The sequence below is a fragment of the Manacus candei genome, unplaced genomic scaffold (assembly GCF_025592945.1).
Source record: "Manacus candei isolate 608988 ecotype Guabito, Panama unplaced genomic scaffold, ASM2559294v1 h1tg000095l, whole genome shotgun sequence".
Classification (NCBI taxonomy): domain Eukaryota; kingdom Metazoa; phylum Chordata; class Aves; order Passeriformes; family Pipridae; genus Manacus; species Manacus candei.
In genome coordinates, this window is record NW_026138143.1 from 5083159 (window position 1) to 5153343 (window position 70185).

Consider the following 70185-nt stretch of genomic DNA (forward strand, 5'->3'; position numbering starts at 1 on the left):
CTTCATGCAGGACTAGCCGTCTGTTTCTCAAATAATAAAAGCCAAACACATAATTCCTTAAGGATATATAATTCCCTCTAAACCAAGTAAATAATAAAAGACCAAAGACAAGTATTTTTTTTTTTTTTGGTGGGAAACTGCAGCAGAAAGGTATTAGACTTGTACCAGACCTTTCTGTCTTCAAAACTAAATGGGTATCTCAGCCTCATGCACAGTGCAAACCTTCCTTGCACGTATTTGTTTTGAAGGTAGTTAATCCCAAAGAAAAACAACACTAACCAAAGGAGAGAACTGTTGGTGAGTGAGCAAGAGGTAAAGCAGGAGCCCATGGATTTTACTGCTTTTCCCATCTGGAGTGCAAATGGAAGTGGCTATTACACAGCCCCATAAGACGTAGGTGAGAAAATCAGCCTTGCTTCCACCTGTCTTTTTGTCCTGTATGTTAAACATTGTTTTGTGGGTTTATGATTTTAGAAGATCCTCTCTGTGGGACATTCCTACCTAGCACTCACACTAGGTAGGCATGGAGAAGCATACACTTGGTTCACAGTACCATAGTAGGATACAAAAGTTTTCATCAGGACAAGGTACTGAAATGCCTGCATCTGTACACACTCTTATACACAGGCTTCACAGATAGATATATTTCTATAACAAATTGACCTGAATCTGTAATGTTTGTAATTTGAATAATGGATAATAAATTATTTGGTCATTAACACCTTCAGCTGCCTCCTTTTTTTCTGTGGGTTTCCAAGTTGAAGCTAATACAAAAAGCTAATACAAATGATTGAATAAAGTTTGCTCATGTTTGATCAAAAAATGGTTCTGTGTCAAGTTCAAGCTTTGTCAAACTTATGCAAGGCACAGATCCAATGCAAGCTTCTGTTCAGAATATTGTACTGGATGATTAAGGCAATTATAATGGTATAACTACATAAAATGGAAGAGAAGGTCAAGCAAACCAGCACACTCAGATAAAATAAAAAAAATGCTGACTTACACAAGCCCAGATCTACTTATCAAATGGCTGCATAGCATCATTTTGTGTTGTTTAATGATAGCACCATATAGCAGTGTCATGGAGATCAGGGAGTTTCTTCATCCATCCCCCAAAATCTCAGTTTAGCATGTCAGGCACTTTAACACTGTAAATATGAGTAAGGCAATATTGACAGTAAAATGCACAGTAGACTGTAGCAGTTAATCAAGCTTTGCATACATTACTGCAATCTAAAATGATTTTGTATGCCTTCTGAGATTAGTAAAATGAAAAGATATAAACTTGTACTTCGTGTAATTGTTTTCAAAGCTTGGTAGCATCAAAAATCAACATTCTGCAAAACTGTGTGTTATGAAAATTTTCTCAAGTAAAAATTTAATGTTAAAACAGTACTATCTGTTAAAATGTACATACCATAATAAAACACAGAGGGGCTTTCTGTTTTGCATTTAGAGAAGGGGCTTCAATCATGTTGCCGTATTTGCACTATGTAACAGGTTTTTCTTTTTAATTTGACAAGGATCATTAGAATTCCTTCTGTGAGCCAAGGATGTGCACTAAAACAGTTTTAATTAAATGTTTGGTGAATGTGTGCACTGTTAGAATAGTCACTGACTATCAAAAGCCTTATAATTAGTATTTTGCAGGTGATAAGCAAACATGCCTTGGGGCTTTCTGGAAAAGTCAAATGGTAGCAAAGCATAGACAGATGACATTTCCTCTCTCAGAACTGCCCCATTCTGACAAGAACTTTAGTCTTAAAAAGGGTTAGCTTAACTCATCTCTCATTTGACAGGAAATAGAAAATCAAGATACCACCACAGAGAAGGAAAAAGTGAAACTGGCAGCAGTCAGACTTGGAAACAGCAAGATGCCACCCAGAAGATGGCTGTAATGGCTAGCAGTAAATAAGTGGGCTCAGAAATGCTCGTTTCCAAAAGCACGTCCCCATCTGGTTTTGCACATGCAGCACTGCAACAGCAGGTACCTTCCAGCTGTATTTCTTGGCAACCATTAAACTTGTCAACTGGGGGCTGTGCACCTGGCGCTAAAAGATCAATTAAAAATGCCAGCATGCTGTCAACTGCCAAATTTCTGTTGTCAGTTGTGAAAAATCCACTCAATATAATTGCTTTTTCTCTATTTAAAATTACATTTAAAAGAAAAAAACCCCAAACTACAGTAGCAGTGAATGGAAGGGAAAGATATGTAGTTCAACAGCTAGAGCATCCCTCCCCCTCTCCCAATGCCTGTGTCTCCAATAGACACAGACTTTCTACAGTTTTGGGTTTCTTATATTTCAGATTAAATATCCAATTACAGAAATCACAGATCTATGAAAGCAATAATTATCCTTACAGTTTTGCTTCTCAGAGTATATGTTTATATATGCTGATCACCTACTTCATAGATAGTAACATAAAACACTCAAGTAGCCTGATTGAAGGATACTACTTCTGTATAAGCCAGATGCTGCTGGGCTTGCTGCTTCCACAGCCCAGGGGATGCTGTGAGGCAGCTGCCTATTTCATCTACACTAAATGGCCTCATGTAGTCATGGATACACAGTGAAATGACCTTGCTCATTACCTGTGGTGTGGTACCTTTTCAGGACCCTGTGTTGTACCTTTGGCACGTAGCACTTCAGGTATGACAGAGATCTCATTTCTATGTCCCAGAACAAACAGAGGAAGGAATGTATACATTTTTTTTGATGGCATAGGAATTTGGCTGAGGTTATGGATATGAAGAAATTTCAGGAATAGGAATTTTATAGAAAGTTCTCACGATAAGGAGAGCTGTAGGTAAAAATGCTCTTGTTGTAAAAATGCTGATAAGTGGTATTTTCTCACCTAAAAAGATGCATTCAATGCATATATTCTTTTTGCCTGGATATTGTTGTTATTTCTTTCTGTCTCTCAGGTAACTTTCAGGCTGCACAAAAGCAAAAAGACATAGAAATTATGTAAAAAAACTTCACATCGTACTGTGGTCCAAATTTCATCAATCAGGCATACTAGTCTAGACAGGCAGATTAGAAGCTACCACCACTTTAAGTGCCAATTAATATTAATCTGCTTGATTTTTTTCATCATGAAGACATTCTACAATCCTTTTAGTATTCACAAATACCAGAAAAGATAAAACAAAACAAAATTGCTTGAAGAGTAATTTTTGGAAGAATAAGGAATTCAGTCAAAAGTCAGAAGGAAATCTAAGCAATATTTTTTATACGTGCCCTCTCTTAAATTGATTTCTGGATATGAAAAGTTGGTACATTACACACAGTTGGGCTAGTGAAAGTTTAACAAAACACAGAATCTTTTAGCAGCTAGAGAACTGAGAGATGCTTAAACTGATCATTATTTCAGAAGACTTAGATTTCCCCTGTCAACAAATCTTTTACCTGCTGAATGAAAACCAGGAAAAAAAAGTGTATACTACAATGATTCAGAAGGGTACAAGAAGGGCCTGTCATTGACGTCTCTTGTCTGCAGAAGCACCAAATACAGCCTTGATGCCAAAATCAAGAACAAAAACACTGAGAAAAGTAAAGGGCAAAAGCAGTCAAATTCTTCACTTCAGAATTTTTATGTTTCAAATCACATGCACAGTCTCGGTCAATAAATAAAAAATTCAACATTTTTTTCATGCAGAGAAATGTTAATCTTTAACCTTGTGAAACCAGCTGTCAGGGAACACGGCAACAAGCCCCTGCAACTCACTGGTAGCAAAACTATTTCCTGAAAATATTTACTGTTTTACCCAAATACTGCAATATTTTGAAAGCCACAACACAGCATTTCAATAAGCTGCTTGAGGGGAGAAAGGAATTCCCTAAAGATTGCAGTGCAGGTGTAATGCTAGAACAAAGAAATGAGCAAAAGGACTTGGACTGGTTTGTGGTCAGAAACAGCATTTCTTGAAGCATTTCTTATATGTGAGAGAAAAAATGGATGACTTATAATGTAATGGAAATTTACATAATGGTTTATTCATATTGCATAATAACATTAACAACAACAATAATAATATTATTATTTTTATTAGTGTTAAAGATAGTACTAGTATTATCCAAGATAAAAGTGAACATACACTTGGCTCCAACATCTTCTCAGAAGAGACACTTGTTTCTTCCCACAAGGTCTGAAAAATTCAGTGAAGCCTGTGGTGTTTCACAAGGAAAACTGGAAGAAAGTCAGCAGATTTTCAAATAGTATTAGACCAAATGTACACAGCAGCACTCTCTGTCAATAAGGTCAAGTAATGCAAAGCAGACAGCATTTATAGTCTTGATCTTTCTTACCCTCCAAAGCGAGACAGCCCCATCTAAATTGCCCACTGAGAGTGGCCCCTGGCCAAAGCTAGCCTCTGGCCCTTGCTCAGGAATTGTTTAGGAGAGCTCTACTTGCCATCATAGCTGACAAAGGCCTTCCTAAGAATTTAACAGTACCACAGTCAATCTACAGTGCTCAAGACTAATCCCTGGCACCACGCACTGTCAGCCATCCTCTTTCCTGAGTAATCAGTGTAAGATTATGAAATAAATCTGCAACTTCTGCGTTATAAGAGATGACCAGCCATTTTAGAAGTACTAGTATGGACTCTACCACAGCTAACACTTCAGGTCTCTTTCAGTTAATTTATGTCTCCAAAATTCTCTTTCATGATATTTTGTAATACAAGGTAAAAAGTCTTCTGTGGGCATTTTATCAATGTTTTATAAAATAAACTTTACCTTGTTTTATTTTTTTCAGTAAGATTTAATAACAGAGATGAAGTTCCAGTCCCTCTCCTTAGAGCAGTTTTCCAGATTTGTTTTGTTAATAAGGAATCAGGTAAGTTGATAGGAAATTGATACCTTGCTCAGGAGAAGGGTTCTCCTGTGGCTTGATGGCTGTGTTGAGCTAATCATTCAGATGGTGAGGGGGCACATGCAACCTGTAAGCACCTTTAAAATTCCCCATCACAATATCATTAATCCTTCCTAATAGAAATCTCAGATGTTAGGAGCTACAAAGCTATTGGATAATAGATAGCTCTCACACTGAAAGCTCTCCTTCCACGTCCAGCAGAGCTCTCTGATTCCCATCCAGTTTTCTACATAGGGAAGAAACATCTGTGTTCACATACAGCAGGACACAGCACCTCCTCCACATGATATTTAACAGACATCTAATGGGAACCCCAATTTCACAGGGAAGAGGGTAGTAAGTCTGGGGAATGTCTTCACCTTTTATATGAAAGGAGGTATGTCACTCCCTTAATTGCCAAAGGTCCATGTTAAAATTAACCATCCCCTGATCTACCAAAGTGTTAACATCTTTCGCACCTCAAATGTGTCTAACAAAAAACAGGACATGTAGTACTGCAATCTTTTTTTTCCCCTCCTTTAATAGTGATTTCATTTATTCAAGACACTATCATGGCAATATGACAATAATGGATGACTTTAGCGAACACAGACAGGATTTTTATGTTCCAATCAGTACATGGCAATACCCTAGTTTAACTGTAAGTAGACTATTAAGTTCCTGGAAAGCCACTTAGTCTTCTGGACAGTCTCCAGAATACCTCTGCACCTAACATCTAAAACTACACAAATCAAAAGTTTTTATTTTCCATCCACTCTTAATCTGAGCTCATTAACAACCTTATAGGATTGAGCTCTCTCTGCTCCTGTGATGAGCCAGTGCAGTCCTACCAGAACAACAAAATACACACTCTCAACATCTGGCATAAGCTGATCTAGCCCTGTGTACTGTCAGCAAACTCCTCCAAGGTAACTGAATCTGGTTTTACTGCCACTTTATTCATCATAAACTAAATGTATGAGCAGGGGGCAGCGTTGTGCAGCACAATTCAATTGTGTTTTCTTATGTTCTCAGTGCTAATTGACTTGCTCTCAGTTCAAGTCCTTGCAAAGGGTGATCTTGAGTCAGACATGCTGGTGCTACGGACAAAACCCTTTCCAAGTACAATGCAGAAAGCCAGTCAGTCTGCTTCCAGTTAGTTCTATTTGCACACAAGTTTATATTAGTAACTCATAGAAAACCTTGAGCAAGAACTATGGTATTAGCTATGCTCTAATTGACATTCGTGTATCAAGAGCAACCACTAAAACCACTTAAGCTGAAAAAGACAAATTCTGCATTAGGCAAGAGGTAAGTGTTCTTGTTCAGCTTTTGAGGCTGTATGGAGACATCAACCTGTGAAGAACATGGTCTGTAACATCCCGTATTAAAATCCTATTTGTACACTTAAAAAAGTCAGGGACCTTTTTCCTTTCAGCATGGTTATTTATACTGCCTTTCAGGTGCTTTTCCAGCCTATTATTCTCCATGAAAGAAATAAAAAACCCAACAAACATCTAGACCTGAGCAGATATATATCCCATTTATATGGCACTTCCTTTATTCTGGTAAATGTTCTACAAAGCAGCAGAGACTAAGACATAGCCAGTAAGCACAGAGGAAAGCTGCATGTCTCCCCTGTGTTAGGCATTATTACTCATTGCAAGAGGATCAGGTAGTACAGAAAGACTGTAGGACACCTAATTCTCATAATTGGTATACACATACCTAAGTAAAGAAAAAAAAACCCCACAATTACAAATGACATCACAATTACTACGTTTTGAGATTGGGAGTTTGAGAATATAACTGCATTAAAGCCCTTCTGGCAGAAAACCCATTCTTCTGCATAAACATTTTCTTTGTACTCGGGCAGATGAGACAGTACTTTTTCTCTCAATACCCTTCGCAATACCCTTCCCAGCATTGCTCAGGACATGTCAGTCACCTGTGGAAGCTGCAGTACTGTGCAAGACTTATAAACCCAGCACAGACAGTGCTGCAATCACCTTCTTCCTCCACCAGAAACAAGGGAAAATGCTTGACAAGCAGCACTAAGAGATGTGCTCCTTCGGCATACCTGATCATATCCTTCAGGTTTATCTTCTTAGAGCTGAAGTCAGACAAGACATATTGAAAAGCAACATAAATCAGGAGACTTCAATCAGAGATTTCTTCTTTCATTATGAAAGGCAATTGGTAATTTGACGGATCTTTTTTAGTATTCTCTGGGAATAATCTTTTTTTGTCGCTTTGTTACCATTATTTAAAGTTCTACTGGAGACAAAGAGAGATAGAGAAAAAGATCTAATATATAGCTAAGATATATTTACCACACCATCTCATCAACACACATATCACACTTTATGCCTTTTTTTGCTGCCTGTGGATATTTTATTAAGCCTTAATTTAAGAATAGGCCTTGAAATGGACTATTCCTGAATTAAGACACCTGATACGTGTCATCTAGTATTTAGAAGAATTTTAATGTTGTATTCTATAAGCTCAAACCTCCAGTCTCATGGCTCAACAGATAGATATCAGTGGCCTTAAAGGTTTGTTTTAAATCCATTAGCTCACATGAGGTGAGAATCAGGCCTCTGAGATACCTCTAGAAAGAAAATACAGTGTTGTGGACAACAAACTTTTGTGAAAAAGACAAACACATTATGCACTTTTCCAAGCAGAGATGTCACAGGGCACCTGTGCCACCACATAGGTCCGCTAACTGGGCAGGAGGCTGCTCCAGTAGGAATGCTTTGAGAATTCTTTATGAAGATCCAGCCAATGGAGAGAAGCATTTTGAAAAGCTGCAAAGAAATCTGGGGCAAAAAAAAGAGCAGTCACTTGTGGGCCTGTGAGGCAAGCTGCTGGATTGTCTGAACAATCACTAATACACTCAATAATTCAGACCGCATTTTTTCTTTATCAAATTGTTACATTTAGCAGAATTTTTAATCTGATACCAGCTTCAAATCCATTTTTATCCAAAAGCATTCAAAACTTCAAGACCATGACTAACAAATTATTGTTAGAACAAGTCTTTTTAAGCAGCCAAAAACCTTTATAACATGTCTCCAGAAGGAGAAGTGGGAAACAGCAATGAAATCCACTGGGAAAGAGGAAAGCAACAACAGCAAGAATTTTTAGTTTAACCACAAAGCATCAGTGTTAAACATTTGATAAGTCTCGTGGTTTTGTTCTGAAAATAGATGAGAGGGAGTGTTTTCGTGCATGACTAGTCCCACAGCAAATAAATTCATGCTTAAAAATATAGTTATGCACAGATGGCTGCAGAACAATTACTATGTATTAGTGTTTCTCATTCCATATTAAACTTCTGATGTACCATGAACTCCCTCTTCTCCCACTCTGAAGATTTCCAAGAGAGATTTTATCGCATCATTAGTGCAATAATTATGACATGGCCATGTTGCATTTAACCTTGTTTTATTTCTCCAAATGCATAATAAGTCTCTTTCTTTTTAACTAGTTTCTTTCATCTAACAAAGTCTGATAAAGAAGCAGGCAGTCAGATGCCATCTTGGCAATACAACAGCCTGCTTACTGTCCACACACATCACCCAGAGTAAAAAAAAAAAAAAAAAGAATAGCCAGGCTATCTATCTGCAGTTTAAACATTAAATATCTCAAGATGCCATACATTAACAGCAGCCTGTGGTTTTGGTACATGTACCATTCATTCAGCTTGACAAGGAATGCTCAGCCTGTAATGAGGACATGCCAGATACACTCCAAGAAGGATTCCACTTCCGAAAACAAATACAGTAATTCTGACAAAATGCAGACCTGACATTCAGATTACAGTCCCTTTAGCTCAGATTTGGTTTACAATATGGAAATAATTACTGGCACAAGTAGACTTGAATATATAGGCTCATTTTCTCTTGTTCACTTCTAGAAGAGCGTGAAAAGTAACACCTTTAATGCTATTATTCTATTTAATTCTAGAACGCTTCACTTTTTGTGTAAAGATTTAGATTTAGTTGCAAAAACATATGTTTGGTTATAGGATCCTTTTTTAAATTCAGTTTTCACTTATCAGGACTGTTCTGGCACAAAATCAATTTATATCAGTGATTATTTTCCATGTCTTCAAATCATAACTTTGCCCAAGTGTTGTTTTCTCCATCTATCATGTTCTCTCCTTTTATGATTAGAAGTCTTTGACAGAGGAATGATGTCGTGTATATTTACAAAGGCAACTGGAAAACAGCATATATTTTTCCTTTTTTTGAAAGCTACACTAATGTAGTTTGTTCTTCAAGATGGCATTATCAAATAGTATTTTGGTTTTGTTAAATTGAGTAATTTTTATCAGATTTGAAAATAAAAATCTATTTGACTATTTATACCTCTGTCACAATGCTCTCTTCCTTTTCCAAGTTCTCAGGGAAGTTGACCATTAAACTCACACTTGCATACCATCTGATACAGCTCCTGTCTGACCCAGCTGGATACTACCTGTTCACTCAGACAACTGAACAACCCAGAGACCCTCCTGCCAGGGTATACATTAATACATCACACCATGATGTACAAAGTGCACAACTGACACCACAGTGGGAGAGGAGGTAGATCTGCTGGAGGAAAGAGTCACCTCATAGAGACACCTCAACAACCTGAAAAAGAGCAGGCCAACAAGACCTGCATGAAGTGTAACAAAGATAAATGCTAAATGCTGCGCCTGGGATGCAGCAATCCCATGCAGCAGTTGAAGAGATGTCTGACTGCCTGGTGTGCAGCTTGGGTGCTCCTGATGTATGGCAACCTGAATGTGTTTTAGCAGTGTGCCCTTGCAGCAATGAAAGCAAGCCTTGTCACAGATTGCACCAACAAGCGTACAGACAGCTAATCGAGGGCTGTGATTATTCCAGTCCATTTAGCTCTTGTTAAGGCACACCTCTAATACTGGGTCAAGGTTTGGTCTCCTCAGTTCAAGGGAGATACCAAAAAAATTGGAGAGGGAAGGGCCACCAACATGATGAGATGATAGTAGTACTTGACAGATGAATAAATATTGAAGAAACTTGGTATCTTCAGCCTAGAAAAGTCTTGGGGGAATTCAATCACATTTTTACAATGCTTGAAATGTAATTACAGGGGGAAGACAGCAACTCCTTCCACAAGGATGCACAGTGACAGAAAAGGAGCAATAAGTGCAAATGACTTTAGAAGAAATTCCATATAATTAGGAAAAAAACTTGCACCATGAGAAAAAATGAGTATTAGAATAGGTTGTCTTATAGTATCTCCTTTGCTGGAAATAGCAAGATTTGATGGGGAGCAGGATAACTCAGTTTAAGTCCCTGCTTTCAGCAAAAGGTTGGACCATACAATCTCCAGAGGTCCCTGCCAACCTCAACTTTCATATGGTTCTGCAACGCTATGCAGGTCTGTTGACTGGTCCATGTTCAAACCTGACGGATGTAAACTTGAGAGACTAAAACTCTGCAAAGAAACAAGTGTCAAAAGCAAGAAGGTGCTGCTCTCATCTCTAACCGGAAAGGTGAAGTTCCTTGGCATGAAGAAATACTTATTTTTGTTATCTACAGCATTCTGTACCAGTACTTTTGATACACAGTCAAAAATAGACCAGTAACTATGTAAAAGTTGCTCCATATCTCAGAATATAATATTTTATGAATTTAAGTAAAAACAACGTCAGGACAAGCACTTTCTTACTTTCCCTCTTTCACCGCCTGTGAAAATCTGTGTCATGTCTACTTCCACTTCTCTGACAGCTGTCTTCAAATTTCAGGGGTTTGGGATTGTTCTGAAACCAGTGTGTTGTTTGAGGTCCCATCTCCAATGGTGACAGAATGCCTAACTTGTCTGCCAGGCTGAGCATCACACAAGTAGCGCCACATCCCCTTCACCTTGCCTGCATACCATCAGACAGAGGTTCTAAGAGAGGAAGAGAACCTGGGAAGAGGGGAAGGGAAATCAAACAGGTTAAAGAGATGGTTCCATACTGGTAAATCACTGCTCACACAGACCACTCCATCTGCTAGGAGCAGAAGTATCCAAAAAAGTACAGAAGTCTACCTTGTGAAATAATTTGCTATTACACAGGCTCAGCATTATACCAATAGAATCATATTTCATAGGGTTGGAATTATAAAAGAAGAGAAAGAAATAACAGAAAACACTCAAATAGACATTATGGCTGTGGTTATATGTCACATTTCACTCAACTACAAAAAGGTGGAGGCAAAGATATGCAGAAGTAAAATAAAAATAGACTTACAAAAGTAACTCTTCACAAAGATGTTTGCTAAAAGGTTTTTGACCAAGCAAAAATAGAATTATTGTGACAGTTACTCATATGCATTCCCACCACCACTGCCCAAATTACTACCAGTACTAAGTAGTTCCTACTCAGTGCCCAAATTTTGGACGCTGTTTGGATGCATCACTTTCTTCCCCTACATGTATGTAGAGTGTAGGTATCCCACATTGGATTGCCAGCTTTATCACAGGTCTGGATGCACACATAACCAACATAAATACTTAGGCATTGCAGTGCCTAAGTCCCCTCATCAGTCTAGGCACTCTTCAGAAGCTTCCTAGCTTTTTCATCCACAGCATAATAATACTTAGGTGTTTACTTAAAAAAAAAATCATTTCAAAGAAAAGAAAATTTCACCTATTTTCTCCCTTCCAGCTAGAAATTATTTCAACCCTGGAGAGGAAAACCCCAAGTCTTTAACTGCCAACAATTTAAAATTCTAAGTTCAGCTTAAAAAAATTGTTTCTGGAGATCAGAAGAACAACACTTTGACATATGAATCTTACCCATGAAGAAAAAAGCCCTTTACATTCCATTCCTAAGTTATTCCTGATGGCAATGAAAGCTCATTTTATCACTGAATACGCCCTTCAGTGCAGTCTTTCAACAACACACTTATGTAAGTAAGAAAACAAACATTAGTCTTTCTTCGAAACCATTTTATCCAGAGTGTTTCCAAAGCACTGTGAAACCCTCTGAATCCTGATTTAGTGCACAGTAGGGTTTTCAGGAGAGGCAGATACCCAAGTCTTTATTTAGTGCCCCAAATTTACACGAATGCTACTAACGCAACTTAAATGTCTTCAATATTAAAACATTATCAGTACTCCCTCTAGTGTGTATCTAAATGAATCAAATATTCCCTACTGACTACCGAGGAAAATATTTTGTTATCTATAAAGTTACTCTGAAACTGAGCATGTAAGCATTTGCAGCTATCAGAAAACAGGTTGTTACTGAGTATCTCAGGAATTTTTGTTTCTTCAGAAGTTGCAGGGAGCCAGCAACAGCCTACACTAGACTTTTCCTGAAACTGGTAGGAGCAAGCCAGACACAGAAAAAATCTGTTCCTAAAGAAGTAGGACTCAAAGACACTGGTTTCCTTTGGATGTGCATCCTGCATCCCTGCACAGCCCTTCACAAAGCCATAAGTACTCTTTTCCTTTGTGCACGCACATAGATTTGTCCCTCCCCGACTAGATCCCTCCCAAACACTGGTGGCTGGGACAGAGGAAGCATGTACTTTGGCTTACCTTTTTGGTTTATTTTCTATTTCTCTAGCAGAACATGAAAAAGGGTGGAAAATATTAGAAGACTCACATCTGAAGGCGGGGGAAAAAATCCTCTTCTCTCCCCCCACTCCCAACAAGAGCAGCAGGCACTATCCTTTGACCAGATTTACTGTCGATGGAAGAAATTCTGACTGATTTAAATGACCAAAGTAAACAACAAAACTCTTGCTGAAATCTTTGCTTTCTCGCTAGAGCAAATGAAAGGAAAGCAATGTAAAATTAGAACACTAATTGGAAGAACAGTTCTGATTTATGTGCTCATTTTATACACTTTCTGAGTCAAAATTTAGCTTCTTTTTCCTCCTCTAATAGAAAAAGAATTACAAATGCACACCACAGACAGAGAGAAACCTTCTACATGTAAATCACTACCAGATTATGCAATGGCAGCAGTTATTTATGAATACATTGCATCGTTCCTATGTTTTAGACCATAAGTTTTGTTGAAAACATCTTTCCAGTTGATTGAATAGTTTGAAATGTCATCTCTAAAAGATGATCCATTTCAGAGGGTTTAATACAAGCTTTTAGAATAGGAAAAAATTATGGGTTACTTTATAAAAATAGCTATATCAAGAACATACTCATGTTCTACATTTCAGGGCTAGCACAGCACTATTCCATCATAGAGAAGCCACTTAAGACTGAAGAAACCCGTTCAATGGGTTTAGATGCTTGTGTGATCCCTTGGAAATTTTTTGGGAAAAAAATCTCTCTAAATTTACTAATCAGGAAACAATCTTGTTTTCTCTGTGCTGCTACTCGTCACTTTTTTTGTTTACCTTGCACCCCTTTCCTTTAAGGACTCTGTATTTGATAATATTGTTTGCATGACCATAGACCGATTACAGATCAGACTCTAGGAGTGCACTTGTACCAGAACATCCCTCACAATTCCTTTTTTCAAATATGAGATGGAAATACTCCAGCTATAGATATTATACTTATTAGAATAAGGATAATAGCTCACCTAGAGGTGAGCTGCTAATGTAGCTGCCTCAACCACAATTTCAACTATAAACCCAACCTTTTTCTTCCAGTTATCCATAAGAAAAGAAACAGCATGGTTTTTCTGACTATGTACAATGACAAGACATGAAAATTAAAATGGGAAACCAAAAAACTTTGCTTTAGAAAGCTGCTATTTATACAGCAACTAAGCATACAAGAGGAAGATCTACCATTAACTGTCACAGAAAATTGCTATGTTTGTTTGTATTTTGTATAAACTGTGGGCAAAATGGCACAACAGGAGATTAAAAGCTTTACATGAGAAACAGAGTAATTAAACAGAAGAAAAAAATCACAGGAATTAATGATTTTGAATGTGAATGATTTCTAAAATCCAATCTGGAGTCTTTCACTCTGTAATTATCCTAATTATCTAAGCATTTATCCTTCATTAGTCATCAGACATCAGACCATTACCATAATACCTAGATCTTGTTTTTTTCCCCAAGAATTACAATTTGATGCTGAAAGACATGAAAACTATTGCTTTCTTGCACTTGCACTTCTCAAATCCTGTTATGAAGGTACATGCATATGTTGAACTAGTACAAAGAAAACCAGTGGTTTCAAAAAACAGGCTTTTAAGTTCTGGTGTTGTTCTCTGTCTCCAGAGGTTACAGGGCCTTATGCATCTCTCACCTGCAAGTGGAAGGCATTCCTGTGCCCATGTCTGAAACTGGGGAGAATCAGTCTGACCGCTGTCATGGGGTTCCAGCAACTGTGACACCAGAAGAGGGCATTTAAACTTCCAATCAAAGTGACTAAAAAAGTCCTAGTAACCTAATAACAAAGAAAATGTGATAGACCATGGAGAATCTTTTTCTAAACTGCATTTGTCCAAGCTATGAAAAGGTACTTGCCATTTAGCCTGCACAGTTGAGATGCTGTGTTAGTTGTAAACCAAGAAATGTTGTAAAACACACGTCAGCATGCTAACAAATCTGAATGTCAAGAATTGAGTAAAAATAGAACTGTTTCATGAGCAAAGTGGTGACATTTAGAGCATATCTCATTAATTACAGGCCACAGGGTTCTTTCATGAAGCTAAGTGTGGGAAATATTAAGATGACTATGAGGCCTTCAGTCACAAAAAACAAACTAAATGATCAGAAAGATGTAAAGAAAAGTGATACAGCCTTAAAGAGAGCATTTTACCTTTCCAAGTGGCCATTCTTCTGACCATCTAGAGACACTTATGAAGTTAAGACAGATTCAAGACTGAAAAAAATAATTAAAGAGAAAAAGAAAAACAGGGCACTCTCCACCAGGTCTTTTTTTGTAATTCTTTTTCATGATCCAGGAATTCATATCAAGGTACAACCTGACCTTATGCCAAAATCTGAAAAAAACATGACCTGGGAGTGTTTCCCTACAAATAAGACAAAAAAACTGCTGGATATCAGGAACTGTGAGACAATTATAGAATCATAGAAACTTTAAGTTTGGAAATTGCCTCCAAGATCGAGTCCAACTGTTAACGTAGCTCTGCCATGTTACCATTAAATCATATGCCCAGGTACCACATTCACAGGTTTTTTTGAACAGTTTCAGGGACTGCGATACCACCATTTCCCTGGGCAGCCCGTTCCAATGCCTGACCATCCTTTCAGTAAAGAAATTTTTCCTTTTATCATATCTAAACCTCTTCTGGTGCAACTTGAGTCCATTTCCTCTTGTTCTATCGCTTGTTACCTGGGAGAAGAAGCCAACTCCCATCTTGCTACAACCTTCCTTATAGAGAGCATTAAGGTCTCTCCCAAGCCTCCTTTTCTATAGGCTAAACAACCCCAGTTCTGTCAGACGTTCCTCATCAGCCTTTTGCTCCAGATCCTTCTTCAGCCCTGTTGCCCTTCTCTGGACTTGCTCCAGCATCTCAATGTCTTTATGGTAGTGAGGGGCCCAAGGTTGAATGCACCACAATGTGAAGACACCATTAACTTCCTATTCAGATGTAACTGAGCAAAACTCTCAGTGAAATCAGTAGGAAATTGTCCTAAATAAAAGGGCTGAGTAGTTAACTCAGGATTGAAAATCAGATTTGCTAAAGAAAAGAATAACATGATCTGCCACTTACTCAAGAGTAAGTTGAAAATATGTATGCATATATATGCATACTCACAGATATAGATACTCTCACACTCCAGTGTAACCAACATTGTGAAGGAATTAAGCAGTTTAACAACAGGCAAAATGAAATCCTCTAAGTTAATATTTCTAAGTGCTTTGTGCATTTTGCACAAAGACTACTGTTTCATGTTTAGGGATTTTTGTTAAAACAAAAGAAAATTCCTTTTATCAAAATGGAACATTTAATTTTGCAGAGAACTGCTTTTGGAAAGTGTGCTGATTTAAAGGTAAACCAGAAGGAGAAATGAACCCAACTCAAAAGAGATTATAAGTTAGAGTTACAATTTAATAACAATAATACAATAAATAAAATTATACAGACAAACAATTGGTTTTAACCTACAAAACTCAGATGTATAACACCACACCCTGGGGCACGAACAGAATGGTGTTCATTGGCTCTTGTGCTGAGCTACAGAGTCCAAAGTAAAAGGAGAGGGAAAACCTGTTGGTGAGAGTGCTGGTTGCAGTCTGGTTGAGAGTGGTGGTTACAATGCGGTCGAGAGTGGTGGTTGCAGTCTGGTCGAAGTTCTGGTCCTCCTCTAGATGTGACAAATGGGGCCAGAAGGCCCAAGACCCCAAGATTATATACTCTCAGCTTCGAGTGGAAATGCCCAGTACCTCCCCCTGGGGGGGAAGTTCCACAATGGGTGATTATGTCATGATATATTTTTGAAATCCTTGGTGAGTCATTAGCAAACATGACCACTCAGGTTAGATATGGAGGTGCAGATGACTGAGGGGAGTTATCACACCTGAGTTCACTGGTATGAGGATAGGAACATCCTCCTATCTCACATACTTTTTAATACCCAGTGTACAGTCTGAGAGGTCAGGTGTGCTCTGGTCAGCTGCTGCAAATGGTCTATTATTAACAATAACTGGGAAAAAACATAGAAGGTGTAGAATACAAACTATCGGTTATGTCCACACACTGATGAACTGCTCCAGGATGCTCTTACGAGGACAAGGCCTCTAAACAGCACTGTGAGCAGGAGAACACTTGAAGAGAAAAGAAATAAGAGCACAAAGGAGAAGCAGGAGATGTCGGGCCTTTTGCATGGGGCACCACAGGATGGGCTCCTCTGCGCCCACTGTTCCACTGTGCCCGTTGTTCCCACCCAGCTGCAGCACTGGCTTCACACACAGCCTGGGGAGAGCAGAGGGAGCTTTCATCTCCTCTGCCTTCCTGACTCTGCTCGCGGCGCACAAGCCACAGCAAAAGCATGCGCGGTGCCCAGGGAGCCAGTCCACCCGGACAGCGGCAGCAGCACTGCCCCACCCGCTTGTTGCCTTAGATGCTGTGCCCCGGCTGCTCAGAGGGAAGCATCCCAGCTCTGTCAAATTCAAGGGACTTGGATTCTGTTGCCAAAGCCTTGGGATCTGCAGAGGACCTTGGAGCTGCACAATCCCCAACTAGACTCAGGTCGCAACCTCTCTCCGCAAGCTCCCGTGTCTGTCTGGAGGCGCTGGCAATATTGTTCTCGCCGGGCTGATCCATGCAGAGTCTCTTGCCCCTGTCTCTCTGTGGGAGCTCGTTCTTTCTAAGCAAAACCAATCAGCAAAACTAGAAACTTCTCCCAAGCCCACCTCTGTGGCAGGCCTGGGAAAGCCATGACATTTGTCTAGGAGCTCTACCGTCCACCCGGCCGGAGCAATTCAAAGCAAACCAGGCGGAGCAGAGGAAGACCTGCTGTAGGCCTACTCTGTCCCATCAGGACTTTCAGGGTCTGCAACTGAGCTCTCGAGGTGACAGGTAAACTTCCGCCTGGGAGCTCAAGCTAGAGCTGCACCTCCCATCTCCACAGCCCACAGTATCCCTGAGGCACTGTCTTCTGTCTTACGCAAAGCCTTTCCTTCTTCAAGGCCGCTCGGCCTTAGGAATAAAGAGAACAGGCAAGTCCGAGTCTCTGCCCATTGGCGAGGTTTATTTGCTATTGCCGAGGCACACGCCAAACTTTAGCCTCCAGAAGACCAGGTTCAAGCTAAGCCAAGCTCAGCGCCATCTAAAGGCTCCTTTGCAACTCCTAGTCCCCTTCTGATTCTGCCAGCCAGGGAGATCTTTGGTCTGTGATGGTTGCAGCTCCTTGCTCACTTCCACAGCTGGGCTGGGCTGGGCTGGGCTGGGCTGGATGGGGGTATGGGCAAATGGCCAGGGGACTTTGTAAGCCAAAGCAAGAGATGGAAGCCCCGTGGGGCCAGGCGCAGTTCTGCCACTGGGGCTGTCTCGGGGGGGCTCAGGGCTCTCTGTGGTGGCTCTGGGGCTTTGTCCGTTTGGCCAAGAGACCCCCCGGGATCTCCCGAGGAAGAGTTGGAGCTGAGTGTGGAGAGGATGCCCAGAAGCCCCTGAGCAGGGGGGTGGGGATGAAGGGCGGGGCTCGTGGGCCGGCTGATGTGTCCCTGGTGGCTGTGACATCACAGCAGACAGGTCACAATGGGAGCTGTCCCTAAGGAGCACAGCAGGCAGCGCCAGGGCAGTTGGACTTGGGCGATCAGTGAGTGCAGATGCAGGGGCAAGGCTGGGATGGATGGGGGAGGGGGAAGATGCCCGGGGGGGTGGTTGGAACCCTGAGCCAAAGCTGAGTCCCTCCCGGCAGGGCCCAGTTGTGCCCCTGGGGCCTGGCACACAGGTGCTCAGGGCTCTCTGTGTTGGCAAGTGCCCAAAGAGCCTTTGGGGATGGGCCGACTGCTCCCGGCTCCACGGGACGCTGTGGTGTGGCGGGGATGGGGCCTGGGGAGACTCTGCTCGGCTGCCTCTTGCCTTTTGCCGGGGCACAGCCCAGCCAGGGCCTGACAAGGAGGGTCCCGGCTGGGGCAGGATGGGCCCTGTGCCTGCTCTGCAGCCAGGGGCTGCATTCCCTTCAAGCCTTCATCCCCGTGCTCCCTCCCGCCCCGAGCCACTGGGGAAACTTGTCTCCCATCTCCTGCAGGCCATGGATTCAGCAACTGTGCTCCTCCTGGCTGTGCTGGCCATCCTGCCCAAGACGACACAGGATCCCCAGAGCGATGCGGTCAGCGCGCGGCGGATGACCGAGCGTGCGCTTTTTGTGGAGAAGAAGATGACGGAGCTGTGGGAGGAAGTCGAGTGGAGGAGGGCCCTGGACGATCTTCCACTCCTTTGGATCTTGCAGCACTGGCTCTTCTGGCTGGCTGCAGCAGCTGTGCTGGGCTGGCTGGCCTGGCAAAGGGAGGAGGCCTCTCGCCGGCGCCGTGAGCAAGAAGAGCTCAGCGCAGCAGCCGCTGCTGGCGGGCGTTTTGCAGCGCTCAGCCTGTCACCGCTGCAGGACCTGCCCTTCATGGGCCAGACCCTGAAGAAGCTGCTGCGGGACCTCCTGGAGGTGTGCCAGGTGCTCTCCCAGAACACCTTCATGCCAGAGCTGCACCTGGCCACTGGGCAGCAGGGCACCTGCATCGAGTCCTGGCATGACCTGGGGCACTGCACCCTCTACCAGCTGGTGCTCTTCCTCAGGCCACCCCCCTGGCACTCTTTCCGGCTGCAGCTGCCCGAGGCCATGGACGTGCCACACTCCATCCGTGTGCTGCTGGAGTGCTCGTGTTCCAGGACGGCAGGGAACATCTTCTGCTTTGTCCACCCCACCTACAACCATCAGCACTCGCCCCTCGTGCGCACCCTCTGCACAGACTCCCACTTGGAGGTGCAGAAGGTCGCCGGTTGGCTGCCCAGACTGGTGGAATCAGCCTGGGAGCGTTTGCCTCAGTGGCACCACTGGCAGCTCCGGCTGCTGCCCTCCTCCCGCTCCTGCAGGCTCCTGCTGACCGGCCCCGGCCAGGTGCGGCTCTGCGCTGTGCTGCTCTTGGCACTGCAGCAGGGCCGCCCGGGCACCTTCCTGCTCCTGGAATAGGCAGTCGCAGCTTTCCCGGGGGCTGCTTTGGGCCGGGGCTGCGCGGCGACTTGGGAGCGCACCCAGTCGGCACGGCACAACAGACCCTTGTGCTGACTGCACTGAAGAGCAGCAGTCCTGGCTCTGTCCACTCCCAACTCCCCATGTGCCCTGCTGTGCTTTAAGCCCAGCTGCAAATGGAGCACCAGCAGCCACTCCCTCAACTGCCTTCCGTTCCCTGCCACCCTGGTGGAATGGGGGCAAGAATCCAAACTCCAACTTGGCAAAAAGTTAACTTTAAGACCACCCCCAAGAATAGGTTTAGGAGTAAGTTTAAGAGTAAGTTTAGTTCCTAGGCATAATAATAATAATAATAGTAATAGTAATAATAGTAATAACTAGTTTAAGATAGATCATTTTAATAAGAATTTAGTTTTATAAGACTCGAAACAGTAAGTTAGATAACGTTAGCTCCCAACTCCCCACGTCCCCTGTCCTACTTTAATCCCAACTGGAAATGAAGCCCCAGCAGCCACCCCCTCAAGCCCCTTCCCTTCCCCGCCACCCTAGTTTCATAATAGCTTTCATTAGAACTTTAGTTAAGTTTAATAATTATAAGTGAAACATAGATAGGTTTATTACTAACAAGTTAGTTTTAAAAAACTCAACCCCAAAACCTTTATAAAGGTTTCTAGTGAAAAGCCAAGTGGAGTTCAGTATCAGCAGTAATTAAGAAGGGAGGGGATCACACAAAAGGCGAGGAAAAAGCCCAGACAAGTGGTGCCCAATAGAGCGGCTCACCGACAGCTGAGCCATGCCACACCCCCCTTGCGGAACCCAGATGGGCCCCCCTTCCAGCTCCCTCGCCCGGTTTCTGAGCTGGACATGACCTTGGGCGGTGTGCAGCAGAAAGACAGAACGGAACAGTGTGCAAAGGCCCAGGGGAAAGCACCTAGGAAAGGGAGAAACCTGGACTAGTGTGAGAGAAAGATCCCGGTCCTTCTGGCTGGACCTTCAAGCGTTCAGCCAGCAGGGCATCCCCCACAAGGTGCCTCAGTCCTGGGGCACGTGGCGTCCTGCTGCTGTCAAAGGCCCTCTCGAGGCAGCTGCTCCAGCACTCCTGGGGCAGCAGGACAAGCCATCAGGCTCAGAACAGCCCGTGGAGCCTTGAGACCGAAGGCAGCAGCAGAGCAGCAACTGCACGGGGAACGTTCTCAGGTGCAGACACAGCGCAGCTGCTCGAGATCTACTGCGCCCCGAGCAGAAATAAAAGAAAGGAATGATCACACACGACTGTTTGCGTGGTAATTCTACAAGGATTTCCCCGGCCCGCATAGCTTGGGAGGCAGGGATTGCCCACCCGCACTGGTGAGGGACAAACCGCTCTGGTGCGGCCGGATGTCACTCAGAGCGCAAGGCCGAAACCCAAAGCCCACGTCCAGCGCTTTCCCTCTTGGACAAGGCCTTGGGGGGGGTGGAAGACACCTGAAAGGCAGCAACTCGAGAAGCCCATCTTGGCAGAGAGTGCAGCACAAGTCCTCCAAACACGCACGGGGCACCCACAGGATGGGCTCCTCTGTGCCCACTGTTCCGCTGTGCCCGTTGTTCCCACCCAGCTGCAGCACTGGCTTCACACACAGCCTGGGGAGAGCAGAGGGAGCTTTCATCTCCTCTGCCTTCCTGACTCTGCTCGCGGCGCACAAGGCACAGCAAAAGCATGCGCGGTGCCCAGGGAGCCAGTCCACCCGGACAGCGGCAGCTGCACTGCCCCACCCGCATGCTGCCTTAGATGCTGTGCCCCGGCTGCTCAGAGGGAAGCATCCCAGCTCTGTCAAATTCAAGGGACTTGGATTCTGTTGCCAAAGCTTTGGGATCTGCAGAGGACCTTGGAGCTGCACAGTCCCCAACTAGACTCAGGTCGCAGCCTCTCTCCGCAAGCTCCCGTGTCTGTCTGGAGGCGCTGGCAATATTGTTCTCGCCGGGCTGATCCATGCAGAGTCTCTTGCCCCTGTCTCTCTGTGGGAGCTCGTTCTTTCTAAGCAAAACCAATCAGCAAAACTAGAAACTTCTCCCAAGCCCACCTCTGTGGCAGGCCTGGGAAAGCCATGACATTTGTCTAGGAGCTCTACCGTCCACCCGGCCGGAGCAATTCAAAGCAAACCAGGCGGAGCAGAGGAAGACCTGCTGTAGGCCTACTCTGTCCCATCAGGACTTTCAGGGTCTGCAACTGAGCTCTCGAGGTGACAGGTAAACTTCCGCCTGGGAGCTCAAGCTAGAGCTGCACCTCCCATCTCCACAGCCCACAGTATCCCTGAGGCACTGTCTTCTGTGCAAAGCCTTTCCTTCTTCAAGGCCGCTCGGCCTTAGGAATAAAGAGAACAGGCAAGTCCGAGTCTCTGCCCATTGGCGAGGTTTATTTGCTATTGCCGAGGCACACTCCAAACTTTAGCCTCCAGAAGACCAGGCTCAAGCTAAGCCAAGCTTAGCACCATCTCAAGGCTCCTTTGCAACTCCTAGTCCCCTTCTGATTCTGCCAGCCAGGGAAATCTTTGGTCTGTGATGGTTGCAGCTCCTTGCTCACTTCCACAGCTGGGCTGGGCTGGGCTGGGCTGGGCTGGATGGGGGTATGGGCAAATGGCCAGGGGACTTTGTAAGCCAAAGCAAGAGATGGAAGCCCCGTGGGGCCAGGCGCAGTTCTGCCAGTGGGGCTGTCTCGGGGGGGCTCGGGGCTCTCTGTGGTGGCTCTGGGGCTTTGTCCGTTTGGCCAAGAGACCCCCCGGGATCTCCCGAGGAGGAGTTGGAGCTGAGTGTGGAGAGGATGCCCAGAAGCCCCTGAGCAGGGGGGTGGGGATGAAGGGCGGGGCTCGTGGGCCGGCTGATGTGTCCCTGGTGGCTGTGACATCACAGCAGACAGGTCACAATGGGAGCTGTCCCTAAGGAGCACAGCAGGCAGCGCCAGGGCAGTTGGACTTGGGCGATCAGTGAGTGCAGATGCAGGGGCAAGGCTGGGATGGATGGGGGAGGGGGAAGATGCCCAGGGGGGGTGGTTGGAACCCTGAGCCAAAGCTGAGTCCCTCCCGGCAGGGCCCAGTTGTGCCCCTGGGGCCTGGCACACAGGTGCTCAGGGCTCTCTGTGTTGGCAAGTGCCCAAAGAGCCTTTGGGGATGGGCCGACTGCTCCCGGCTCCACGGGACGCTGTGGTGTGGCGGGGATGGGGCCTGGGGAGACTCTGCTCGGCTGCCTCTTGCCTTTTGCCGGGGCACAGCCCAGCCAGGGCCTGACAAGGAGGGTCCCGGCTGGGGCAGGATGGGCCCTGTGCCTGCTCTGCAGCCAGGGGCTGCGTTCCCTTCAAGCCTTCATCCCCGTGCTCCCTCCCGCCCCGAGCCACTGGGGAAACTTGTCTCCCATCTCCTGCAGGCCATGGATTCAGCAACTGTGCTCCTCCTGGCTGTGCTGGCCATCCTGCCCAAGACGACACAGGATCCCCAGAGCGATGCGGTCAGCGCGCGGCGGATGACCGAGCGTGCGCTTTTTGTGGAGAAGAAGATGACGGAGCTGTGGGAGGAAGTCGAGTGGAGGAGGGCCCTGGACGATCTTCCACTCCTTTGGATCTTGCAGCACTGGCTCTTCTGGCTGGCTGCAGCAGCTGTGCTGGGCTGGCTGGCCTGGCAAAGGGAGGAGGCCTCTCGCCGGCGCCGTGAGCAAGAAGAGCTCAGCGCAGCAGCCGCTGCTGGCGGGCCTTTTGCAGCGCTCAGCCTGTCACCGCTGCAGGACCTGCCCTTCATGGGCCAGACCCTGAAGAAGCTGCTGCGGGACCTCCTGGAGGTGTGCCAGGTGCTCTCCCAGAACACCTTCATGCCAGAGCTGCACCTGGCCACTGGGCAGCAGGGCACCTGCATCGAGTCCTGGCATGACCTGGGGCACTGCACCCTCTACCAGCTGGTGCTCTTCCTCAGGCCACCCCCCTGGCACTCTTTCCGGCTGCAGCTGCCCGAGGCCATGGACGTGCCACACTCCATCCGTGTGCTGCTGGAGTGCTCGTGTTCCAGGACGGCAGGGAACATCTTCTGCTTTGTCCACCCCACCTACAACCATCAGCACTCGCCCCTCGTGCGCACCCTCTGCACAGACTCCCACTTGGAGGTGCAGAAGGTCGCCGGTTGGCTGCCCAGACTGGTGGAATCAGCCTGGGAGCGTTTGCCTCAGTGGCACCACTGGCAGCTCCGGCTGCTGCCCTCCTCCCGCTCCTGCAGGCTCCTGCTGACCGGCCCCGGCCAGGTGCGGCTCTGCGCTGTGCTGCTCTTGGCACTGCAGCAGGGCCGCCCGGGCACCTTCCTGCTCCTGGAATAGGCAGTCGCAGCTTTCCCGGGGGCTGCTTTGGGCCGGGGCTGCGCGGCGACTTGGGAGCGCACCCAGTCGGCACGGCACAACAGACCCTTGTGCTGACTGCACTGAAGAGCAGCAGTCCTGGCTCTGTCCACTCCCAACTCCCCATGTGCCCTGCTGTGCTTTAAGCCCAGCTGCAAATGGAGCACCAGCAGCCACTCCCTCAACTGCCTTCCGTTCCCTGCCACCCTGGTGGAATGGGGGCAAGAATCCAAACTCCAACTTGGCAAAAAGTTAACTTTAAGACCACCCCCAAGAATAGGTTTAGGAGTAAGTTTAAGAGTAAGTTTAGTTCCTAGGCATAATAATAATAATAATAGTAATAGTAATAATAGTAATAACTAGTTTAAGATAGATCATTTTAATAAGAATTTAGTTTTATAAGACTCGAAACAGTAAGTTAGATAACGTTAGCTCCCAACTCCCCACGTCCCCTGTCCTGCTTTAATCCCAGCTGGAAATGAAGCCCCAGCAGCCACCCCCTCAAGCCCCTTCCCTTCCCCGCCACCCTAGTTTCATAATAGCTTTCATTAGAACTTTAGTTAAGTTTAATAATTATAAGTGAAACATAGATAGGTTTATTACTAACAAGTTAGTTTTAAAAAACTCAACCCCAAAACCTTTATAAAGGTTTCTAGTGAAAAGCCAAGTGGAGTTCAGTATCAGCAGTAATTAAGAAGGGAGGGGATCACACAAAAGGCGAGGAAAAAGCCCAGACAAGTGGTGCCCAATAGAGCGGCTCACCGACAGCTGAGCCATGCCACACCCCCCTTGCGGAACCCAGATGGGCCCCCCTTCCAGCTCCCTCGCCCGGTTTCTGAGCTGGACATGACCTTGGGCGGTGTGCAGCAGAAAGACAGAACGGAACAGTGTGCAAAGGCCCAGGGGAAAGCACCTAGGAAAGGGAGAAACCTGGACTAGTGTGAGAGAAAGATCCCGGTCCTTCTGGCTGGACCTTCAAGCGTTCAGCCAGCAGGGCATCCCCCACAAGGTGCCTCAGTCCTGGGGCACGTGGCGTCCTGCTGCTGTCAAAGGCCCTCTCGAGGCAGCTGCTCCAGCACTCCTGGGGCAGCAGGACAAGCCATCAGGCTCAGAACAGCCCGTGGAGCCTTGAGACCGAAGGCAGCAGCAGAGCAGCAACTGCACGGGGAACGTTCTCAGGTGCAGACACAGCGCAGCTGCTCGAGATCTACTGCGCCCCGAGCAGAAATAAAAGAAAGGAATGATCACACACGACTGTTTGCGTGGTAATTCTACAAGGATTTCCCCGGCCCGCATAGCTTGGGAGGCAGGGATTGCCCACCCGCACTGGTGAGGGACAAACCGCTCTGGTGCGGCCGGATGTCACTCAGAGCGCAAGGCCGAAACCCAAAGCCCACGTCCAGCGCTTTCCCTCTTGGACAAGGCCTTGGGGGGGGTGGAAGACACCTGAAAGGCAGCAACTCGAGAAGCCCATCTTGGCAGAGAGTGCAGCACAAGTCCTCCAAACACGCACGGGGCACCCACAGGATGGGCTCCTCTGCGCCCACTGTTCCGCTGTGCCCGTTGTTCCCACCCAGCTGCAGCACTGGCTTCACACACAGCCTGGGGAGAGCAGAGGGAGCTTTCATCTCCTCTGCCTTCCTGACTCTGCTCGCGGCGCACAAGGCACAGCAAAAGCATGCGCGATGCCCAGGGAGCCAGTCCACCTGGACAGCGGCAGCTGCACTGCCCCACCCGCATGCTGCCTTAGATGCTGTGCCCCGGCTGCTCAGAGGGAAGCATCCCAGCTCTGTCAAATTCAAGGGACTTGGATTCTGTTGCCAAAGCTTTGGGATCTGCAGAGGACCTTGGAGCTGCACAGTCCCCAACTAGACTCAGGTCGCAGCCTCTCTCCGCAAGCTCCCGTGTCTGTCTGGAGGCGCTGGCAATATTGTTCTCGCCGGGCTGATCCATGCAGAGTCTCTTGCCCCTGTCTCTCTGTGGGAGCTCGTTCTTTCTAAGCAAAACCAATCAGCAAAACTAGAAACTTCTCCCAAGCCCACCTCTGTGGCAGGCCTGGGAAAGCCATGACATTTGTCTAGGAGCTCTACCGTCCACCCGGCCGGAGCAATTCAAAGCAAACCAGGCGGAGCAGAGGAAGACCTGCTGTAGGCCTACTCTGTCCCATCAGGACTTTCAGGGTCTGCAACTGAGCTCTCGAGGTGACAGGTAAACTTCCGCCTGGGAGCTCAAGCTAGAGCTGCACCTCCCATCTCCACAGCCCACAGTATCCCTGAGGCACTGTCTTCTGTGCAAAGCCTTTCCTTCTTCAAGGCCGCTCGGCCTTAGGAATAAAGAGAACAGGCAAGTCCGAGTCTCTGCCCATTGGCGAGGTTTATTTGCTATTGCCGAGGCACACTCCAAACTTTAGCCTCCAGAAGACCAGGCTCAAGCTAAGCCAAGCTTAGCACCATCTCAAGGCTCCTTTGCAACTCCTAGTCCCCTTCTGATTCTGCCAGCCAGGGAAATCTTTGGTCTGTGATGGTTGCAGCTCCTTGCTCACTTCCACAGCTGGGCTGGGCTGGGCTGGGCTGGGCTGGATGGGGGTATGGGCAAATGGCCAGGGGACTTTGTAAGCCAAAGCAAGAGATGGAAGCCCCGTGGGGCCAGGCGCAGTTCTGCCAGTGGGGCTGTCTCGGGGGGGCTCGGGGCTCTCTGTGGTGGCTCTGGGGCTTTGTCCGTTTGGCCAAGAGACCCCCCGGGATCTCCCGAGGAGGAGTTGGAGCTGAGTGTGGAGAGGATGCCCAGAAGCCCCTGAGCAGGGGGGTGGGGATGAAGGGCGGGGCTCGTGGGCCGGCTGATGTGTCCCTGGTGGCTGTGACATCACAGCAGACAGGTCACAATGGGAGCTGTCCCTAAGGAGCACAGCAGGCAGCGCCAGGGCAGTTGGACTTGGGCGATCAGTGAGTGCAGATGCAGGGGCAAGGCTGGGATGGATGGGGGAGGGGGAAGATGCCCAGGGGGGGTGGTTGGAACCCTGAGCCAAAGCTGAGTCCCTCCCGGCAGGGCCCAGTTGTGCCCCTGGGGCCTGGCACACAGGTGCTCAGGGCTCTCTGTGTTGGCAAGTGCCCAAAGAGCCTTTGGGGATGGGCCGACTGCTCCCGGCTCCACGGGACGCTGTGGTGTGGCGGGGATGGGGCCTGGGGAGACTCTGCTCGGCTGCCTCTTGCCTTTTGCCGGGGCACAGCCCAGCCAGGGCCTGACAAGGAGGGTCCCGGCTGGGGCAGGATGGGCCCTGTGCCTGCTCTGCAGCCAGGGGCTGCGTTCCCTTCAAGCCTTCATCCCCGTGCTCCCTCCCGCCCCGAGCCACTGGGGAAACTTGTCTCCCATCTCCTGCAGGCCATGGATTCAGCAACTGTGCTCCTCCTGGCTGTGCTGGCCATCCTGCCCAAGACGACACAGGATCCCCAGAGCGATGCGGTCAGCGCGCGGCGGATGACCGAGCGTGCGCTTTTTGTGGAGAAGAAGATGACGGAGCTGTGGGAGGAAGTCGAGTGGAGGAGGGCCCTGGACGATCTTCCACTCCTTTGGATCTTGCAGCACTGGCTCTTCTGGCTGGCTGCAGCAGCTGTGCTGGGCTGGCTGGCCTGGCAAAGGGAGGAGGCCTCTCGCCGGCGCCGTGAGCAAGAAGAGCTCAGCGCAGCAGCCGCTGCTGGCGGGCCTTTTGCAGCGCTCAGCCTGTCACCGCTGCAGGACCTGCCCTTCATGGGCCAGACCCTGAAGAAGCTGCTGCGGGACCTCCTGGAGGTGTGCCAGGTGCTCTCCCAGAACACCTTCATGCCAGAGCTGCACCTGGCCACTGGGCAGCAGGGCACCTGCATCGAGTCCTGGCATGACCTGGGGCACTGCACCCTCTACCAGCTGGTGCTCTTCCTCAGGCCACCCCCCTGGCACTCTTTCCGGCTGCAGCTGCCCGAGGCCATGGACGTGCCACACTCCATCCGTGTGCTGCTGGAGTGCTCGTGTTCCAGGACGGCAGGGAACATCTTCTGCTTTGTCCACCCCACCTACAACCATCAGCACTCGCCCCTCGTGCGCACCCTCTGCACAGACTCCCACTTGGAGGTGCAGAAGGTCGCCGGTTGGCTGCCCAGACTGGTGGAATCAGCCTGGGAGCGTTTGCCTCAGTGGCACCACTGGCAGCTCCGGCTGCTGCCCTCCTCCCGCTCCTGCAGGCTCCTGCTGACCGGCCCCGGCCAGGTGCGGCTCTGCGCTGTGCTGCTCTTGGCACTGCAGCAGGGCCGCCCGGGCACCTTCCTGCTCCTGGAATAGGCAGTCGCAGCTTTCCCGGGGGCTGCTTTGGGCCGGGGCTGCGCGGCGACTTGGGAGCGCACCCAGTCGGCACGGCACAACAGACCCTTGTGCTGACTGCACTGAAGAGCAGCAGTCCTGGCTCTGTCCACTCCCAACTCCCCATGTGCCCTGCTGTGCTTTAAGCCCAGCTGCAAATGGAGCACCAGCAGCCACTCCCTCAACTGCCTTCCGTTCCCTGCCACCCTGGTGGAATGGGGGCAAGAATCCAAACTCCAACTTGGCAAAAAGTTAACTTTAAGACCACCCCCAAGAATAGGTTTAGGAGTAAGTTTAAGAGTAAGTTTAGTTCCTAGGCATAATAATAATAATAATAGTAATAGTAATAATAGTAATAACTAGTTTAAGATAGATCATTTTAATAAGAATTTAGTTTTATAAGACTCGAAACAGTAAGTTAGATAACGTTAGCTCCCAACTCCCCACGTCCCCTGTCCTGCTTTAATCCCAGCTGGAAATGAAGCCCCAGCAGCCACCCCCTCAAGCCCCTTCCCTTCCCCGCCACCCTAGTTTCATAATAGCTTTCATTAGAACTTTAGTTAAGTTTAATAATTATAAGTGAAACATAGATAGGTTTATTACTAACAAGTTAGTTTTAAAAAACTCAACCCCAAAACCTTTATAAAGGTTTCTAGTGAAAAGCCAAGTGGAGTTCAGTATCAGCAGTAATTAAGAAGGGAGGGGATCACACAAAAGGCGAGGAAAAAGCCCAGACAAGTGGTGCCCAATAGAGCGGCTCACCGACAGCTGAGCCATGCCACACCCCCCTTGCGGAACCCAGATGGGCCCCCCTTCCAGCTCCCTCGCCCGGTTTCTAAGCTGGACATGACCTTGGGCGGTGTGCAGCAGAAAGACAGAACGGAACAGTGTGCAAAGGCCCAGGGGAAAGCACCTAGGAAAGGGAGAAACCTGGACTAGTGTGAGAGAAAGATCCCGGTCCTTCTGGCTGGACCTTCAAGCGTTCAGCCAGCAGGGCATCCCCCACAAGGTGCCTCAGTCCTGGGGCACGTGGCGTCCTGCTGCTGTCAAAGGCCCTCTCGAGGCAGCTGCTCCAGCACTCCTGGGGCAGCAGGACAAGCCATCAGGCTCAGAACAGCCCGTGGAGCCTTGAGACCGAAGGCAGCAGCAGAGCAGCAACTGCACGGGGAACGTTCTCAGGTGCAGACACAGCGCAGCTGCTCGAGATCTACTGCGCCCCGAGCAGAAATAAAAGAAAGGAATGATCACACACGACTGTTTGCGTGGTAATTCTACAAGGATTTCCCCGGCCCGCATAGCTTGGGAGGCAGGGATTGCCCACCCGCACTGGTGAGGGACAAACCGCTCTGGTGCGGCCGGATGTCACTCAGAGCGCAAGGCCGAAACCCAAAGCCCACGTCCAGCGCTTTCCCTCTTGGACAAGGCCTTGGGGGGGGTGGAAGACACCTGAAAGGCAGCAACTCGAGAAGCCCATCTTGGCAGAGAGTGCAGCACAAGTCCTCCAAACACGCACGGGGCACCCACAGGATGGGCTCCTCTGTGCCCACTGTTCCGCTGTGCCCGTTGTTCCCACCCAGCTGCAGCACTGGCTTCACACACAGCCTGGGGAGAGCAGAGGGAGCTTTCATCTCCTCTGCCTTCCTGACTCTGCTCGCGGCGCACAAGGCACAGCAAAAGCATGCGCGGTGCCCAGGGAGCCAGTCCACCCGGACAGCGGCAGCTGCACTGCCCCACCCGCATGCTGCCTTAGATGCTGTGCCCCGGCTGCTCAGAGGGAAGCATCCCAGCTCTGTCAAATTCAAGGGACTTGGATTCTGTTGCCAAAGCTTTGGGATCTGCAGAGGACCTTGGAGCTGCACAGTCCCCAACTAGACTCAGGTCGCAGCCTCTCTCCGCAAGCTCCCGTGTCTGTCTGGAGGCGCTGGCAATATTGTTCTCGCCGGGCTGATCCATGCAGAGTCTCTTGCCCCTGTCTCTCTGTGGGAGCTCGTTCTTTCTAAGCAAAACCAATCAGCAAAACTAGAAACTTCTCCCAAGCCCACCTCTGTGGCAGGCCTGGGAAAGCCATGACATTTGTCTAGGAGCTCTACCGTCCACCCGGCCGGAGCAATTCAAAGCAAACCAGGCGGAGCAGAGGAAGACCTGCTGTAGGCCTACTCTGTCCCATCAGGACTTTCAGGGTCTGCAACTGAGCTCTCGAGGTGACAGGTAAACTTCCGCCTGGGAGCTCAAGCTAGAGCTGCACCTCCCATCTCCACAGCCCACAGTATCCCTGAGGCACTGTCTTCTGTGCAAAGCCTTTCCTTCTTCAAGGCCGCTCGGCCTTAGGAATAAAGAGAACAGGCAAGTCCGAGTCTCTGCCCATTGGCGAGGTTTATTTGCTATTGCCGAGGCACACTCCAAACTTTAGCCTCCAGAAGACCAGGCTCAAGCTAAGCCAAGCTTAGCACCATCTCAAGGCTCCTTTGCAACTCCTAGTCCCCTTCTGATTCTGCCAGCCAGGGAAATCTTTGGTCTGTGATGGTTGCAGCTCCTTGCTCACTTCCACAGCTGGGCTGGGCTGGGCTGGGCTGGGCTGGATGGGGGTATGGGCAAATGGCCAGGGGACTTTGTAAGCCAAAGCAAGAGATGGAAGCCCCGTGGGGCCAGGCGCAGTTCTGCCAGTGGGGCTGTCTCGGGGGGGCTCGGGGCTCTCTGTGGTGGCTCTGGGGCTTTGTCCGTTTGGCCAAGAGACCCCCCGGGATCTCCCGAGGAGGAGTTGGAGCTGAGTGTGGAGAGGATGCCCAGAAGCCCCTGAGCAGGGGGGTGGGGATGAAGGGCGGGGCTCGTGGGCCGGCTGATGTGTCCCTGGTGGCTGTGACATCACAGCAGACAGGTCACAATGGGAGCTGTCCCTAAGGAGCACAGCAGGCAGCGCCAGGGCAGTTGGACTTGGGCGATCAGTGAGTGCAGATGCAGGGGCAAGGCTGGGATGGATGGGGGAGGGGGAAGATGCCCAGGGGGGGTGGTTGGAACCCTGAGCCAAAGCTGAGTCCCTCCCGGCAGGGCCCAGTTGTGCCCCTGGGGCCTGGCACACAGGTGCTCAGGGCTCTCTGTGTTGGCAAGTGCCCAAAGAGCCTTTGGGGATGGGCCGACTGCTCCCGGCTCCACGGGACGCTGTGGTGTGGCGGGGATGGGGCCTGGGGAGACTCTGCTCGGCTGCCTCTTGCCTTTTGCCGGGGCACAGCCCAGCCAGGGCCTGACAAGGAGGGTCCCGGCTGGGGCAGGATGGGCCCTGTGCCTGCTCTGCAGCCAGGGGCTGCGTTCCCTTCAAGCCTTCATCCCCGTGCTCCCTCCCGCCCCGAGCCACTGGGGAAACTTGTCTCCCATCTCCTGCAGGCCATGGATTCAGCAACTGTGCTCCTCCTGGCTGTGCTGGCCATCCTGCCCAAGACGACACAGGATCCCCAGAGCGATGCGGTCAGCGCGCGGCGGATGACCGAGCGTGCGCTTTTTGTGGAGAAGAAGATGACGGAGCTGTGGGAGGAAGTCGAGTGGAGGAGGGCCCTGGACGATCTTCCACTCCTTTGGATCTTGCAGCACTGGCTCTTCTGGCTGGCTGCAGCAGCTGTGCTGGGCTGGCTGGCCTGGCAAAGGGAGGAGGCCTCTCGCCGGCGCCGTGAGCAAGAAGAGCTCAGCGCAGCAGCCGCTGCTGGCGGGCCTTTTGCAGCGCTCAGCCTGTCACCGCTGCAGGACCTGCCCTTCATGGGCCAGACCCTGAAGAAGCTGCTGCGGGACCTCCTGGAGGTGTGCCAGGTGCTCTCCCAGAACACCTTCATGCCAGAGCTGCACCTGGCCACTGGGCAGCAGGGCACCTGCATCGAGTCCTGGCATGACCTGGGGCACTGCACCCTCTACCAGCTGGTGCTCTTCCTCAGGCCACCCCCCTGGCACTCTTTCCGGCTGCAGCTGCCCGAGGCCATGGACGTGCCACACTCCATCCGTGTGCTGCTGGAGTGCTCGTGTTCCAGGACGGCAGGGAACATCTTCTGCTTTGTCCACCCCACCTACAACCATCAGCACTCGCCCCTCGTGCGCACCCTCTGCACAGACTCCCACTTGGAGGTGCAGAAGGTCGCCGGTTGGCTGCCCAGACTGGTGGAATCAGCCTGGGAGCGTTTGCCTCAGTGGCACCACTGGCAGCTCCGGCTGCTGCCCTCCTCCCGCTCCTGCAGGCTCCTGCTGACCGGCCCCGGCCAGGTGCGGCTCTGCGCTGTGCTGCTCTTGGCACTGCAGCAGGGCCGCCCGGGCACCTTCCTGCTCCTGGAATAGGCAGTCGCAGCTTTCCCGGGGGCTGCTTTGGGCCGGGGCTGCGCGGCGACTTGGGAGCGCACCCAGTCGGCACGGCACAACAGACCCTTGTGCTGACTGCACTGAAGAGCAGCAGTCCTGGCTCTGTCCACTCCCAACTCCCCATGTGCCCTGCTGTGCTTTAAGCCCAGCTGCAAATGGAGCACCAGCAGCCACTCCCTCAACTGCCTTCCGTTCCCTGCCACCCTGGTGGAATGGGGGCAAGAATCCAAACTCCAACTTGGCAAAAAGTTAACTTTAAGACCACCCCCAAGAATAGGTTTAGGAGTAAGTTTAAGAGTAAGTTTAGTTCCTAGGCATAATAATAATAATAATAATAGTAATAGTAATAATAGTAATAACTAGTTTAAGATAGATCATTTTAATAAGAATTTAGTTTTATAAGACTCGAAACAGTAAGTTAGATAACGTTAGCTCCCAACTCCCCACGTCCCCTGTCCTACTTTAATCCCAACTGGAAATGAAGCCCCAGCAGCCACCCCCTCAAGCCCCTTCCCTTCCCCGCCACCCTAGTTTCATAATAGCTTTCATTAGAACTTTAGTTAAGTTTAATAATTATAAGTGAAACATAGATAGGTTTATTACTAACAAGTTAGTTTTAAAAAACTCAACCCCAAAACCTTTATAAAGGTTTCTAGTGAAAAGCCAAGTGGAGTTCAGTATCAGCAGTAATTAAGAAGGGAGGGGATCACACAAAAGGCGAGGAAAAAGCCCAGACAAGTGGTGCCCAATAGAGCGGCTCACCGACAGCTGAGCCATGCCACACCCCCCTTGCGGAACCCAGATGGGCCCCCCTTCCAGCTCCCTCGCCCGGTTTCTGAGCTGGACATGACCTTGGGCGGTGTGCAGCAGAAAGACAGAACGGAACAGTGTGCAAAGGCCCAGGGGAAAGCACCTAGGAAAGGGAGAAACCTGGACTAGTGTGAGAGAAAGATCCCGGTCCTTCTGGCTGGACCTTCAAGCGTTCAGCCAGCAGGGCATCCCCCACAAGGTGCCTCAGTCCTGGGGCACGTGGCGTCCTGCTGCTGTCAAAGGCCCTCTCGAGGCAGCTGCTCCAGCACTCCTGGGGCAGCAGGACAAGCCATCAGGCTCAGAACAGCCCGTGGAGCCTTGAGACTGAAGGCAGCAGCAGAGCAGCAACTGCACGGGGAACGTTCTCAGGTGCAGACACAGCGCAGCTGCTCGAGATCTACTGCGCCCCGAGCAGAAATAAAAGAAAGGAATGATCACACACGACTGTTTGCGTGGTAATTCTACAAGGATTTCCCCGGCCCGCATAGCTTGGGAGGCAGGGATTGCCCACCCGCACTGGTGAGGGACAAACCGCTCTGGTGCGGCCGGATGTCACTCAGAGCGCAAGGCCGAAACCCAAAGCCCACGTCCAGCGCTTTCCCTCTTGGACAAGGCCTTGGGGGGGGTGGAAGACACCTGAAAGGCAGCAACTCGAGAAGCCCATCTTGGCAGAGAGTGCAGCACAAGTCCTCCAAACACGCACGGGGCACCCACAGGATGGGCTCCTCTGTGCCCACTGTTCCGCTGTGCCCGTTGTTCCCACCCAGCTGCAGCACTGGCTTCACACACAGCCTGGGGAGAGCAGAGGGAGCTTTCATCTCCTCTGCCTTCCTGACTCTGCTCGCGGCGCACAAGGCACAGCAAAAGCATGCGCGGTGCCCAGGGAGCCAGTCCACCCGGACAGCGGCAGCTGCACTGCCCCACCCGCATGCTGCCTTAGATGCTGTGCCCCGGCTGCTCAGAGGGAAGCATCCCAGCTCTGTCAAATTCAAGGGACTTGGATTCTGTTGCCAAAGCTTTGGGATCTGCAGAGGACCTTGGAGCTGCACAGTCCCCAACTAGACTCAGGTCGCAGCCTCTCTCCGCAAGCTCCCGTGTCTGTCTGGAGGCGCTGGCAATATTGTTCTCGCCGGGCTGATCCATGCAGAGTCTCTTGCCCCTGTCTCTCTGTGGGAGCTCGTTCTTTCTAAGCAAAACCAATCAGCAAAACTAGAAACTTCTCCCAAGCCCACCTCTGTGGCAGGCCTGGGAAAGCCATGACATTTGTCTAGGAGCTCTACCGTCCACCCGGCCGGAGCAATTCAAAGCAAACCAGGCGGAGCAGAGGAAGACCTGCTGTAGGCCTACTCTGTCCCATCAGGACTTTCAGGGTCTGCAACTGAGCTCTCGAGGTGACAGGTAAACTTCCGCCTGGGAGCTCAAGCTAGAGCTGCACCTCCCATCTCCACAGCCCACAGTATCCCTGAGGCACTGTCTTCTGTGCAAAGCCTTTCCTTCTTCAAGGCCGCTCGGCCTTAGGAATAAAGAGAACAGGCAAGTCCGAGTCTCTGCCCATTGGCGAGGTTTATTTGCTATTGCCGAGGCACACTCCAAACTTTAGCCTCCAGAAGACCAGGCTCAAGCTAAGCCAAGCTTAGCACCATCTCAAGGCTCCTTTGCAACTCCTAGTCCCCTTCTGATTCTGCCAGCCAGGGAAATCTTTGGTCTGTGATGGTTGCAGCTCCTTGCTCACTTCCACAGCTGGGCTGGGCTGGGCTGGGCTGGGCTGGATGGGGGTATGGGCAAATGGCCAGGGGACTTTGTAAGCCAAAGCAAGAGATGGAAGCCCCGTGGGGCCAGGCGCAGTTCTGCCAGTGGGGCTGTCTCGGGGGGGCTCGGGGCTCTCTGTGGTGGCTCTGGGGCTTTGTCCGTTTGGCCAAGAGACCCCCCGGGATCTCCCGAGGAGGAGTTGGAGCTGAGTGTGGAGAGGATGCCCAGAAGCCCCTGAGCAGGGGGGTGGGGATGAAGGGCGGGGCTCGTGGGCCGGCTGATGTGTCCCTGGTGGCTGTGACATCACAGCAGACAGGTCACAATGGGAGCTGTCCCTAAGGAGCACAGCAGGCAGCGCCAGGGCAGTTGGACTTGGGCGATCAGTGAGTGCAGATGCAGGGGCAAGGCTGGGATGGATGGGGGAGGGGGAAGATGCCCAGGGGGGGTGGTTGGAACCCTGAGCCAAAGCTGAGTCCCTCCCGGCAGGGCCCAGTTGTGCCCCTGGGGCCTGGCACACAGGTGCTCAGGGCTCTCTGTGTTGGCAAGTGCCCAAAGAGCCTTTGGGGATGGGCCGACTGCTCCCGGCTCCACGGGACGCTGTGGTGTGGCGGGGATGGGGCCTGGGGAGACTCTGCTCGGCTGCCTCTTGCCTTTTGCCGGGGCACAGCCCAGCCAGGGCCTGACAAGGAGGGTCCCGGCTGGGGCAGGATGGGCCCTGTGCCTGCTCTGCAGCCAGGGGCTGCGTTCCCTTCAAGCCTTCATCCCCGTGCTCCCTCCCGCCCCGAGCCACTGGGGAAACTTGTCTCCCATCTCCTGCAGGCCATGGATTCAGCAACTGTGCTCCTCCTGGCTGTGCTGGCCATCCTGCCCAAGACGACACAGGATCCCCAGAGCGATGCGGTCAGCGCGCGGCGGATGACCGAGCGTGCGCTTTTTGTGGAGAAGAAGATGACGGAGCTGTGGGAGGAAGTCGAGTGGAGGAGGGCCCTGGACGATCTTCCACTCCTTTGGATCTTGCAGCACTGGCTCTTCTGGCTGGCTGCAGCAGCTGTGCTGGGCTGGCTGGCCTGGCAAAGGGAGGAGGCCTCTCGCCGGCGCCGTGAGCAAGAAGAGCTCAGCGCAGCAGCCGCTGCTGGCGGGCCTTTTGCAGCGCTCAGCCTGTCACCGCTGCAGGACCTGCCCTTCATGGGCCAGACCCTGAAGAAGCTGCTGCGGGACCTCCTGGAGGTGTGCCAGGTGCTCTCCCAGAACACCTTCATGCCAGAGCTGCACCTGGCCACTGGGCAGCAGGGCACCTGCATCGAGTCCTGGCATGACCTGGGGCACTGCACCCTCTACCAGCTGGTGCTCTTCCTCAGGCCACCCCCCTGGCACTCTTTCCGGCTGCAGCTGCCCGAGGCCATGGACGTGCCACACTCCATCCGTGTGCTGCTGGAGTGCTCGTGTTCCAGGACGGCAGGGAACATCTTCTGCTTTGTCCACCCCACCTACAACCATCAGCACTCGCCCCTCGTGCGCACCCTCTGCACAGACTCCCACTTGGAGGTGCAGAAGGTCGCCGGTTGGCTGCCCAGACTGGTGGAATCAGCCTGGGAGCGTTTGCCTCAGTGGCACCACTGGCAGCTCCGGCTGCTGCCCTCCTCCCGCTCCTGCAGGCTCCTGCTGACCGGCCCCGGCCAGGTGCGGCTCTGCGCTGTGCTGCTCTTGGCACTGCAGCAGGGCCGCCCGGGCACCTTCCTGCTCCTGGAATAGGCAGTCGCAGCTTTCCCGGGGGCTGCTTTGGGCCGGGGCTGCGCGGCGACTTGGGAGCGCACCCAGTCGGCACGGCACAACAGACCCTTGTGCTGACTGCACTGAAGAGCAGCAGTCCTGGCTCTGTCCACTCCCAACTCCCCATGTGCCCTGCTGTGCTTTAAGCCCAGCTGCAAATGGAGCACCAGCAGCCACTCCCTCAACTGCCTTCCGTTCCCTGCCACCCTGGTGGAATGGGGGCAAGAATCCAAACTCCAACTTGGCAAAAAGTTAACTTTAAGACCACCCCCAAGAATAGGTTTAGGAGTAAGTTTAAGAGTAAGTTTAGTTCCTAGGCATAATAATAATAATAATAATAGTAATAGTAATAATAGTAATAACTAGTTTAAGATAGATCATTTTAATAAGAATTTAGTTTTATAAGACTCGAAACAGTAAGTTAGATAACGTTAGCTCCCAACTCCCCACGTCCCCTGTCCTACTTTAATCCCAACTGGAAATGAAGCCCCAGCAGCCACCCCCTCAAGCCCCTTCCCTTCCCCGCCACCCTAGTTTCATAATAGCTTTCATTAGAACTTTAGTTAAGTTTAATAATTATAAGTGAAACATAGATAGGTTTATTACTAACAAGTTAGTTTTAAAAAACTCAACCCCAAAACCTTTATAAAGGTTTCTAGTGAAAAGCCAAGTGGAGTTCAGTATCAGCAGTAATTAAGAAGGGAGGGGATCACACAAAAGGCGAGGAAAAAGCCCAGACAAGTGGTGCCCAATAGAGCGGCTCACCGACAGCTGAGCCATGCCACACCCCCCTTGCGGAACCCAGATGGGCCCCCCTTCCAGCTCCCTCGCCCGGTTTCTGAGCTGGACATGACCTTGGGCGGTGTGCAGCAGAAAGACAGAACGGAACAGTGTGCAAAGGCCCAGGGGAAAGCACCTAGGAAAGGGAGAAACCTGGACTAGTGTGAGAGAAAGATCCCGGTCCTTCTGGCTGGACCTTCAAGCGTTCAGCCAGCAGGGCATCCCCCACAAGGTGCCTCAGTCCTGGGGCACGTGGCGTCCTGCTGCTGTCAAAGGCCCTCTCGAGGCAGCTGCTCCAGCACTCCTGGGGCAGCAGGACAAGCCATCAGGCTCAGAACAGCCCGTGGAGCCTTGAGACTGAAGGCAGCAGCAGAGCAGCAACTGCACGGGGAACGTTCTCAGGTGCAGACACAGCGCAGCTGCTCGAGATCTACTGCGCCCCGAGCAGAAATAAAAGAAAGGAATGATCACACACGACTGTTTGCGTGGTAATTCTACAAGGATTTCCCCGGCCCGCATAGCTTGGGAGGCAGGGATTGCCCACCCGCACTGGTGAGGGACAAACCGCTCTGGTGCGGCCGGATGTCACTCAGAGCGCAAGGCCGAAACCCAAAGCCCACGTCCAGCGCTTTCCCTCTTGGACAAGGCCTTGGGGGGGGTGGAAGACACCTGAAAGGCAGCAACTCGAGAAGCCCATCTTGGCAGAGAGTGCAGCACAAGTCCTCCAAACACGCACGGGGCACCCACAGGATGGGCTCCTCTGTGCCCACTGTTCCGCTGTGCCCGTTGTTCCCACCCAGCTGCAGCACTGGCTTCACACACAGCCTGGGGAGAGCAGAGGGAGCTTTCATCTCCTCTGCCTTCCTGACTCTGCTCGCGGCGCACAAGGCACAGCAAAAGCATGCGCGGTGCCCAGGGAGCCAGTCCACCCGGACAGCGGCAGCTGCACTGCCCCACCCGCATGCTGCCTTAGATGCTGTGCCCCGGCTGCTCAGAGGGAAGCATCCCAGCTCTGTCAAATTCAAGGGACTTGGATTCTGTTGCCAAAGCTTTGGGATCTGCAGAGGACCTTGGAGCTGCACAGTCCCCAACTAGACTCAGGTCGCAGCCTCTCTCCGCAAGCTCCCGTGTCTGTCTGGAGGCGCTGGCAATATTGTTCTCGCCGGGCTGATCCATGCAGAGTCTCTTGCCCCTGTCTCTCTGTGGGAGCTCGTTCTTTCTAAGCAAAACCAATCAGCAAAACTAGAAACTTCTCCCAAGCCCACCTCTGTGGCAGGCCTGGGAAAGCCATGACATTTGTCTAGGAGCTCTACCGTCCACCCGGCCGGAGCAATTCAAAGCAAACCAGGCGGAGCAGAGGAAGACCTGCTGTAGGCCTACTCTGTCCCATCAGGACTTTCAGGGTCTGCAACTGAGCTCTCGAGGTGACAGGTAAACTTCCGCCTGGGAGCTCAAGCTAGAGCTGCACCTCCCATCTCCACAGCCCACAGTATCCCTGAGGCACTGTCTTCTGTGCAAAGCCTTTCCTTCTTCAAGGCCGCTCGGCCTTAGGAATAAAGAGAACAGGCAAGTCCGAGTCTCTGCCCATTGGCGAGGTTTATTTGCTATTGCCGAGGCACACTCCAAACTTTAGCCTCCAGAAGACCAGGCTCAAGCTAAGCCAAGCTTAGCACCATCTCAAGGCTCCTTTGCAACTCCTAGTCCCCTTCTGATTCTGCCAGCCAGGGAAATCTTTGGTCTGTGATGGTTGCAGCTCCTTGCTCACTTCCACAGCTGGGCTGGGCTGGGCTGGGCTGGGCTGGATGGGGGTATGGGCAAATGGCCAGGGGACTTTGTAAGCCAAAGCAAGAGATGGAAGCCCCGTGGGGCCAGGCGCAGTTCTGCCAGTGGGGCTGTCTCGGGGGGGCTCGGGGCTCTCTGTGGTGGCTCTGGGGCTTTGTCCGTTTGGCCAAGAGACCCCCCGGGATCTCCCGAGGAGGAGTTGGAGCTGAGTGTGGAGAGGATGCCCAGAAGCCCCTGAGCAGGGGGGTGGGGATGAAGGGCGGGGCTCGTGGGCCGGCTGATGTGTCCCTGGTGGCTGTGACATCACAGCAGACAGGTCACAATGGGAGCTGTCCCTAAGGAGCACAGCAGGCAGCGCCAGGGCAGTTGGACTTGGGCGATCAGTGAGTGCAGATGCAGGGGCAAGGCTGGGATGGATGGGGGAGGGGGAAGATGCCCAGGGGGGGTGGTTGGAACCCTGAGCCAAAGCTGAGTCCCTCCCGGCAGGGCCCAGTTGTGCCCCTGGGGCCTGGCACACAGGTGCTCAGGGCTCTCTGTGTTGGCAAGTGCCCAAAGAGCCTTTGGGGATGGGCCGACTGCTCCCGGCTCCACGGGACGCTGTGGTGTGGCGGGGATGGGGCCTGGGGAGACTCTGCTCGGCTGCCTCTTGCCTTTTGCCGGGGCACAGCCCAGCCAGGGCCTGACAAGGAGGGTCCCGGCTGGGGCAGGATGGGCCCTGTGCCTGCTCTGCAGCCAGGGGCTGCGTTCCCTTCAAGCCTTCATCCCCGTGCTCCCTCCCGCCCCGAGCCACTGGGGAAACTTGTCTCCCATCTCCTGCAGGCCATGGATTCAGCAACTGTGCTCCTCCTGGCTGTGCTGGCCATCCTGCCCAAGACGACACAGGATCCCCAGAGCGATGCGGTCAGCGCGCGGCGGATGACCGAGCGTGCGCTTTTTGTGGAGAAGAAGATGACGGAGCTGTGGGAGGAAGTCGAGTGGAGGAGGGCCCTGGACGATCTTCCACTCCTTTGGATCTTGCAGCACTGGCTCTTCTGGCTGGCTGCAGCAGCTGTGCTGGGCTGGCTGGCCTGGCAAAGGGAGGAGGCCTCTCGCCGGCGCCGTGAGCAAGAAGAGCTCAGCGCAGCAGCCGCTGCTGGCGGGCCTTTTGCAGCGCTCAGCCTGTCACCGCTGCAGGACCTGCCCTTCATGGGCCAGACCCTGAAGAAGCTGCTGCGGGACCTCCTGGAGGTGTGCCAGGTGCTCTCCCAGAACACCTTCATGCCAGAGCTGCACCTGGCCACTGGGCAGCAGGGCACCTGCATCGAGTCCTGGCATGACCTGGGGCACTGCACCCTCTACCAGCTGGTGCTCTTCCTCAGGCCACCCCCCTGGCACTCTTTCCGGCTGCAGCTGCCCGAGGCCATGGACGTGCCACACTCCATCCGTGTGCTGCTGGAGTGCTCGTGTTCCAGGACGGCAGGGAACATCTTCTGCTTTGTCCACCCCACCTACAACCATCAGCACTCGCCCCTCGTGCGCACCCTCTGCACAGACTCCCACTTGGAGGTGCAGAAGGTCGCCGGCTGGCTGCCCAGACTGGTGGAATCAGCCTGGGAGCGTTTGCCTCAGTGGCACCACTGGCAGCTCCGGCTGCTGCCCTCCTCCCGCTCCTGCAGGCTCCTGCTGACCGGCCCCGGCCAGGTGCGGCTCTGCGCTGTGCTGCTCTTGGCACTGCAGCAGGGCCGCCCGGGCACCTTCCTGCTCCTGGAATAGGCAGTCGCAGCTTTCCCGGGGGCTGCTTTGGGCCGGGGCTGCGCGGCGACTTGGGAGCGCACCCAGTCGGCACGGCACAACAGACCCTTGTGCTGACTGCACTGAAGAGCAGCAGTCCTGGCTCTGTCCACTCCCAACTCCCCATGTGCCCTGCTGTGCTTTAAGCCCAGCTGCAAATGGAGCACCAGCAGCCACTCCCTCAACTGCCTTCCGTTCCCTGCCACCCTGGTGGAATGGGGGCAAGAATCCAAACTCCAACTTGGCAAAAAGTTAACTTTAAGACCACCCCCAAGAATAGGTTTAGGAGTAAGTTTAAGAGTAAGTTTAGTTCCTAGGCATAATAATAATAATAATAGTAATAGTAATAATAGTAATAACTAGTTTAAGATAGATCATTTTAATAAGAATTTAGTTTTATAAGACTCGAAACAGTAAGTTAGATAACGTTAGCTCCCAACTCCCCACGTCCCCTGTCCTGCTTTAATCCCAGCTGGAAATGAAGCCCCAGCAGCCACCCCCTCAAGCCCCTTCCCTTCCCCGCCACCCTAGTTTCATAATAGCTTTCATTAGAACTTTAGTTAAGTTTAATAATTATAAGTGAAACATAGATAGGTTTATTACTAACAAGTTAGTTTTAAAAAACTCAACCCCAAAACCTTTATAAAGGTTTCTAGTGAAAAGCCAAGTGGAGTTCAGTATCAGCAGTAATTAAGAAGGGAGGGGATCACACAAAAGGCGAGGAAAAAGCCCAGACAAGTGGTGCCCAATAGAGCGGCTCACCGACAGCTGAGCCATGCCACACCCCCCTTGCGGAACCCAGATGGGCCCCCCTTCCAGCTCCCTCGCCCGGTTTCTGAGCTGGACATGACCTTGGGCGGTGTGCAGCAGAAAGACAGAACGGAACAGTGTGCAAAGGCCCAGGGGAAAGCACCTAGGAAAGGGAGAAACCTGGACTAGTGTGAGAGAAAGATCCCGGTCCTTCTGGCTGGACCTTCAAGCGTTCAGCCAGCAGGGCATCCCCCACAAGGTGCCTCAGTCCTGGGGCACGTGGCGTCCTGCTGCTGTCAAAGGCCCTCTCGAGGCAGCTGCTCCAGCACTCCTGGGGCAGCAGGACAAGCCATCAGGCTCAGAACAGCCCGTGGAGCCTTGAGACCGAAGGCAGCAGCAGAGCAGCAACTGCACGGGGAACGTTCTCAGGTGCAGACACAGCGCAGCTGCTCGAGATCTACTGCGCCCCGAGCAGAAATAAAAGAAAGGAATGATCACACACGACTGTTTGCGTGGTAATTCTACAAGGATTTCCCCGGCCCGCATAGCTTGGGAGGCAGGGATTGCCCACCCGCACTGGTGAGGGACAAACCGCTCTGGTGCGGCCGGATGTCACTCAGAGCGCAAGGCCGAAACCCAAAGCCCACGTCCAGCGCTTTCCCTCTTGGACAAGGCCTTGGGGGGGGTGGAAGACACCTGAAAGGCAGCAACTCGAGAAGCCCATCTTGGCAGAGAGTGCAGCACAAGTCCTCCAAACACGCACGGGGCACCCACAGGATGGGCTCCTCTGCGCCCACTGTTCCGCTGTGCCCGTTGTTCCCACCCAGCTGCAGCACTGGCTTCACACACAGCCTGGGGAGAGCAGAGGGAGCTTTCATCTCCTCTGCCTTCCTGACTCTGCTCGCGGCGCACAAGGCACAGCAAAAGCATGCGCGATGCCCAGGGAGCCAGTCCACCTGGACAGCGGCAGCTGCACTGCCCCACCCGCATGCTGCCTTAGATGCTGTGCCCCGGCTGCTCAGAGGGAAGCATCCCAGCTCTGTCAAATTCAAGGGACTTGGATTCTGTTGCCAAAGCTTTGGGATCTGCAGAGGACCTTGGAGCTGCACAGTCCCCAACTAGACTCAGGTCGCAGCCTCTCTCCGCAAGCTCCCGTGTCTGTCTGGAGGCGCTGGCAATATTGTTCTCGCCGGGCTGATCCATGCAGAGTCTCTTGCCCCTGTCTCTCTGTGGGAGCTCGTTCTTTCTAAGCAAAACCAATCAGCAAAACTAGAAACTTCTCCCAAGCCCACCTCTGTGGCAGGCCTGGGAAAGCCATGACATTTGTCTAGGAGCTCTACCGTCCACCCGGCCGGAGCAATTCAAAGCAAACCAGGCGGAGCAGAGGAAGACCTGCTGTAGGCCTACTCTGTCCCATCAGGACTTTCAGGGTCTGCAACTGAGCTCTCGAGGTGACAGGTAAACTTCCGCCTGGGAGCTCAAGCTAGAGCTGCACCTCCCATCTCCACAGCCCACAGTATCCCTGAGGCACTGTCTTCTGTGCAAAGCCTTTCCTTCTTCAAGGCCGCTCGGCCTTAGGAATAAAGAGAACAGGCAAGTCCGAGTCTCTGCCCATTGGCGAGGTTTATTTGCTATTGCCGAGGCACACTCCAAACTTTAGCCTCCAGAAGACCAGGCTCAAGCTAAGCCAAGCTTAGCACCATCTCAAGGCTCCTTTGCAACTCCTAGTCCCCTTCTGATTCTGCCAGCCAGGGAAATCTTTGGTCTGTGATGGTTGCAGCTCCTTGCTCACTTCCACAGCTGGGCTGGGCTGGGCTGGGCTGGGCTGGATGGGGGTATGGGCAAATGGCCAGGGGACTTTGTAAGCCAAAGCAAGAGATGGAAGCCCCGTGGGGCCAGGCGCAGTTCTGCCAGTGGGGCTGTCTCGGGGGGGCTCGGGGCTCTCTGTGGTGGCTCTGGGGCTTTGTCCGTTTGGCCAAGAGACCCCCCGGGATCTCCCGAGGAGGAGTTGGAGCTGAGTGTGGAGAGGATGCCCAGAAGCCCCTGAGCAGGGGGGTGGGGATGAAGGGCGGGGCTCGTGGGCCGGCTGATGTGTCCCTGGTGGCTGTGACATCACAGCAGACAGGTCACAATGGGAGCTGTCCCTAAGGAGCACAGCAGGCAGCGCCAGGGCAGTTGGACTTGGGCGATCAGTGAGTGCAGATGCAGGGGCAAGGCTGGGATGGATGGGGGAGGGGGAAGATGCCCAGGGGGGGTGGTTGGAACCCTGAGCCAAAGCTGAGTCCCTCCCGGCAGGGCCCAGTTGTGCCCCTGGGGCCTGGCACACAGGTGCTCAGGGCTCTCTGTGTTGGCAAGTGCCCAAAGAGCCTTTGGGGATGGGCCGACTGCTCCCGGCTCCACGGGACGCTGTGGTGTGGCGGGGATGGGGCCTGGGGAGACTCTGCTCGGCTGCCTCTTGCCTTTTGCCGGGGCACAGCCCAGCCAGGGCCTGACAAGGAGGGTCCCGGCTGGGGCAGGATGGGCCCTGTGCCTGCTCTGCAGCCAGGGGCTGCGTTCCCTTCAAGCCTTCATCCCCGTGCTCCCTCCCGCCCCGAGCCACTGGGGAAACTTGTCTCCCATCTCCTGCAGGCCATGGATTCAGCAACTGTGCTCCTCCTGGCTGTGCTGGCCATCCTGCCCAAGACGACACAGGATCCCCAGAGCGATGCGGTCAGCGCGCGGCGGATGACCGAGCGTGCGCTTTTTGTGGAGAAGAAGATGACGGAGCTGTGGGAGGAAGTCGAGTGGAGGAGGGCCCTGGACGATCTTCCACTCCTTTGGATCTTGCAGCACTGGCTCTTCTGGCTGGCTGCAGCAGCTGTGCTGGGCTGGCTGGCCTGGCAAAGGGAGGAGGCCTCTCGCCGGCGCCGTGAGCAAGAAGAGCTCAGCGCAGCAGCCGCTGCTGGCGGGCCTTTTGCAGCGCTCAGCCTGTCACCGCTGCAGGACCTGCCCTTCATGGGCCAGACCCTGAAGAAGCTGCTGCGGGACCTCCTGGAGGTGTGCCAGGTGCTCTCCCAGAACACCTTCATGCCAGAGCTGCACCTGGCCACTGGGCAGCAGGGCACCTGCATCGAGTCCTGGCATGACCTGGGGCACTGCACCCTCTACCAGCTGGTGCTCTTCCTCAGGCCACCCCCCTGGCACTCTTTCCGGCTGCAGCTGCCCGAGGCCATGGACGTGCCACACTCCATCCGTGTGCTGCTGGAGTGCTCGTGTTCCAGGACGGCAGGGAACATCTTCTGCTTTGTCCACCCCACCTACAACCATCAGCACTCGCCCCTCGTGCGCACCCTCTGCACAGACTCCCACTTGGAGGTGCAGAAGGTCGCCGGTTGGCTGCCCAGACTGGTGGAATCAGCCTGGGAGCGTTTGCCTCAGTGGCACCACTGGCAGCTCCGGCTGCTGCCCTCCTCCCGCTCCTGCAGGCTCCTGCTGACCGGCCCCGGCCAGGTGCGGCTCTGCGCTGTGCTGCTCTTGGCACTGCAGCAGGGCCGCCCGGGCACCTTCCTGCTCCTGGAATAGGCAGTCGCAGCTTTCCCGGGGGCTGCTTTGGGCCGGGGCTGCGCGGCGACTTGGGAGCGCACCCAGTCGGCACGGCACAACAGACCCTTGTGCTGACTGCACTGAAGAGCAGCAGTCCTGGCTCTGTCCACTCCCAACTCCCCATGTGCCCTGCTGTGCTTTAAGCCCAGCTGCAAATGGAGCACCAGCAGCCACTCCCTCAACTGCCTTCCGTTCCCTGCCACCCTGGTGGAATGGGGGCAAGAATCCAAACTCCAACTTGGCAAAAAGTTAACTTTAAGACCACCCCCAAGAATAGGTTTAGGAGTAAGTTTAAGAGTAAGTTTAGTTCCTAGGCATAATAATAATAATAATAGTAATAGTAATAATAGTAATAACTAGTTTAAGATAGATCATTTTAATAAGAATTTAGTTTTATAAGACTCGAAACAGTAAGTTAGATAACGTTAGCTCCCAACTCCCCACGTCCCCTGTCCTGCTTTAATCCCAGCTGGAAATGAAGCCCCAGCAGCCACCCCCTCAAGCCCCTTCCCTTCCCCGCCACCCTAGTTTCATAATAGCTTTCATTAGAACTTTAGTTAAGTTTAATAATTATAAGTGAAACATAGATAGGTTTATTACTAACAAGTTAGTTTTAAAAAACTCAACCCCAAAACCTTTATAAAGGTTTCTAGTGAAAAGCCAAGTGGAGTTCAGTATCAGCAGTAATTAAGAAGGGAGGGGATCACACAAAAGGCGAGGAAAAAGCCCAGACAAGTGGTGCCCAATAGAGCGGCTCACCGACAGCTGAGCCATGCCACACCCCCCTTGCGGAACCCAGATGGGCCCCCCTTCCAGCTCCCTCGCCCGGTTTCTAAGCTGGACATGACCTTGGGCGGTGTGCAGCAGAAAGACAGAACGGAACAGTGTGCAAAGGCCCAGGGGAAAGCACCTAGGAAAGGGAGAAACCTGGACTAGTGTGAGAGAAAGATCCCGGTCCTTCTGGCTGGACCTTCAAGCGTTCAGCCAGCAGGGCATCCCCCACAAGGTGCCTCAGTCCTGGGGCACGTGGCGTCCTGCTGCTGTCAAAGGCCCTCTCGAGGCAGCTGCTCCAGCACTCCTGGGGCAGCAGGACAAGCCATCAGGCTCAGAACAGCCCGTGGAGCCTTGAGACCGAAGGCAGCAGCAGAGCAGCAACTGCACGGGGAACGTTCTCAGGTGCAGACACAGCGCAGCTGCTCGAGATCTACTGCGCCCCGAGCAGAAATAAAAGAAAGGAATGATCACACACGACTGTTTGCGTGGTAATTCTACAAGGATTTCCCCGGCCCGCATAGCTTGGGAGGCAGGGATTGCCCACCCGCACTGGTGAGGGACAAACCGCTCTGGTGCGGCCGGATGTCACTCAGAGCGCAAGGCCGAAACCCAAAGCCCACGTCCAGCGCTTTCCCTCTTGGACAAGGCCTTGGGGGGGGTGGAAGACACCTGAAAGGCAGCAACTCGAGAAGCCCATCTTGGCAGAGAGTGCAGCACAAGTCCTCCAAACACGCACGGGGCACCCACAGGATGGGCTCCTCTGTGCCCACTGTTCCGCTGTGCCCGTTGTTCCCACCCAGCTGCAGCACTGGCTTCACACACAGCCTGGGGAGAGCAGAGGGAGCTTTCATCTCCTCTGCCTTCCTGACTCTGCTCGCGGCGCACAAGGCACAGCAAAAGCATGCGCGGTGCCCAGGGAGCCAGTCCACCCGGACAGCGGCAGCTGCACTGCCCCACCCGCATGCTGCCTTAGATGCTGTGCCCCGGCTGCTCAGAGGGAAGCATCCCAGCTCTGTCAAATTCAAGGGACTTGGATTCTGTTGCCAAAGCTTTGGGATCTGCAGAGGACCTTGGAGCTGCACAGTCCCCAACTAGACTCAGGTCGCAGCCTCTCTCCGCAAGCTCCCGTGTCTGTCTGGAGGCGCTGGCAATATTGTTCTCGCCGGGCTGATCCATGCAGAGTCTCTTGCCCCTGTCTCTCTGTGGGAGCTCGTTCTTTCTAAGCAAAACCAATCAGCAAAACTAGAAACTTCTCCCAAGCCCACCTCTGTGGCAGGCCTGGGAAAGCCATGACATTTGTCTAGGAGCTCTACCGTCCACCCGGCCGGAGCAATTCAAAGCAAACCAGGCGGAGCAGAGGAAGACCTGCTGTAGGCCTACTCTGTCCCATCAGGACTTTCAGGGTCTGCAACTGAGCTCTCGAGGTGACAGGTAAACTTCCGCCTGGGAGCTCAAGCTAGAGCTGCACCTCCCATCTCCACAGCCCACAGTATCCCTGAGGCACTGTCTTCTGTGCAAAGCCTTTCCTTCTTCAAGGCCGCTCGGCCTTAGGAATAAAGAGAACAGGCAAGTCCGAGTCTCTGCCCATTGGCGAGGTTTATTTGCTATTGCCGAGGCACACTCCAAACTTTAGCCTCCAGAAGACCAGGCTCAAGCTAAGCCAAGCTTAGCACCATCTCAAGGCTCCTTTGCAACTCCTAGTCCCCTTCTGATTCTGCCAGCCAGGGAAATCTTTGGTCTGTGATGGTTGCAGCTCCTTGCTCACTTCCACAGCTGGGCTGGGCTGGGCTGGGCTGGGCTGGATGGGGGTATGGGCAAATGGCCAGGGGACTTTGTAAGCCAAAGCAAGAGATGGAAGCCCCGTGGGGCCAGGCGCAGTTCTGCCAGTGGGGCTGTCTCGGGGGGGCTCGGGGCTCTCTGTGGTGGCTCTGGGGCTTTGTCCGTTTGGCCAAGAGACCCCCCGGGATCTCCCGAGGAGGAGTTGGAGCTGAGTGTGGAGAGGATGCCCAGAAGCCCCTGAGCAGGGGGGTGGGGATGAAGGGCGGGGCTCGTGGGCCGGCTGATGTGTCCCTGGTGGCTGTGACATCACAGCAGACAGGTCACAATGGGAGCTGTCCCTAAGGAGCACAGCAGGCAGCGCCAGGGCAGTTGGACTTGGGCGATCAGTGAGTGCAGATGCAGGGGCAAGGCTGGGATGGATGGGGGAGGGGGAAGATGCCCAGGGGGGGTGGTTGGAACCCTGAGCCAAAGCTGAGTCCCTCCCGGCAGGGCCCAGTTGTGCCCCTGGGGCCTGGCACACAGGTGCTCAGGGCTCTCTGTGTTGGCAAGTGCCCAAAGAGCCTTTGGGGATGGGCCGACTGCTCCCGGCTCCACGGGACGCTGTGGTGTGGCGGGGATGGGGCCTGGGGAGACTCTGCTCGGCTGCCTCTTGCCTTTTGCCGGGGCACAGCCCAGCCAGGGCCTGACAAGGAGGGTCCCGGCTGGGGCAGGATGGGCCCTGTGCCTGCTCTGCAGCCAGGGGCTGCGTTCCCTTCAAGCCTTCATCCCCGTGCTCCCTCCCGCCCCGAGCCACTGGGGAAACTTGTCTCCCATCTCCTGCAGGCCATGGATTCAGCAACTGTGCTCCTCCTGGCTGTGCTGGCCATCCTGCCCAAGACGACACAGGATCCCCAGAGCGATGCGGTCAGCGCGCGGCGGATGACCGAGCGTGCGCTTTTTGTGGAGAAGAAGATGACGGAGCTGTGGGAGGAAGTCGAGTGGAGGAGGGCCCTGGACGATCTTCCACTCCTTTGGATCTTGCAGCACTGGCTCTTCTGGCTGGCTGCAGCAGCTGTGCTGGGCTGGCTGGCCTGGCAAAGGGAGGAGGCCTCTCGCCGGCGCCGTGAGCAAGAAGAGCTCAGCGCAGCAGCCGCTGCTGGCGGGCCTTTTGCAGCGCTCAGCCTGTCACCGCTGCAGGACCTGCCCTTCATGGGCCAGACCCTGAAGAAGCTGCTGCGGGACCTCCTGGAGGTGTGCCAGGTGCTCTCCCAGAACACCTTCATGCCAGAGCTGCACCTGGCCACTGGGCAGCAGGGCACCTGCATCGAGTCCTGGCATGACCTGGGGCACTGCACCCTCTACCAGCTGGTGCTCTTCCTCAGGCCACCCCCCTGGCACTCTTTCCGGCTGCAGCTGCCCGAGGCCATGGACGTGCCACACTCCATCCGTGTGCTGCTGGAGTGCTCGTGTTCCAGGACGGCAGGGAACATCTTCTGCTTTGTCCACCCCACCTACAACCATCAGCACTCGCCCCTCGTGCGCACCCTCTGCACAGACTCCCACTTGGAGGTGCAGAAGGTCGCCGGTTGGCTGCCCAGACTGGTGGAATCAGCCTGGGAGCGTTTGCCTCAGTGGCACCACTGGCAGCTCCGGCTGCTGCCCTCCTCCCGCTCCTGCAGGCTCCTGCTGACCGGCCCCGGCCAGGTGCGGCTCTGCGCTGTGCTGCTCTTGGCACTGCAGCAGGGCCGCCCGGGCACCTTCCTGCTCCTGGAATAGGCAGTCGCAGCTTTCCCGGGGGCTGCTTTGGGCCGGGGCTGCGCGGCGACTTGGGAGCGCACCCAGTCGGCACGGCACAACAGACCCTTGTGCTGACTGCACTGAAGAGCAGCAGTCCTGGCTCTGTCCACTCCCAACTCCCCATGTGCCCTGCTGTGCTTTAAGCCCAGCTGCAAATGGAGCACCAGCAGCCACTCCCTCAACTGCCTTCCGTTCCCTGCCACCCTGGTGGAATGGGGGCAAGAATCCAAACTCCAACTTGGCAAAAAGTTAACTTTAAGACCACCCCCAAGAATAGGTTTAGGAGTAAGTTTAAGAGTAAGTTTAGTTCCTAGGCATAATAATAATAATAATAGTAATAGTAATAATAGTAATAACTAGTTTAAGATAGATCATTTTAATAAGAATTTAGTTTTATAAGACTCGAAACAGTAAGTTAGATAACGTTAGCTCCCAACTCCCCACGTCCCCTGTCCTGCTTTAATCCCAGCTGGAAATGAAGCCCCAGCAGCCACCCCCTCAAGCCCCTTCCCTTCCCCGCCACCCTAGTTTCATAATAGCTTTCATTAGAACTTTAGTTAAGTTTAATAATTATAAGTGAAACATAGATAGGTTTATTACTAACAAGTTAGTTTTAAAAAACTCAACCCCAAAACCTTTATAAAGGTTTCTAGTGAAAAGCCAAGTGGAGTTCAGTATCAGCAGTAATTAAGAAGGGAGGGGATCACACAAAAGGCGAGGAAAAAGCCCAGACAAGTGGTGCCCAATAGAGCGGCTCACCGACAGCTGAGCCATGCCACACCCCCCTTGCGGAACCCAGATGGGCCCCCCTTCCAGCTCCCTCGCCCGGTTTCTAAGCTGGACATGACCTTGGGCGGTGTGCAGCAGAAAGACAGAACGGAACAGTGTGCAAAGGCCCAGGGGAAAGCACCTAGGAAAGGGAGAAACCTGGACTAGTGTGAGAGAAAGATCCCGGTCCTTCTGGCTGGACCTTCAAGCGTTCAGCCAGCAGGGCATCCCCCACAAGGTGCCTCAGTCCTGGGGCACGTGGCGTCCTGCTGCTGTCAAAGGCCCTCTCGAGGCAGCTGCTCCAGCACTCCTGGGGCAGCAGGACAAGCCATCAGGCTCAGAACAGCCCGTGGAGCCTTGAGACCGAAGGCAGCAGCAGAGCAGCAACTGCACGGGGAACGTTCTCAGGTGCAGACACAGCGCAGCTGCTCGAGATCTACTGCGCCCCGAGCAGAAATAAAAGAAAGGAATGATCACACACGACTGTTTGCGTGGTAATTCTACAAGGATTTCCCCGGCCCGCATAGCTTGGGAGGCAGGGATTGCCCACCCGCACTGGTGAGGGACAAACCGCTCTGGTGCGGCCGGATGTCACTCAGAGCGCAAGGCCGAAACCCAAAGCCCACGTCCAGCGCTTTCCCTCTTGGACAAGGCCTTGGGGGGGGTGGAAGACACCTGAAAGGCAGCAACTCGAGAAGCCCATCTTGGCAGAGAGTGCAGCACAAGTCCTCCAAACACGCACGGGGCACCCACAGGATGGGCTCCTCTGTGCCCACTGTTCCGCTGTGCCCGTTGTTCCCACCCAGCTGCAGCACTGGCTTCACACACAGCCTGGGGAGAGCAGAGGGAGCTTTCATCTCCTCTGCCTTCCTGACTCTGCTCGCGGCGCACAAGGCACAGCAAAAGCATGCGCGGTGCCCAGGGAGCCAGTCCACCCGGACAGCGGCAGCTGCACTGCCCCACCCGCATGCTGCCTTAGATGCTGTGCCCCGGCTGCTCAGAGGGAAGCATCCCAGCTCTGTCAAATTCAAGGGACTTGGATTCTGTTGCCAAAGCTTTGGGATCTGCAGAGGACCTTGGAGCTGCACAGTCCCCAACTAGACTCAGGTCGCAGCCTCTCTCCGCAAGCTCCCGTGTCTGTCTGGAGGCGCTGGCAATATTGTTCTCGCCGGGCTGATCCATGCAGAGTCTCTTGCCCCTGTCTCTCTGTGGGAGCTCGTTCTTTCTAAGCAAAACCAATCAGCAAAACTAGAAACTTCTCCCAAGCCCACCTCTGTGGCAGGCCTGGGAAAGCCATGACATTTGTCTAGGAGCTCTACCGTCCACCCGGCCGGAGCAATTCAAAGCAAACCAGGCGGAGCAGAGGAAGACCTGCTGTAGGCCTACTCTGTCCCATCAGGACTTTCAGGGTCTGCAACTGAGCTCTCGAGGTGACAGGTAAACTTCCGCCTGGGAGCTCAAGCTAGAGCTGCACCTCCCATCTCCACAGCCCACAGTATCCCTGAGGCACTGTCTTCTGTGCAAAGCCTTTCCTTCTTCAAGGCCGCTCGGCCTTAGGAATAAAGAGAACAGGCAAGTCCGAGTCTCTGCCCATTGGCGAGGTTTATTTGCTATTGCCGAGGCACACTCCAAACTTTAGCCTCCAGAAGACCAGGCTCAAGCTAAGCCAAGCTTAGCACCATCTCAAGGCTCCTTTGCAACTCCTAGTCCCCTTCTGATTCTGCCAGCCAGGGAAATCTTTGGTCTGTGATGGTTGCAGCTCCTTGCTCACTTCCACAGCTGGGCTGGGCTGGGCTGGGCTGGGCTGGATGGGGGTATGGGCAAATGGCCAGGGGACTTTGTAAGCCAAAGCAAGAGATGGAAGCCCCGTGGGGCCAGGCGCAGTTCTGCCAGTGGGGCTGTCTCGGGGGGGCTCGGGGCTCTCTGTGGTGGCTCTGGGGCTTTGTCCGTTTGGCCAAGAGACCCCCCGGGATCTCCCGAGGAGGAGTTGGAGCTGAGTGTGGAGAGGATGCCCAGAAGCCCCTGAGCAGGGGGGTGGGGATGAAGGGCGGGGCTCGTGGGCCGGCTGATGTGTCCCTGGTGGCTGTGACATCACAGCAGACAGGTCACAATGGGAGCTGTCCCTAAGGAGCACAGCAGGCAGCGCCAGGGCAGTTGGACTTGGGCGATCAGTGAGTGCAGATGCAGGGGCAAGGCTGGGATGGATGGGGGAGGGGGAAGATGCCCAGGGGGGGTGGTTGGAACCCTGAGCCAAAGCTGAGTCCCTCCCGGCAGGGCCCAGTTGTGCCCCTGGGGCCTGGCACACAGGTGCTCAGGGCTCTCTGTGTTGGCAAGTGCCCAAAGAGCCTTTGGGGATGGGCCGACTGCTCCCGGCTCCACGGGACGCTGTGGTGTGGCGGGGATGGGGCCTGGGGAGACTCTGCTCGGCTGCCTCTTGCCTTTTGCCGGGGCACAGCCCAGCCAGGGCCTGACAAGGAGGGTCCCGGCTGGGGCAGGATGGGCCCTGTGCCTGCTCTGCAGCCAGGGGCTGCGTTCCCTTCAAGCCTTCATCCCCGTGCTCCCTCCCGCCCCGAGCCACTGGGGAAACTTGTCTCCCATCTCCTGCAGGCCATGGATTCAGCAACTGTGCTCCTCCTGGCTGTGCTGGCCATCCTGCCCAAGACGACACAGGATCCCCAGAGCGATGCGGTCAGCGCGCGGCGGATGACCGAGCGTGCGCTTTTTGTGGAGAAGAAGATGACGGAGCTGTGGGAGGAAGTCGAGTGGAGGAGGGCCCTGGACGATCTTCCACTCCTTTGGATCTTGCAGCACTGGCTCTTCTGGCTGGCTGCAGCAGCTGTGCTGGGCTGGCTGGCCTGGCAAAGGGAGGAGGCCTCTCGCCGGCGCCGTGAGCAAGAAGAGCTCAGCGCAGCAGCCGCTGCTGGCGGGCCTTTTGCAGCGCTCAGCCTGTCACCGCTGCAGGACCTGCCCTTCATGGGCCAGACCCTGAAGAAGCTGCTGCGGGACCTCCTGGAGGTGTGCCAGGTGCTCTCCCAGAACACCTTCATGCCAGAGCTGCACCTGGCCACTGGGCAGCAGGGCACCTGCATCGAGTCCTGGCATGACCTGGGGCACTGCACCCTCTACCAGCTGGTGCTCTTCCTCAGGCCACCCCCCTGGCACTCTTTCCGGCTGCAGCTGCCCGAGGCCATGGACGTGCCACACTCCATCCGTGTGCTGCTGGAGTGCTCGTGTTCCAGGACGGCAGGGAACATCTTCTGCTTTGTCCACCCCACCTACAACCATCAGCACTCGCCCCTCGTGCGCACCCTCTGCACAGACTCCCACTTGGAGGTGCAGAAGGTCGCCGGTTGGCTGCCCAGACTGGTGGAATCAGCCTGGGAGCGTTTGCCTCAGTGGCACCACTGGCAGCTCCGGCTGCTGCCCTCCTCCCGCTCCTGCAGGCTCCTGCTGACCGGCCCCGGCCAGGTGCGGCTCTGCGCTGTGCTGCTCTTGGCACTGCAGCAGGGCCGCCCGGGCACCTTCCTGCTCCTGGAATAGGCAGTCGCAGCTTTCCCGGGGGCTGCTTTGGGCCGGGGCTGCGCGGCGACTTGGGAGCGCACCCAGTCGGCACGGCACAACAGACCCTTGTGCTGACTGCACTGAAGAGCAGCAGTCCTGGCTCTGTCCACTCCCAACTCCCCATGTGCCCTGCTGTGCTTTAAGCCCAGCTGCAAATGGAGCACCAGCAGCCACTCCCTCAACTGCCTTCCGTTCCCTGCCACCCTGGTGGAATGGGGGCAAGAATCCAAACTCCAACTTGGCAAAAAGTTAACTTTAAGACCACCCCCAAGAATAGGTTTAGGAGTAAGTTTAAGAGTAAGTTTAGTTCCTAGGCATAATAATAATAATAATAGTAATAGTAATAATAGTAATAACTAGTTTAAGATAGATCATTTTAATAAGAATTTAGTTTTATAAGACTCGAAACAGTAAGTTAGATAACGTTAGCTCCCAACTCCCCACGTCCCCTGTCCTGCTTTAATCCCAGCTGGAAATGAAGCCCCAGCAGCCACCCCCTCAAGCCCCTTCCCTTCCCCGCCACCCTAGTTTCATAATAGCTTTCATTAGAACTTTAGTTAAGTTTAATAATTATAAGTGAAACATAGATAGGTTTATTACTAACAAGTTAGTTTTAAAAAACTCAACCCCAAAACCTTTATAAAGGTTTCTAGTGAAAAGCCAAGTGGAGTTCAGTATCAGCAGTAATTAAGAAGGGAGGGGATCACACAAAAGGCGAGGAAAAAGCCCAGACAAGTGGTGCCCAATAGAGCGGCTCACCGACAGCTGAGCCATGCCACACCCCCCTTGCGGAACCCAGATGGGCCCCCCTTCCAGCTCCCTCGCCCGGTTTCTAAGCTGGACATGACCTTGGGCGGTGTGCAGCAGAAAGACAGAACGGAACAGTGTGCAAAGGCCCAGGGGAAAGCACCTAGGAAAGGGAGAAACCTGGACTAGTGTGAGAGAAAGATCCCGGTCCTTCTGGCTGGACCTTCAAGCGTTCAGCCAGCAGGGCATCCCCCACAAGGTGCCTCAGTCCTGGGGCACGTGGCGTCCTGCTGCTGTCAAAGGCCCTCTCGAGGCAGCTGCTCCAGCACTCCTGGGGCAGCAGGACAAGCCATCAGGCTCAGAACAGCCCGTGGAGCCTTGAGACCGAAGGCAGCAGCAGAGCAGCAACTGCACGGGGAACGTTCTCAGGTGCAGACACAGCGCAGCTGCTCGAGATCCACTGCGCCCCGAGCAGAAATAAAAGAAAGGAATGATCACACACGACTGTTTGCGTGGTAATTCTACAAGGATTTCCCCGGCCCGCATAGCTTGGGAGGCAGGGATTGCCCACCCGCACTGGTGAGGGACAAACCGCTCTGGTGCGGCCGGATGTCACTCAGAGCGCAAGGCCGAAACCCAAAGCCCACGTCCAGCGCTTTCCCTCTTGGACAAGGCCTTGGGGGGGGTGGAAGACACCTGAAAGGCAGCAACTCGAGAAGCCCATCTTGGCAGAGAGTGCAGCACAAGTCCTCCAAACACGCACGGGGCACCCACAGGATGGGCTCCTCTGCGCCCACTGTTCCGCTGTGCCCGTTGTTCCCACCCAGCTGCAGCACTGGCTTCACACACAGCCTGGGGAGAGCAGAGGGAGCTTTCATCTCCTCTGCCTTCCTGACTCTGCTCGCGGCGCACAAGGCACAGCAAAAGCATGCGCGGTGCCCAGGGAGCCAGTCCACCCGGACAGCGGCAGCTGCACTGCCCCACCCGCATGCTGCCTTAGATGCTGTGCCCCGGCTGCTCAGAGGGAAGCATCCCAGCTCTGTCAAATTCAAGGGACTTGGATTCTGTTGCCAAAGCTTTGGGATCTGCAGAGGACCTTGGAGCTGCACAGTCCCCAACTAGACTCAGGTCGCAGCCTCTCTCCGCAAGCTCCCGTGTCTGTCTGGAGGCGCTGGCAATATTGTTCTCGCCGGGCTGATCCATGCAGAGTCTCTTGCCCCTGTCTCTCTGTGGGAGCTCGTTCTTTCTAAGCAAAACCAATCAGCAAAACTAGAAACTTCTCCCAAGCCCACCTCTGTGGCAGGCCTGGGAAAGCCATGACATTTGTCTAGGAGCTCTACCGTCCACCCGGCCGGAGCAATTCAAAGCAAACCAGGCGGAGCAGAGGAAGACCTGCTGTAGGCCTACTCTGTCCCATCAGGACTTTCAGGGTCTGCAACTGAGCTCTCGAGGTGACAGGTAAACTTCCGCCTGGGAGCTCAAGCTAGAGCTGCACCTCCCATCTCCACAGCCCACAGTATCCCTGAGGCACTGTCTTCTGTGCAAAGCCTTTCCTTCTTCAAGGCCGCTCGGCCTTAGGAATAAAGAGAACAGGCAAGTCCGAGTCTCTGCCCATTGGCGAGGTTTATTTGCTATTGCCGAGGCACACTCCAAACTTTAGCCTCCAGAAGACCAGGCTCAAGCTAAGCCAAGCTTAGCACCATCTCAAGGCTCCTTTGCAACTCCTAGTCCCCTTCTGATTCTGCCAGCCAGGGAAATCTTTGGTCTGTGATGGTTGCAGCTCCTTGCTCACTTCCACAGCTGGGCTGGGCTGGGCTGGGCTGGGCTGGATGGGGGTATGGGCAAATGGCCAGGGGACTTTGTAAGCCAAAGCAAGAGATGGAAGCCCCGTGGGGCCAGGCGCAGTTCTGCCAGTGGGGCTGTCTCGGGGGGGCTCGGGGCTCTCTGTGGTGGCTCTGGGGCTTTGTCCGTTTGGCCAAGAGACCCCCCGGGATCTCCCGAGGAGGAGTTGGAGCTGAGTGTGGAGAGGATGCCCAGAAGCCCCTGAGCAGGGGGGTGGGGATGAAGGGCGGGGCTCGTGGGCCGGCTGATGTGTCCCTGGTGGCTGTGACATCACAGCAGACAGGTCACAATGGGAGCTGTCCCTAAGGAGCACAGCAGGCAGCGCCAGGGCAGTTGGACTTGGGCGATCAGTGAGTGCAGATGCAGGGGCAAGGCTGGGATGGATGGGGGAGGGGGAAGATGCCCAGGGGGGGTGGTTGGAACCCTGAGCCAAAGCTGAGTCCCTCCCGGCAGGGCCCAGTTGTGCCCCTGGGGCCTGGCACACAGGTGCTCAGGGCTCTCTGTGTTGGCAAGTGCCCAAAGAGCCTTTGGGGATGGGCCGACTGCTCCCGGCTCCACGGGACGCTGTGGTGTGGCGGGGATGGGGCCTGGGGAGACTCTGCTCGGCTGCCTCTTGCCTTTTGCCGGGGCACAGCCCAGCCAGGGCCTGACAAGGAGGGTCCCGGTTGGGGCAGGATGGGCCCTGTGCCTGCTCTGCAGCCAGGGGCTGCGTTCCCTTCAAGCCTTCATCCCCGTGCTCCCTCCCGCCCCGAGCCACTGGGGAAACTTGTCTCCCATCTCCTGCAGGCCATGGATTCAGCAACTGTGCTCCTCCTGGCTGTGCTGGCCATCCTGCCCAAGACGACACAGGATCCCCAGAGTGATGCGGTCAGCGCGCGGCGGATGACCGAGCGTGCGCTTTTTGTGGAGAAGAAGATGACGGAGCTGTGGGAGGAAGTCGAGTGGAGGAGGGCCCTGGACGATCTTCCACTCCTTTGGATCTTGCAGCACTGGCTCTTCTGGCTGGCTGCAGCAGCTGTGCTGGGCTGGCTGGCCTGGCAAAGGGAGGAGGCCTCTCGCCGGCGCCGTGAGCAAGAAGAGCTCAGCGCAGCAGCCGCTGCTGGCGGGCCTTTTGCAGCGCTCAGCCTGTCACCGCTGCAGGACCTGCCCTTCATGGGCCAGACCCTGAAGAAGCTGCTGCGGGACCTCCTGGAGGTGTGCCAGGTGCTCTCCCAGAACACCTTCATGCCAGAGCTGCACCTGGCCACTGGGCAGCAGGGCACCTGCATCGAGTCCTGGCATGACCTGGGGCACTGCACCCTCTACCAGCTGGTGCTCTTCCTCAGGCCACCCCCCTGGCACTCTTTCCGGCTGCAGCTGCCCGAGGCCATGGACGTGCCACACTCCATCCGTGTGCTGCTGGAGTGCTCGTGTTCCAGGACGGCAGGGAACATCTTCTGCTTTGTCCACCCCACCTACAACCATCAGCACTCGCCCCTCGTGCGCACCCTCTGCACAGACTCCCACTTGGAGGTGCAGAAGGTCGCCGGTTGGCTGCCCAGACTGGTGGAATCAGCCTGGGAGCGTTTGCCTCAGTGGCACCACTGGCAGCTCCGGCTGCTGCCCTCCTCCCGCTCCTGCAGGCTCCTGCTGACCGGCCCCGGCCAGGTGCGGCTCTGCGCTGTGCTGCTCTTGGCACTGCAGCAGGGCCGCCCGGGCACCTTCCTGCTCCTGGAATAGGCAGTCGCAGCTTTCCCGGGGGCTGCTTTGGGCCGGGGCTGCGCGGCGACTTGGGAGCGCACCCAGTCGGCACGGCACAACAGACCCTTGTGCTGACTGCACTGAAGAGCAGCAGTCCTGGCTCTGTCCACTCCCAACTCCCCATGTGCCCTGCTGTGCTTTAAGCCCAGCTGCAAATGGAGCACCAGCAGCCACTCCCTCAACTGCCTTCCGTTCCCTGCCACCCTGGTGGAATGGGGGCAAGAATCCAAACTCCAACTTGGCAAAAAGTTAACTTTAAGACCACCCCCAAGAATAGGTTTAGGAGTAAGTTTAAGAGTAAGTTTAGTTCCTAGGCATAATAATAATAATAATAGTAATAGTAATAATAGTAATAACTAGTTTAAGATAGATCATTTTAATAAGAATTTAGTTTTATAAGACTCGAAACAGTAAGTTAGATAACGTTAGCTCCCAACTCCCCACGTCCCCTGTCCTGCTTTAATCCCAGCTGGAAATGAAGCCCCAGCAGCCACCCCCTCAAGCCCCTTCCCTTCCCCGCCACCCTAGTTTCATAATAGCTTTCATTAGAACTTTAGTTAAGTTTAATAATTATAAGTGAAACATAGATAGGTTTATTACTAACAAGTTAGTTTTAAAAAACTCAACCCCAAAACCTTTATAAAGGTTTCTAGTGAAAAGCCAAGTGGAGTTCAGTATCAGCAGTAATTAAGAAGGGAGGGGATCACACAAAAGGCGAGGAAAAAGCCCAGACAAGTGGTGCCCAATAGAGCGGCTCACCGACAGCTGAGCCATGCCACACCCCCCTTGCGGAACCCAGATGGGCCCCCCTTCCAGCTCCCTCGCCCGGTTTCTGAGCTGGACATGACCTTGGGCGGTGTGCAGCAGAAAGACAGAACGGAACAGTGTGCAAAGGCCCAGGGGAAAGCACCTAGGAAAGGGAGAAACCTGGACTAGTGTGAGAGAAAGATCCCGGTCCTTCTGGCTGGACCTTCAAGCGTTCAGCCAGCAGGGCATCCCCCACAAGGTGCCTCAGTCCTGGGGCACGTGGCGTCCTGCTGCTGTCAAAGGCCCTCTCGAGGCAGCTGCTCCAGCACTCCTGGGGCAGCAGGACAAGCCATCAGGCTCAGAACAGCCCGTGGAGCCTTGAGACCGAAGGCAGCAGCAGAGCAGCAACTGCACGGGGAACGTTCTCAGGTGCAGACACAGCGCAGCTGCTCGAGATCCACTGCGCCCCGAGCAGAAATAAAAGAAAGGAATGATCACACACGACTGTTTGCGTGGTAATTCTACAAGGATTTCCCCGGCCCGCATAGCTTGGGAGGCAGGGATTGCCCACCCGCACTGGTGAGGGACAAACCGCTCTGGTGCGGCCGGATGTCACTCAGAGCGCAAGGCCGAAACCCAAAGCCCACGTCCAGCGCTTTCCCTCTTGGACAAGGCCTTGGGGGGGGTGGAAGACACCTGAAAGGCAGCAACTCGAGAAGCCCATCTTGGCAGAGAGTGCAGCACAAGTCCTCCAAACACGCACGGGGCACCCACAGGATGGGCTCCTCTGCGCCCACTGTTCCGCTGTGCCCGTTGTTCCCACCCAGCTGCAGCACTGGCTTCACACACAGCCTGGGGAGAGCAGAGGGAGCTTTCATCTCCTCTGCCTTCCTGACTCTGCTCGCGGCGCACAAGGCACAGCAAAAGCATGCGCGGTGCCCAGGGAGCCAGTCCACCCGGACAGCGGCAGCTGCACTGCCCCACCCGCATGCTGCCTTAGATGCTGTGCCCCGGCTGCTCAGAGGGAAGCATCCCAGCTCTGTCAAATTCAAGGGACTTGGATTCTGTTGCCAAAGCTTTGGGATCTGCAGAGGACCTTGGAGCTGCACAGTCCCCAACTAGACTCAGGTCGCAGCCTCTCTCCGCAAGCTCCCGTGTCTGTCTGGAGGCGCTGGCAATATTGTTCTCGCCGGGCTGATCCATGCAGAGTCTCTTGCCCCTGTCTCTCTGTGGGAGCTCGTTCTTTCTAAGCAAAACCAATCAGCAAAACTAGAAACTTCTCCCAAGCCCACCTCTGTGGCAGGCCTGGGAAAGCCATGACATTTGTCTAGGAGCTCTACCGTCCACCCGGCCGGAGCAATTCAAAGCAAACCAGGCGGAGCAGAGGAAGACCTGCTGTAGGCCTACTCTGTCCCATCAGGACTTTCAGGGTCTGCAACTGAGCTCTCGAGGTGACAGGTAAACTTCCGCCTGGGAGCTCAAGCTAGAGCTGCACCTCCCATCTCCACAGCCCACAGTATCCCTGAGGCACTGTCTTCTGTGCAAAGCCTTTCCTTCTTCAAGGCCGCTCGGCCTTAGGAATAAAGAGAACAGGCAAGTCCGAGTCTCTGCCCATTGGCGAGGTTTATTTGCTATTGCCGAGGCACACTCCAAACTTTAGCCTCCAGAAGACCAGGCTCAAGCTAAGCCAAGCTTAGCACCATCTCAAGGCTCCTTTGCAACTCCTAGTCCCCTTCTGATTCTGCCAGCCAGGGAAATCTTTGGTCTGTGATGGTTGCAGCTCCTTGCTCACTTCCACAGCTGGGCTGGGCTGGGCTGGGCTGGGCTGGATGGGGGTATGGGCAAATGGCCAGGGGACTTTGTAAGCCAAAGCAAGAGATGGAAGCCCCGTGGGGCCAGGCGCAGTTCTGCCAGTGGGGCTGTCTCGGGGGGGCTCGGGGCTCTCTGTGGTGGCTCTGGGGCTTTGTCCGTTTGGCCAAGAGACCCCCCGGGATCTCCCGAGGAGGAGTTGGAGCTGAGTGTGGAGAGGATGCCCAGAAGCCCCTGAGCAGGGGGGTGGGGATGAAGGGCGGGGCTCGTGGGCCGGCTGATGTGTCCCTGGTGGCTGTGACATCACAGCAGACAGGTCACAATGGGAGCTGTCCCTAAGGAGCACAGCAGGCAGCGCCAGGGCAGTTGGACTTGGGCGATCAGTGAGTGCAGATGCAGGGGCAAGGCTGGGATGGATGGGGGAGGGGGAAGATGCCCAGGGGGGGTGGTTGGAACCCTGAGCCAAAGCTGAGTCCCTCCCGGCAGGGCCCAGTTGTGCCCCTGGGGCCTGGCACACAGGTGCTCAGGGCTCTCTGTGTTGGCAAGTGCCCAAAGAGCCTTTGGGGATGGGCCGACTGCTCCCGGCTCCACGGGACGCTGTGGTGTGGCGGGGATGGGGCCTGGGGAGACTCTGCTCGGCTGCCTCTTGCCTTTTGCCGGGGCACAGCCCAGCCAGGGCCTGACAAGGAGGGTCCCGGCTGGGGCAGGATGGGCCCTGTGCCTGCTCTGCAGCCAGGGGCTGCGTTCCCTTCAAGCCTTCATCCCCGTGCTCCCTCCCGCCCCGAGCCACTGGGGAAACTTGTCTCCCATCTCCTGCAGGCCATGGATTCAGCAACTGTGCTCCTCCTGGCTGTGCTGGCCATCCTGCCCAAGACGACACAGGATCCCCAGAGCGATGCGGTCAGCGCGCGGCGGATGACCGAGCGTGCGCTTTTTGTGGAGAAGAAGATGACGGAGCTGTGGGAGGAAGTCGAGTGGAGGAGGGCCCTGGACGATCTTCCACTCCTTTGGATCTTGCAGCACTGGCTCTTCTGGCTGGCTGCAGCAGCTGTGCTGGGCTGGCTGGCCTGGCAAAGGGAGGAGGCCTCTCGCCGGCGCCGTGAGCAAGAAGAGCTCAGCGCAGCAGCCGCTGCTGGCGGGCCTTTTGCAGCGCTCAGCCTGTCACCGCTGCAGGACCTGCCCTTCATGGGCCAGACCCTGAAGAAGCTGCTGCGGGACCTCCTGGAGGTGTGCCAGGTGCTCTCCCAGAACACCTTCATGCCAGAGCTGCACCTGGCCACTGGGCAGCAGGGCACCTGCATCGAGTCCTGGCATGACCTGGGGCACTGCACCCTCTACCAGCTGGTGCTCTTCCTCAGGCCACCCCCCTGGCACTCTTTCCGGCTGCAGCTGCCCGAGGCCATGGACGTGCCACACTCCATCCGTGTGCTGCTGGAGTGCTCGTGTTCCAGGACGGCAGGGAACATCTTCTGCTTTGTCCACCCCACCTACAACCATCAGCACTCGCCCCTCGTGCGCACCCTCTGCACAGACTCCCACTTGGAGGTGCAGAAGGTCGCCGGTTGGCTGCCCAGACTGGTGGAATCAGCCTGGGAGCGTTTGCCTCAGTGGCACCACTGGCAGCTCCGGCTGCTGCCCTCCTCCCGCTCCTGCAGGCTCCTGCTGACCGGCCCCGGCCAGGTGCGGCTCTGCGCTGTGCTGCTCTTGGCACTGCAGCAGGGCCGCCCGGGCACCTTCCTGCTCCTGGAATAGGCAGTCGCAGCTTTCCCGGGGGCTGCTTTGGGCCGGGGCTGCGCGGCGACTTGGGAGCGCACCCAGTCGGCACGGCACAACAGACCCTTGTGCTGACTGCACTGAAGAGCAGCAGTCCTGGCTCTGTCCACTCCCAACTCCCCATGTGCCCTGCTGTGCTTTAAGCCCAGCTGCAAATGGAGCACCAGCAGCCACTCCCTCAACTGCCTTCCGTTCCCTGCCACCCTGGTGGAATGGGGGCAAGAATCCAAACTCCAACTTGGCAAAAAGTTAACTTTAAGACCACCCCCAAGAATAGGTTTAGGAGTAAGTTTAAGAGTAAGTTTAGTTCCTAGGCATAATAATAATAATAATAGTAATAGTAATAATAGTAATAACTAGTTTAAGATAGATCATTTTAATAAGAATTTAGTTTTATAAGACTCGAAACAGTAAGTTAGATAACGTTAGCTCCCAACTCCCCACGTCCCCTGTCCTGCTTTAATCCCAGCTGGAAATGAAGCCCCAGCAGCCACCCCCTCAAGCCCCTTCCCTTCCCCGCCACCCTAGTTTCATAATAGCTTTCATTAGAACTTTAGTTAAGTTTAATAATTATAAGTGAAACATAGATAGGTTTATTACTAACAAGTTAGTTTTAAAAAACTCAACCCCAAAACCTTTATAAAGGTTTCTAGTGAAAAGCCAAGTGGAGTTCAGTATCAGCAGTAATTAAGAAGGGAGGGGATCACACAAAAGGCGAGGAAAAAGCCCAGACAAGTGGTGCCCAATAGAGCGGCTCACCGACAGCTGAGCCATGCCACACCCCCCTTGCGGAACCCAGATGGGCCCCCCTTCCAGCTCCCTCGCCCGGTTTCTAAGCTGGACATGACCTTGGGCGGTGTGCAGCAGAAAGACAGAACGGAACAGTGTGCAAAGGCCCAGGGGAAAGCACCTAGGAAAGGGAGAAACCTGGACTAGTGTGAGAGAAAGATCCCGGTCCTTCTGGCTGGACCTTCAAGCGTTCAGCCAGCAGGGCATCCCCCACAAGGTGCCTCAGTCCTGGGGCACGTGGCGTCCTGCTGCTGTCAAAGGCCCTCTCGAGGCAGCTGCTCCAGCACTCCTGGGGCAGCAGGACAAGCCATCAGGCTCAGAACAGCCCGTGGAGCCTTGAGACCGAAGGCAGCAGCAGAGCAGCAACTGCACGGGGAACGTTCTCAGGTGCAGACACAGCGCAGCTGCTCGAGATCCACTGCGCCCCGAGCAGAAATAAAAGAAAGGAATGATCACACACGACTGTTTGCGTGGTAATTCTACAAGGATTTCCCCGGCCCGCATAGCTTGGGAGGCAGGGATTGCCCACCCGCACTGGTGAGGGACAAACCGCTCTGGTGCGGCCGGATGTCACTCAGAGCGCAAGGCCGAAACCCAAAGCCCACGTCCAGCGCTTTCCCTCTTGGACAAGGCCTTGGGGGGGGTGGAAGACACCTGAAAGGCAGCAACTCGAGAAGCCCATCTTGGCAGAGAGTGCAGCACAAGTCCTCCAAACACGCACGGGGCACCCACAGGATGGGCTCCTCTGCGCCCACTGTTCCGCTGTGCCCGTTGTTCCCACCCAGCTGCAGCACTGGCTTCACACACAGCCTGGGGAGAGCAGAGGGAGCTTTCATCTCCTCTGCCTTCCTGACTCTGCTCGCGGCGCACAAGGCACAGCAAAAGCATGCGCGGTGCCCAGGGAGCCAGTCCACCCGGACAGCGGCAGCTGCACTGCCCCACCCGCATGCTGCCTTAGATGCTGTGCCCCGGCTGCTCAGAGGGAAGCATCCCAGCTCTGTCAAATTCAAGGGACTTGGATTCTGTTGCCAAAGCTTTGGGATCTGCAGAGGACCTTGGAGCTGCACAGTCCCCAACTAGACTCAGGTCGCAGCCTCTCTCCGCAAGCTCCCGTGTCTGTCTGGAGGCGCTGGCAATATTGTTCTCGCCGGGCTGATCCATGCAGAGTCTCTTGCCCCTGTCTCTCTGTGGGAGCTCGTTCTTTCTAAGCAAAACCAATCAGCAAAACTAGAAACTTCTCCCAAGCCCACCTCTGTGGCAGGCCTGGGAAAGCCATGACATTTGTCTAGGAGCTCTACCGTCCACCCGGCCGGAGCAATTCAAAGCAAACCAGGCGGAGCAGAGGAAGACCTGCTGTAGGCCTACTCTGTCCCATCAGGACTTTCAGGGTCTGCAACTGAGCTCTCGAGGTGACAGGTAAACTTCCGCCTGGGAGCTCAAGCTAGAGCTGCACCTCCCATCTCCACAGCCCACAGTATCCCTGAGGCACTGTCTTCTGTGCAAAGCCTTTCCTTCTTCAAGGCCGCTCGGCCTTAGGAATAAAGAGAACAGGCAAGTCCGAGTCTCTGCCCATTGGCGAGGTTTATTTGCTATTGCCGAGGCACACTCCAAACTTTAGCCTCCAGAAGACCAGGCTCAAGCTAAGCCAAGCTTAGCACCATCTCAAGGCTCCTTTGCAACTCCTAGTCCCCTTCTGATTCTGCCAGCCAGGGAAATCTTTGGTCTGTGATGGTTGCAGCTCCTTGCTCACTTCCACAGCTGGGCTGGGCTGGGCTGGGCTGGGCTGGATGGGGGTATGGGCAAATGGCCAGGGGACTTTGTAAGCCAAAGCAAGAGATGGAAGCCCCGTGGGGCCAGGCGCAGTTCTGCCAGTGGGGCTGTCTCGGGGGGGCTCGGGGCTCTCTGTGGTGGCTCTGGGGCTTTGTCCGTTTGGCCAAGAGACCCCCCGGGATCTCCCGAGGAGGAGTTGGAGCTGAGTGTGGAGAGGATGCCCAGAAGCCCCTGAGCAGGGGGGTGGGGATGAAGGGCGGGGCTCGTGGGCCGGCTGATGTGTCCCTGGTGGCTGTGACATCACAGCAGACAGGTCACAATGGGAGCTGTCCCTAAGGAGCACAGCAGGCAGCGCCAGGGCAGTTGGACTTGGGCGATCAGTGAGTGCAGATGCAGGGGCAAGGCTGGGATGGATGGGGGAGGGGGAAGATGCCCAGGGGGGGTGGTTGGAACCCTGAGCCAAAGCTGAGTCCCTCCCGGCAGGGCCCAGTTGTGCCCCTGGGGCCTGGCACACAGGTGCTCAGGGCTCTCTGTGTTGGCAAGTGCCCAAAGAGCCTTTGGGGATGGGCCGACTGCTCCCGGCTCCACGGGACGCTGTGGTGTGGCGGGGATGGGGCCTGGGGAGACTCTGCTCGGCTGCCTCTTGCCTTTTGCCGGGGCACAGCCCAGCCAGGGCCTGACAAGGAGGGTCCCGGCTGGGGCAGGATGGGCCCTGTGCCTGCTCTGCAGCCAGGGGCTGCGTTCCCTTCAAGCCTTCATCCCCGTGCTCCCTCCCGCCCCGAGCCACTGGGGAAACTTGTCTCCCATCTCCTGCAGGCCATGGATTCAGCAACTGTGCTCCTCCTGGCTGTGCTGGCCATCCTGCCCAAGACGACACAGGATCCCCAGAGCGATGCGGTCAGCGCGCGGCGGATGACCGAGCGTGCGCTTTTTGTGGAGAAGAAGATGACGGAGCTGTGGGAGGAAGTCGAGTGGAGGAGGGCCCTGGACGATCTTCCACTCCTTTGGATCTTGCAGCACTGGCTCTTCTGGCTGGCTGCAGCAGCTGTGCTGGGCTGGCTGGCCTGGCAAAGGGAGGAGGCCTCTCGCCGGCGCCGTGAGCAAGAAGAGCTCAGCGCAGCAGCCGCTGCTGGCGGGCCTTTTGCAGCGCTCAGCCTGTCACCGCTGCAGGACCTGCCCTTCATGGGCCAGACCCTGAAGAAGCTGCTGCGGGACCTCCTGGAGGTGTGCCAGGTGCTCTCCCAGAACACCTTCATGCCAGAGCTGCACCTGGCCACTGGGCAGCAGGGCACCTGCATCGAGTCCTGGCATGACCTGGGGCACTGCACCCTCTACCAGCTGGTGCTCTTCCTCAGGCCACCCCCCTGGCACTCTTTCCGGCTGCAGCTGCCCGAGGCCATGGACGTGCCACACTCCATCCGTGTGCTGCTGGAGTGCTCGTGTTCCAGGACGGCAGGGAACATCTTCTGCTTTGTCCACCCCACCTACAACCATCAGCACTCGCCCCTCGTGCGCACCCTCTGCACAGACTCCCACTTGGAGGTGCAGAAGGTCGCCGGTTGGCTGCCCAGACTGGTGGAATCAGCCTGGGAGCGTTTGCCTCAGTGGCACCACTGGCAGCTCCGGCTGCTGCCCTCCTCCCGCTCCTGCAGGCTCCTGCTGACCGGCCCCGGCCAGGTGCGGCTCTGCGCTGTGCTGCTCTTGGCACTGCAGCAGGGCCGCCCGGGCACCTTCCTGCTCCTGGAATAGGCAGTCGCAGCTTTCCCGGGGGCTGCTTTGGGCCGGGGCTGCGCGGCGACTTGGGAGCGCACCCAGTCGGCACGGCACAACAGACCCTTGTGCTGACTGCACTGAAGAGCAGCAGTCCTGGCTCTGTCCACTCCCAACTCCCCATGTGCCCTGCTGTGCTTTAAGCCCAGCTGCAAATGGAGCACCAGCAGCCACTCCCTCAACTGCCTTCCGTTCCCTGCCACCCTGGTGGAATGGGGGCAAGAATCCAAACTCCAACTTGGCAAAAAGTTAACTTTAAGACCACCCCCAAGAATAGGTTTAGGAGTAAGTTTAAGAGTAAGTTTAGTTCCTAGGCATAATAATAATAATAATAGTAATAGTAATAATAGTAATAACTAGTTTAAGATAGATCATTTTAATAAGAATTTAGTTTTATAAGACTCGAAACAGTAAGTTAGATAACGTTAGCTCCCAACTCCCCACGTCCCCTGTCCTGCTTTAATCCCAGCTGGAAATGAAGCCCCAGCAGCCACCCCCTCAAGCCCCTTCCCTTCCCCGCCACCCTAGTTTCATAATAGCTTTCATTAGAACTTTAGTTAAGTTTAATAATTATAAGTGAAACATAGATAGGTTTATTACTAACAAGTTAGTTTTAAAAAACTCAACCCCAAAACCTTTATAAAGGTTTCTAGTGAAAAGCCAAGTGGAGTTCAGTATCAGCAGTAATTAAGAAGGGAGGGGATCACACAAAAGGCGAGGAAAAAGCCCAGACAAGTGGTGCCCAATAGAGCGGCTCACCGACAGCTGAGCCATGCCACACCCCCCTTGCGGAACCCAGATGGGCCCCCCTTCCAGCTCCCTCGCCCGGTTTCTGAGCTGGACATGACCTTGGGCGGTGTGCAGCAGAAAGACAGAACGGAACAGTGTGCAAAGGCCCAGGGGAAAGCACCTAGGAAAGGGAGAAACCTGGACTAGTGTGAGAGAAAGATCCCGGTCCTTCTGGCTGGACCTTCAAGCGTTCAGCCAGCAGGGCATCCCCCACAAGGTGCCTCAGTCCTGGGGCACGTGGCGTCCTGCTGCTGTCAAAGGCCCTCTCGAGGCAGCTGCTCCAGCACTCCTGGGGCAGCAGGACAAGCCATCAGGCTCAGAACAGCCCGTGGAGCCTTGAGACCGAAGGCAGCAGCAGAGCAGCAACTGCACGGGGAACGTTCTCAGGTGCAGACACAGCGCAGCTGCTCGAGATCCACTGCGCCCCGAGCAGAAATAAAAGAAAGGAATGATCACACACGACTGTTTGCGTGGTAATTCTACAAGGATTTCCCCGGCCCGCATAGCTTGGGAGGCAGGGATTGCCCACCCGCACTGGTGAGGGACAAACCGCTCTGGTGCGGCCGGATGTCACTCAGAGCGCAAGGCCGAAACCCAAAGCCCACGTCCAGCGCTTTCCCTCTTGGACAAGGCCTTGGGGGGGGTGGAAGACACCTGAAAGGCAGCAACTCGAGAAGCCCATCTTGGCAGAGAGTGCAGCACAAGTCCTCCAAACACGCACGGGGCACCCACAGGATGGGCTCCTCTGCGCCCACTGTTCCGCTGTGCCCGTTGTTCCCACCCAGCTGCAGCACTGGCTTCACACACAGCCTGGGGAGAGCAGAGGGAGCTTTCATCTCCTCTGCCTTCCTGACTCTGCTCGCGGCGCACAAGGCACAGCAAAAGCATGCGCGGTGCCCAGGGAGCCAGTCCACCCGGACAGCGGCAGCTGCACTGCCCCACCCGCATGCTGCCTTAGATGCTGTGCCCCGGCTGCTCAGAGGGAAGCATCCCAGCTCTGTCAAATTCAAGGGACTTGGATTCTGTTGCCAAAGCTTTGGGATCTGCAGAGGACCTTGGAGCTGCACAGTCCCCAACTAGACTCAGGTCGCAGCCTCTCTCCGCAAGCTCCCGTGTCTGTCTGGAGGCGCTGGCAATATTGTTCTCGCCGGGCTGATCCATGCAGAGTCTCTTGCCCCTGTCTCTCTGTGGGAGCTCGTTCTTTCTAAGCAAAACCAATCAGCAAAACTAGAAACTTCTCCCAAGCCCACCTCTGTGGCAGGCCTGGGAAAGCCATGACATTTGTCTAGGAGCTCTACCGTCCACCCGGCCGGAGCAATTCAAAGCAAACCAGGCGGAGCAGAGGAAGACCTGCTGTAGGCCTACTCTGTCCCATCAGGACTTTCAGGGTCTGCAACTGAGCTCTCGAGGTGACAGGTAAACTTCCGCCTGGGAGCTCAAGCTAGAGCTGCACCTCCCATCTCCACAGCCCACAGTATCCCTGAGGCACTGTCTTCTGTGCAAAGCCTTTCCTTCTTCAAGGCCGCTCGGCCTTAGGAATAAAGAGAACAGGCAAGTCCGAGTCTCTGCCCATTGGCGAGGTTTATTTGCTATTGCCGAGGCACACTCCAAACTTTAGCCTCCAGAAGACCAGGCTCAAGCTAAGCCAAGCTTAGCACCATCTCAAGGCTCCTTTGCAACTCCTAGTCCCCTTCTGATTCTGCCAGCCAGGGAAATCTTTGGTCTGTGATGGTTGCAGCTCCTTGCTCACTTCCACAGCTGGGCTGGGCTGGGCTGGGCTGGGCTGGATGGGGGTATGGGCAAATGGCCAGGGGACTTTGTAAGCCAAAGCAAGAGATGGAAGCCCCGTGGGGCCAGGCGCAGTTCTGCCAGTGGGGCTGTCTCGGGGGGGCTCGGGGCTCTCTGTGGTGGCTCTGGGGCTTTGTCCGTTTGGCCAAGAGACCCCCCGGGATCTCCCGAGGAGGAGTTGGAGCTGAGTGTGGAGAGGATGCCCAGAAGCCCCTGAGCAGGGGGGTGGGGATGAAGGGCGGGGCTCGTGGGCCGGCTGATGTGTCCCTGGTGGCTGTGACATCACAGCAGACAGGTCACAATGGGAGCTGTCCCTAAGGAGCACAGCAGGCAGCGCCAGGGCAGTTGGACTTGGGCGATCAGTGAGTGCAGATGCAGGGGCAAGGCTGGGATGGATGGGGGAGGGGGAAGATGCCCAGGGGGGGTGGTTGGAACCCTGAGCCAAAGCTGAGTCCCTCCCGGCAGGGCCCAGTTGTGCCCCTGGGGCCTGGCACACAGG

At 54.1% G+C, this 70185-nt stretch overlaps 1 protein-coding gene across 1 annotated transcript; it reads left to right on the forward strand.

The window, feature by feature from the left end:
- The first annotated feature begins 17522 nt into the window (after positions 1-17522).
- Positions 17523-41868, forward strand: LOC127461116 (inositol 1,4,5-trisphosphate receptor-interacting protein-like 1). The gene is made up of 2 exons (XM_051768435.1): positions 17523-17578; positions 39229-41868. Exon 2 carries the CDS (start codon positions 39756-39758, stop codon positions 41112-41114), a length of 1359 nt encoding a protein of 452 aa, XP_051624395.1. The 5' UTR covers positions 17523-17578; positions 39229-39755; the 3' UTR covers positions 41115-41868.
- The last annotated feature ends 28317 nt before the right edge of the window (positions 41869-70185 follow it).

Bases quoted from the DNA above. Each gene is read 5' to 3' on its own strand.
- LOC127461116 (XM_051768435.1), top strand. From the start codon at position 39,756: ATGCAGGGGCAAGGCTGGGATGGATGGGGGAGGGGGAAGATGCCCAGG.